General features: G+C 40.1%; 1 protein-coding gene across 8 annotated transcripts; it reads right to left on the minus strand.

Annotated features, from left to right (window-relative positions):
- Positions 1-10,145: 10,145 nt before the first annotated feature.
- Positions 10,146-58,835, minus strand: EMB2765 (P-loop containing nucleoside triphosphate hydrolases superfamily protein). Of its 8 annotated transcripts, none has more exons than XM_087676023.1 (19): positions 57,727-58,835; positions 57,502-57,594; positions 57,352-57,414; positions 57,189-57,275; positions 56,963-57,115; positions 56,351-56,529; positions 56,026-56,260; positions 55,532-55,642; positions 54,377-55,435; positions 53,984-54,253; positions 14,567-14,752; positions 12,959-14,113; positions 12,465-12,824; positions 12,244-12,296; positions 12,033-12,100; positions 11,771-11,926; positions 11,504-11,602; positions 11,032-11,415; positions 10,147-10,594 (listed from the first exon to the last, which is right to left on the minus strand). In XM_087676023.1, the coding sequence occupies exons 1-14, from the start codon at positions 58,690-58,692 to the stop codon at positions 12,285-12,287; spliced, it is 4,929 nt and encodes a 1,642-aa protein (XP_087532149.1). In that variant the 5' UTR covers positions 58,693-58,835; the 3' UTR covers positions 10,147-10,594; positions 11,032-11,415; positions 11,504-11,602; positions 11,771-11,926; positions 12,033-12,100; positions 12,244-12,284. The 8 variants fall into 8 exon arrangements, with proteins under 8 accessions (XP_087532147.1, XP_087532145.1, XP_087532149.1 ...); XM_087676020.1 differs by having other exon boundaries at positions 12,033-12,137; XM_087676021.1 differs by having other exon boundaries at positions 10,146-10,594; positions 11,771-12,100.
- Positions 58,836-72,089: the final 13,254 nt, after the last annotated feature.

Raw genomic sequence — 72,089 nt, forward strand, 5'->3', positions numbered from 1 at the left:
CAACTCATGGACCTTCGTATAAAGGGGCCTTCCATGTACACCCACTTAAATGAGTTTCATTCTATTTTAAACCACTTGTCTTCCCAAGGGATTAAATTTTAAGGAAAATCTTCCTCCCTTGTTCTTGCTAGTAATATTACATGAGTTATGGGACACATTCTATACTGCTATGTGTGCAAATATGCCAACTAATGGACTGAAATTGTAGAGTGTAGAGAGTGCACTCTTGAATGAAGAGGTTAACAGAAAGAATGTTGATGCTTCCCGTAGTTATTATGCTTTGACAGTCATTAGAGGCAATAATGGTAAGAGTGATAATGACCGCCATGGGGAGAGACTCTCAATAGTCTTGTTCTTAGTCACATGGATAGTCTCATAGCCATAAGTCCGTATTGACTCGTCATTATTGTAGGAAGCAGGGCCATATTTGGCCACGGTGCCATAAAATGCATGATGATAAGCACAAGGAAAAGGAAAATGAAAAAAATGTAAGAAAGGAATGATGATTGCAGCATTGTCCCTAGTAAGTAGCATCAAGATCGAAGATATTAATATCATGCAAACTAATTCTAATGATGATTATATACTTGCAACTTCTTCTCTCGATGTTTCATAGCTGACCGATACCTCATCCACCTATGCTTAGTGTTGACCGATTGATCCACATGCTTCATTTCATGTCACCCCTCATCAAGAGTGGTTCCACTCCTATTGCAACATGACAAGATCTATCAGATTGGGTAATGACTTAGCATTGGATATTGTTGGCACTTCAGATGTCGAGCTATAATTTTCTCCGTGTAGTATATTTCCTTTACATTATGTATACCATGTTCCAACTTTGACTAAAAGCCTACTTTCTGTTGAATTGTTGGATGATGTAGGTTATGTTATCTCTTTGGGTGATTTCTTATGGAAGATTACCCGTTGTTGTGGGAATCTTGTCCAGGCACGAGGTGCCAAGTCTAGCACTCTTTATCCCTTACTTGTAGCTAGGTTGATCAACCATGTTTTGGTAGTGGCTCCAATACCACATGTATCGCTATGGTAGTGTCGCCTTGGGCACATGTCATTGAGGAAATGAAAATGCTTACCCATTTGCAATATCTTTTGTCCCTTAACTTTAAGTGTTTTGATTCTTGTGATTATTGTCTTTATGGCAAGTAAATCCATAGTTTGTATAAGAAGTCTCACATTACACACATGGGTGAGCCTTTAGCTCTTGTTCATTCTAATGTTTATAGATCTATGCCTTGCAAGTCATTAGGTAGTGCAAAGTATTTTGTTACCTTCATTGGTAATTACTCACATAAGGTCTGGCCATAATCCATAAAGTAGAAGTTGAAAGTATTGGCTGCGTTTCAATGTTGACTTACTCTTGTTGGCTTTCTCACATAAGGTCTGGGCATAACCAATAAAGCAAAAGTTGAAAGTATTGATTACCTTTCAATGTTGACTTACTCTTGTTGAGAACCAGTCTAGGTATAGACTAAAATGCCTACAATCTAACAATGGAAATGGCTATGTATCTAAAGCCTTTGAGCAGTGTTATTATAAGAGAGGTGTTAAGCATTGCTCAATTGTCCCATACATCCCAACACAAAATGGTATGGCTGAGCGCATGAATAGGACAATTCAAGAGCATGTTTGTAGTATACTTAGCAAGGCAAGCTTACCACAACACTTCTGGGTTGAGATAGTTACTACTACCATACATTTGATTAATTAACCCCCATACACTACTCTTGACTATCAAGTTGCAGAGAAGGTGCAGTCTAGAAAACCTCCATCATATGCTCATTTACGTGCCTTTGGTTGTGAGGATTTCCGCTATGTTTCCAAAGACAAGCATAATAAGCTAGATCCTATGTCCATGAAATGCATCTTTAATAGTTCTAGGGATGCAAGTGAGATAGGCTATCGCCTATGGGATCTGCAAGCTTAGAAGGTCATACATAGCCATGATGTTGTTTTCCATGAGAAAAAAAATCATAAGTAGTCTAAGCGGATTGTTCAGGTGCACATGATGATATTTCAAGAGGAGCCTCCTTTTACTGTATAGCTAGTTCGACATCCTATAGTAGCTGATTCTTTAATGGCATAGGACCCTCATGTTAGACATGGTGTAAAAGCCACATCCTATTTTAAGGTGATCTGCTCTAGAGATAGACATTAGTCTGATCAGTTTGTGTCCTTTGATGGATTATGTTACGGTGACAAATGTTGGTGAGTATCTTGCCTATGATGAGGCCATGTGGCAAGGTAATAGTCACTCTTGCAAGAGGGCCATGGAGTAAAAGTATGACTCATTGTAGAAAAATCATACATGGAATTTGATTTTTTTACGTAGTGGAAAGTGTGTTTTCCCATGCAAGTAGGTGGATAAGTTGAAGAGTACCCCTGGATGCCCCAAGAGTTGCTAAGGATCCTAAGAAAGAGCATGGTGTGGACTTAGATAAACTCTTCTCTAGTATCATCAAGATGACTACCCCATGCCTGGTATTGGCTTTAGTTGTGCAACTAGATTTGAACCTCTATCAAAAGGATGTCAATACGATTTTTTAACATACGAACTTGCATCATGAGACTTATATGCAATAACCTAAGGGCTTTGAAAAAAAGATAGGGAACACCTAGTGTGCAAGTTGAGAAAGAGTTGTTATGGCCTTAAGCAAGTATCTAGAAAATAGTATAAGTTCAATGCTTTCATACATTCACATGGATATACTCACACTGATATGGATCCATGTTTATACACAAAGAAGGCCCATGATAGCAGCCTTATGATCATGGTACTCTATGTGGATGATATATTGATTACTAGGAGTGCTCATGATGAGCTAGATGCCTTAAAAAGTCAGCTCAAGAAAGAGCTTTGAGAAGGACATGGGGCAGGCCTCTCATATTGTTGGGGTACGCATCATACACAATCTCTATAAGGGGCTTCTTTACTTGTCGCAAAAGTACATCAAAAATATCCTTTAGCAATTTCACATGCACGATGTTAAGCCTATTGGTTGTCCTTTACCTTCTCATGTGAAGGTTAGTCAGGCTTAATGAGCAAAAGGCCAAGATGCCCAAGATCCCTTATTCATCTGCAATGGGCAATTTGATAAATGACATGATAGCCAACATCGTAACATAGCATTTGCAATGGGAGTTGCAGCATGCTATATGGCTACACCTGGCATGTGGCATTGGGATGTTGTGAAGGATATCGTCAGGTACCTTAAAGGCACTGCAAATATGTGCATATGTTATAGTAGCTAGGGTAGAAGAGTGGTGGGGTACATTGACTCTGATTATGCAAGACATGTAGAAAATAGGAAGTCCAACTTTTGCTATGTCTTTATCTTTGCTAGAGGTACTATTTCTTGGATGTCTAGGTGCAAAAATGCATGGCCCTACTATCCACTACAGAGGCAAAGAATGTTGTAGCCACTAAGACTCCTAAAGAGCTCTCTGGTTAGACTATCTAGTTGCAGACCTCAGTATTACTAATATGGTCCCTATATTGCATTCGAATTCTATTGAGTGCTATTGAGTTGGCCAAGAATCCAATCTTCCAAATGAAGACAAAGCACATTAAGATGCATTACCGCTTTATCAAAGAGATCATTGAGGACAAGTCCATTGAGTTGTTAAGATCTCAAGTGACCAAAATCCTACATATCTAATCACTAAAAGTTTCCCAGCAAAGCATCTTGCCTTCCTTAGGAAGCTAATGCAGATTGGATGAGATGACGTCTTTCCTTGTCTTATTGCACTTTGTACTTTGTCAATTTTTTCTTGTTCTCCTCACTAGGGTAAAGACGCAGGTGTCTATACCTTCCGTGTAGTACTACACTAACAATACTCACACACCTATACACTATGGTGAAACTAGTTGAGGATGTTAACCCCACTTGTTTTGAGGACGCTATTGGTCATGCTCATTGCAGCCATCACTGTCACTTCATTCTTTATTCTTTCAATGAAATCTAAATAAGGGAAGGCCAGTAACACATTGACTATTGGAGTTTCCACATATTGAGTCTCTCTTACTCTCTTGCTCCATCTGTCATAATTGACTCCTCAATCACTTCCACTTGCACGTGCTCTCACTCGAGCTTTTCGCTTCAATTATTAACATAATTTCAAATCATACCATATTTGATCTCTTGCTTACCTGGCTTTAAGCATTCTTGGTGGACAACCTCCAAATTGCTTATATTTCTATGTGCCATCCATTGGGAGGTCTCTAATTTAAGCAAGACATGCTTCTCTCCTTCGCTTATTACTCGAATTTCCCTTGTGTACTTGTTGAGCTTTTATTGGCATTCACTTGACTTGCTTTCCAATCTCCTTAGTTGTCACAACACACACACACACACACCCTTTTTTTTTCTTTTTAAGCAATTAACTTGGTGACGCTACTAACAATGTAGAGTTCTCTTGTCATCTACAAATTGGTAAGGCAAATATTGATTGGGATCCTCTAAAACCATCACTAGAATGCAAGGACACTCAATAAAATTTGTCTCAACTCCATCTCTTACAAAGGCTCAAGATCAAGGTATTTTCCTTTTTTAGATACAGTTCAAATATGAAAGCTATGAACCGAAGCCAATGAAGCAAGGTTGATACCAAGGAAGTCCTCACATGTTTCACACATGAATGCACAAGTAGAGTATAAGTCTAGCTTAAAAAGAGACGATGACATACCCTCAATTATGAAGAAAACACAAGAAAGAGGTAAATCATTGCAAGTCTTGAACAAAAAAACTTATCCAAGGTAGACACCTTCAAATCTCCTCACCTAGCACGAGAAATAATCCCCACAACACAAGGATGAAGAAGTTTTAGTGAATGTATATTAGTTGTAGGAGTAAGCCATAAAGTTTCACATATTGAGAACCAATGACTAACCTCCAATGCACCATAAGAGAGATCCAAATCTGAAAAGTAGATTAGAAGGAGTAGACATGGAGGAAGAATAATAATGATCCAAGATCTAATTTGAAACTTTGAAGACACAATCTCCCACTAACAACCTATAATAATCAAGTAACTACACAATAAAGGGTGGGGATCACTCACACAAGCACACATAAAGAAAAAGATCCATAGCTAATCTCATTTAAAACCTAAGCATAATCCATGAGGAAGCGATCATCCACACATGGAACACACTCCTCAACTTGTATGACAACATCCTAGCAAATTGATAACAAGGAAATAGAACTCAAAGTAATCGGGTTCCCAACCACATCTAAATATCTACATCTTTCCATATTAGAGCCAATCTAATGCTCCTCTAAGAAACAAGCACTATGTTTAGAGAACCATGTGGTGATCTCATTGCTATTGTATAATCCTCTAAGATCAAGAAGCTCCATCATACATAAACTCTACTAGGCACAATTGCTAAATCTCTCATAACAGTCTAGAGATCTCTAGAAACCCATACAAAAGAACACAATACTTGACGATCATGAAGTCGTCCCCATCAAGACAATCACACAACTTTGCCAACAGCCATGCTCCAAGTGATGGTGAAGATTATGGCATATGCAACGGTGAATACTATCAACGAAGAGATAAAGGGAAACAAAAGAGAGAAGAAGATGCATGAATGTGTAAAATATGTGGCAAGAGGTGGGGCTCCAACTTAGTAAACTCTATGCACACAAGAGTCTCACGAAAGGCTGGGGCTTGAATAGATAATTCTGAACATGCATCAAGATAGACCACCTCCTCTTATAAAGAATTCAGAGTGTTGATCATCCCAAAGTAATTGACGACAATGGGTCTCGAAGATGAAGAGTCAAATCCTCCATACTAGACCTTTAATGTGCCAAGGCCACCCACAAAGAATAGCCTCGTGTATTGTCAAGTCTCAAAGTAACTTCACAACAAACCCAAATGAATAAACCTTTACCCATAGTATATGATCCACACCAACTACATATTAGTATATTACAATCCTCCTACTTAATTACACCTCTCTAAGAGTACAAGCTCCTAAAGAATATTATAAATGCACTAAGAGAACAAAAATACAGAGTAAGGAGACTCGCCATCAATATCTACTAAAAGAGAATCTCTATTTCTCCAACGTGGCTCTACCATATACAAAATCTATAAGATGTCTAGTCTTGGGCCTTTCTAGTGCAAGTATTGTAAGAAATCATGAACATATCAACAAATAAAGCTCCTAAAATAACACCAAGTATGGGCATGGGCATTCACTAATCGAACATAACATACTTTAGAAGGAAGCAAAATTACTTCCTTGAAAAGGCTAACTATACTACTTGCCAAAAACACAAAAGAACATAAGACCTGGCACCACAACTAGCAACCATCAACCGAATGATCTACCTAACCACTAAAAGGCCACAATGTGTAGAGATTGTCAACTAAGTATGCCATATAACATCAATATATTTGAATGACTCTCCCCCAAGTAAAAGAGATATGAGCTCATGGTTCTTCTACTCTGGCCCAAAACTAAGCTCTCACAATCAAGCACCAACACCAATCCTCATAAAATGATCTTCAAAGAAAACCAAGTCAATCAAATATATCCATCCATGCCGATCAAGAAGAAGGATAAGTAAATCCAACAAGGCTCAACAAGCTAAAAGCACTCAAGCTTGCTTCATAAGAGGATAAGGTAGTCATATTCTTCTCTTAGCACACCCAATACAAAAAGACGATCTATGTTGTACATATTGAAAATTTGAAATTGGCCAAAGTCAATGTACTTGAAGAAGAGAAATGTCAAAATACAAGGCAAAGGGTCTCATGAATATCATCTAAGACACAAGCATGTATACCATGGCTCTAGCTCTAACTCTAGCTCATAAGCAATGGTGTGGATCACTAGCTCTCAACTTTGACTCTCAAGTTTTGCTAATGCTAACTAGCTAACATGCATATACCTTATGTAAGGCTTAGCACCAATACATCTCTCACCTGAAGTGTAATTACAAGGCCAACCCTCAAACTCTCCCAATCCACATTCATAGATCCCCCCTATAACAAAAACCACCTTTGTCAAAGAAGGGCCTCATCACTCTCAACAAGTGCCAACAACTAAAATCTCATTAGCCATTGGCTCGAAGAAGGTATTGACCACCACCATAAGCGAAGATAAGCATGCCAAACACCTACGTCTAATTGGTTAATTGAGAGAGATGCCCAAGGATGTGTAACAAACTCCAAAGACTACTCATCATCAAAGATAGTCCCAAAAGCTTCTAAAATAAACATCCAATTACACTCCTGATTTTTCTCCAATTGTCCTGGTATCCCTATGTACACATGCGCTTTCTATCTTATTTTTAGGATTTTTTTTTATGTGAACATCCTTTAAAAGTACAATATAATAGTATTTAAGCATTTACATTTTATCATTCTCACATTAGTGAATAACATTCCAACACTTCTCTCTCTTACTTTTCATTGGTCTCTGTCTGTGTGCTCACACATATGCTCAAGTCCAATAGTAGTATCAAAGCAAGTTTGATAAGCTCTAAAGTTGTCACCACTATCTAAATTCAACCACCAAGGTCCTTCAAATTTATCGAAATCCAACTACCCCAAGTATTCAATGTACTTGTCTCTTTGTATCAAGTATACAATGAAACACATATTGTCTATTTACTCAATTAGCTTGAGATTAAGCACAATTAAAGGAGACTCTTCGAAAACCTACATCACCAAGGATCAATGGCTTCAAGGAACTCATCCTACATTCATCTCTAAGTCTACAATCTTGAGCAATTCACTAAGTTCTTACCAAACCTTTACCACCACTATTCATTTGTTAAACAAGGATAATGCTAATGGCTACTCATTTCATGAGTTTAGTATTATTACTACTGCAAAAGAAGCCATCTCAAGTAAATTGCTCAAGTATGGTCTTGGTAAGTTAAACATTAGCAATCAACCATAAGAACAAAAAAAAGTTAATGCAATTGTCATGTCTAGAGACAAAGGACAAGGCAAGTCCATCTTCTAACTCTAATGTTAATAATAGCAATAGTAAGAAGTCAAAAACATACAAATTGCAACAAAAACAACCATGTATTTGCGAAATGCTAAAAGTACTTACCAACAAGAATAAGTCACGCCCAATTTTACTCCAACAAGTGAAAGCTAAATGGCCAAAATTCCCACATGTCCTAACATTGTTCTTATGAGTTAACAAAAACCAAAGCCCAATCAAATTGTTATGCGAATGGAACGACTAATAGACGATCATGGCTGTGAGTCAAGTGCATCGAATGTCTTTAGTGAAGTTAAGGATATGATCAAGTCCTAACATTGTTCTTATGAGTTAGCAAAAACCAATGCCCAATCAAATTGTTATGCAAATGAAACGACTAATAGACGATCATGGCTGTGAGTCAAGTGCATCGAATGTCTTTAGTGAAGTTAAGAATATTGACATGATTTTCGAACAATATCGACAAATAGCTGTTAATGTCAATTTTCTTAAAAAACAACAAAATTTGATAAGAAGTAGATGCCTTGAAGAGAGTGTACCATCAAGATTTAGTTGTAAATGGTATAACAACTAGCACTATCCTAGAAATTGTTCAAACTTCAAATGCGACATGTGGAAATTTTGGCCATTTAACTTTCACTTGTTGGAGTAAAATTGAGCGTGACTTATTCTTGTTGGTAAGTACTTTTAGCATTTCCCAAATACATGGTTGTTTTTGTTGCAATTTGTATGTTTCTGACTTCTTACTATTGCTATTATTGACATTGGAGTTAGAAGATGGACTTGCCTTGTCCTTTGTCTCTAGACATGACAATTGCATTAACTTTTCTTTGTTCTTATGGTTGATTGCTAATGTTTAACTTACCAATATCATACTCGAGATTTACTTGAGATGGCTTCTTTTGCAATAGTAATAATACTAAACTCATGAAATGAGTAGCCATTAGCATTATCCTTGTTTAACAAATGAATAGTGGTGGTAAAGGTTTGGTAAAAACTTAGTGAATCGCTCAAGATTGTAGACTTAGAGATGAATGTAGAATAAGTTCCTTGAAGCCATTGATCCTTGGTGATGTAGGTTTTTGAAGAATCTCCTTTAGTTGTGCTTAATCTCAAGCTAATTGAATAAATAGACAATATGTGCTTCATTGTATACTTGATACAAAGAGACAAGTACATTGAATACTTGGGATAGTTAGATTTGGATAAATTTGAAAAACCTTGGTGGTTTAACTTCACTAAAGACATTCGATGCACTTAACTCACAACCATGATCGTCTATTAGTCGTTCCATTTGCATAACAATTTGATTGGGCATTGGTTTTTGCTAACTCATAAAAACAATGTTAGGACTTGATGCTTAGCCTCCAACATTTGGTGAAGCCAACTGACTCCTTCATTGCACACACAATATCCATTGATGGCGAAAGTCAAAGTTATATGTTACTTTGACAATAGTGTCCCAAAGCACACTACCTCAATTAGGCCATTTGTCTCATTGCAAGAGGCACCCAAAGAGGTCTATCAATTTGCCCCTCAATAACTACTTCTGAAACTGAAAGCATAGCTAAAGTTACTATCATTATCGCAATCAACCATAAGAACGAAGGAAAGTTAGCGCAATTGTCATGTTTAAAGGCAAAGCATTATGCAAGTTCATCTTCTAACTCTAATATCAATAAGAGCAATGGTAAAAAGTCAAAAAGATGCAAATTGCAACAAAAACCACCATGTATTTGAGAAATGCTAAAAGTTCTTATCAACAAGAATAAGCCACGCCCAAGAAATGATTGTTGTTTCAAATCCATCAAATGCAAAAAAGCAAAAGCACTTGTTGCTCATTTGGATATACATAAATTTTATGCACTTATTGTAAATTGGAATGTATTTAGGTTTAGAGGTAACTTATAGGTGCTCTGAATAAAGAAAAATATCATTTGATGTCAATCAATATTTATGACAGTTTTATGATTCACTTTTATACAGATAATTATAGAGCACACTAGAGTGCACATTCAATAACGAGGATGATATCATTACAACAAGCATATTGTATAATGGACTCTACTAACTAGATTCCTATGAGAAGTTCCAAGGATGCTTCAACAATTGATACCAAAGTTGTTCGTAGCATTAAATTATTGCCATGCCTACTTCGATTTCTAAATTAATGCAAGTTGCTTTGTCTTAAGATCAAAAATATGATGCTTCATCCTCCGTTCTTAAAGCACCAGTCCAAAAACGAATTTGAGGATCATTTGGTTAGAAAAACCCACACAAATTATCAAGCACCACTCCTAATCATGTTGGTTTATACTTGAAAAAAACGCATTTGCCTTCTTTCCCAAAAGGTGAATCTATACAAGCTAATCAAAATCGAAACTTGTTCACATTGATATTTATGATCTGAATAATCCATCGATTGAGGTATACTTGTATTTTGTTGAATTCATTGATGACTTGGCATACCATTGTTGGGTCTTTCCAATGAAAGCTCAACTTTGATGTCATTGCACGCTTATATGCTTCTTGGCCATGGCTGAAAATAGCGGCTGATTGCAAGCTTGTCACTCCCCGTAGTGATTTGAGATGGTGTGGCTGAGTTCATGCATGTGTCGTAGTTTTTAGTAAAAAGCTCAATAGGTGTGATTAACAATGCACTTGGTTGTGAGAGTATGTAGAAACGCAAATATACTTTTGTCAGGGCAAGAGCTATGTCACAATCTAGCTTCCTAGACTTACTCATGTCATAACCATATACAGCTGTATAGCTTGCAATATACTTTGCTTGATTCATTAATAAAATAATTATGTGTTACTTTTTATAGAGCTTATACCTAGCTAGACTTGGCAAGTACACAAGAGCTTGTCAAGCTCAAACATGGAATGCTCATGTTTGAGCATGACAACCAAAGTTCAAAGTGTATTAGGCCTGAGTTATAACAGACATAATTTCAATATTCCACAACCCAAATGGAACAAAAATCCCATAGACCACATGCTCAAGCACATCCAGATAATTAGCAGAGGCTTACCATTTTAATATCAGGTACCCAGGTGATACAGCACCCCCAGCAGTCTGAGCAGTAACACCACATGATTTTGTAAGTAAAGCCACCATCATTGAAGGATGTTAAGAAATAATATCAGTTGTCCAGGCTGCTGCTAGCCCACAGAATATGATCATCCCAGAAAGACTGGTCACCTTGATGAAGAGTAGAGGCCCCGTGGATACAGAATCTATTATTGGTCTCAAGACATGTATAAGACAACACTTTCCCAAAGTGGAACCAGTAATGAACCTTCATGTGGGCAAAGTGTTGCTTATCAAGGTAACATTAGAATAGACAGCATATTTGGTTTTAAGATCAGAAACCACGTACTTTGAAGGGGCACTGTAGAATGGAGTTGTGACTTGCCTGCAGTATGACAATTGTTTAAATCATGAGTACTATATCACCACTGCGAGGAAAAATCCAAAGCGGTTGTCTTTATGTTGGGATGTACCTTTATATACATGTTTCCAATCTTCATATTATCAATGTGTCAGCTTTTGATTGTGTATCCATGAAACAGAGTTCTGACAAAATGGAATAAATCCTCCACCTACTACAAGCAAGCACAGATTTTATAGCCTTGTATAAACCAAGCATTGTTGGAGACACTCCATCACAAACAAACAAATACATCCTTCTGTGACTACTAAGCCATGAGAAATCAACAGACATGAATCTAACAGAGCCTATCTATGAAACTACATCCTAAGAAACATACAGGGTCAGGAACCTAATTGTCAGAGACAGAACCCCTGCACTGTTAAGGCAGCATTTCTTCTCTTTAACCCTTCCTGAATGATCCACACTACAACTTAGATGCTACATTCAATGGAACTCCTATATTGCTTCAGTATTCTCCCTTGAAATCTGTCACCTACAAGAGATTACAAAGGAAACTTTCTTGTCAGAACCTAAAGGAGCAGATGCTTTGTTTCTGACAAGGTCCTGAAGTTTCATAACTCAAAGAGTCTTGTGAGTACCAGTAAAAATGGCTTCATCCAAGCAGGGGAAGCATTGTCTGACTCTCAAGGCTATCTTGGACAGAAAGCTTGGTTGAGAAAAACAAATAGAAAGAACAGTCACGCCTGTGAGAGACACACAAAAAATGGCAACAAGGAAGCAATCACATGCACAAGAATGAGCATTCATCCATGTTCAGTTAGATTTGAAAGTGAGCAAAACAAAACCAACCTCTTGCACCTAGAGTTTCCATCCCATCAAAATCGAAGCCCTTACATCATTGCCTGAGAAAAGAAGTCGTTAGTGTTTCTTAACTTCACCCAAGGCTTCCTAAACCAATCGAGATCCATAATCAAATAGTAGAAAGACTAGTTTTTGGCTTCAAAACTTGTATAGAAAATCAGTTGAAGTCATTAAGCTAGCCAAGCTTATCAATTGAGAAAAACACTTACTCCAGAAATCTGCAAATGCTGCTTCATTTTCTCGGCTACAATAAATGCCATTTCCTCCAAGCCACTAACAAGATGGGCCCTCCCAACATTTTCAACCCTCCTTTGTGTAGGGTGGGAAAATTCATCCAGGATGACGGCAAATTTATCTGGCCTCTGAAGAAGCTGCTGAAAAGTGGGCTGTAGCTCATAACATTGCTCAAAAAGTGAGCGTCTACAGAAAACGTACAAACCCAGGCGGGCCCTGGACATAGCAACCACTAGTCTACGAACATCTCTAAGGTGCCCAACTATTCGAGTCCGCACTAAAGATAGAAGTATATAATCATTTTGCTGTCCCTGAAATTTGTCCACCGTTGCTATCTGCACAAACATGGGCCACTGCCACCAGTCAGCTTCTGTACATATGTTAGATCATTAAAGGATGTTGCACTGCTCAAGGAAATACTTGAAAGAAATATAGGAAATGGGCATCCTAATTTCCAGGTGCTACTCACTTTATTGGGACGACCAAAGATCGGAAATCTAGCACATCGTTTCTCAATCACATCACGTATTAAGTGCTTCTGCCCATTATATGTACTCAAAATTGAAATCTTGTGAGCAGGATAACCCAGCAGCCGCATGTATTGGTAGACACTTACTATATATTCTGCTTCTCCAAGGTTTTGATAGAACCAGGGGCTGGGTTCAGATTCACCTTGGCCTCCATAGTCTGGAACATCAATGAGTTGGTACTCGTATGCAAAGCCAGCATTGGCTAGGTGAAAAGTTTGCTGCTCCTTAACACACGGTAGATCACCTAAATCTCTGTATCTCCAATTATAAAGCTTTGCAATGCTTGCTCTTGCTCTGCCTTGAGCATTGAGTTCCACATACGGCACTCCTAGACGTACAAACCTTGTAAACAAACTCTGATCCATATGGCTATATTTCTGAAAGGCCATGTTTTTCACTACTGGAGGCAGCTGATGATGATCACCTATCAATATACATCTTTTAAGCCGTGAAAGACCATCATCTTGTCTTTGCAAAAGCATAGGGATAAATGTTTCAATTTCCAAAATCTGTGCACTCTCCTCCATAAGCAAATTGTCAAATTTGAAGCCCAAACGAAGGAAGTCTCGCCTTTTCAATGCTGCATGAGTGCAAGTCATGGCCACTATCTTTGCCTGCTTTGTCATTAGATAATTGGCCCTATCTGCAGTTGATTTCAGAAGTTCAAATGCTCGGCATTCTTCCAACTCCTGAAACATCGTTCTCAAGTGACGAAAGCATCCTTTTGCTGCCCGCATATCCTGCTCGTATGAAAGACCACTGAATACAGGCTGAGGCGTGTTTGAAAAGAACTCTTTAAAGGGAAACTTGTCCTGGACTACTGTAGGACTATCATGACTTCCTTCACAAGATGCAAGAAACTGCTCCCATCGAGAATAAACATGCAGCAGCCAGAAATGTGCAGCAGTCTCACATGTATAGCCCACATCCTCTGGGATGTGAAGTGTCCTAGCAAGGCGCTCAACCTCGGATAGAAGCTCCAAACGCCTGGCAAGCATTGCATTCACTCTTCCCTGTCGACTGAACTCCAAGTCTGTTTCTAGCTCTTGCTCTCCCTGCCCCAGCCTTAACAAATATCGTGCAGGTACATCCCTCTGCATGTTATATAAAGCACAAGATCAGAAGCTCTAAAGAGGGAGCAAACCATGAGTCTAGTTACTCTAACTCTACCAAGGAAATCATGAAGATCATAAAAACAGCATTTAAAAATGAGGCAGGCCTGCCAATATAAAATCCCAAACTTTTAAAGTAGACAAGAAAATCACTACACGTGCCTAGCAATCACAACTAAACAAATATTACAAACATTCACTGAACATTTCCATTAACAAGAAGAGCAAGTCACAAATATCTAGCTCAAGTTCAAGGGACTAAATGCAAGGCAAAAGATGCAGGAAGTTTACATGCACTACTTCCTGCAATAAGAATGGCAATAACTAGATATGTACACGTAGATTTCATCATTCATCTATTAAACACCACCACAGTCCACAGTAATCATTCTAATACAAAAAACCTATGTAAAAGGTAGTCGGTCATTAAATTACCTGCATAATTTTCTCGAATAGATCATTTAATGCTTGATTTGAGTGAGTTATAAGTAGCGTCCTTTGAGAAGGACAATTGTGATAGAGAACATTTAAAATCTGCACAGCTGTATCAGTCTTGCCTGTGCCAGGGGGACCAACAACCATTGTTAATCCCGGCTGCACTCCAGAAACAATTGCTCCAAGCTAAAAAACAGGTCAATACCAAAATAAGTGAATCAATCAGTCAACTTTGAAACTGCTCCAATCAAAAAGTAATCCTCCTCCCTCCCTCTCTCCACAAACCATTCCCACCTAAATCTATCTCCCAAGTTCCAGAAAAAGACATCCCCAAACAAAATGGTTTCAATTAACAACAGTGTCTAATCATCAAATACTTTTGAAGTCAATACTCAATCAAGCTTTATGGGGTAAAAAAGTAAATCAATCTGATCAGGTTTTACAAATGAAACCAGGATCAATGCTGTCGAATCATGGCCATAGTATCAAACATGTTGCCTGTTTGAGAATTCACATCAAAACTATCTTGAAAAAGTATTCTTGAAAGAATATATAAAGGATGAGAGTGGTGAGACCATAAGACAACAGATGAGATGGAGACAGTGAGAAAGAAAAAGATTGTTGACATAATTTTTTCGATGTGCAAGAGGGAGAGAATACAAGGAGAAATATGTGATTGCTAAACGGGGGTGTAGCAGAACAGCCACAGGGAGGGGTTCCTTTAAAGGCAGAAACAGGGCGGCTTTTTTTGGAGGGGGGAGGAAAGGTTTTGGGGGAATGGGAGGACGGGCCCTCATGTAGTCACAACTTTAGGGCAGAACCCTTAAACAGTCGGTGGCTTACTCCAAATAAAGGAGGGTTGAGATACAAATCAGTGCAGCTCATGCACATGGCCAATGAAGCAGTTGACCCACTTTTCCTCACAGATGACTAGATTGCCCTAGAACATGAAGCTTCAAGCCTATTTACCTGCCAGTCTGCCAGGTGTCAACTGCCTTGTGCCCAACAACCAGCCACCTAGCTCAGAGTGCTGCAGCAGGTTACTTCTGCCATGCCGCCCATATGCAAATCTCAGACAACCCAGAGAGGTTGCAGCACCACCTAGGTGCACTAGGTACCTTTTGCCAAGAGAGAGCTCTTCTAGACCAATGATTTTAATGCACTAGCTTCGAAGCCCCAAGATAGAGCTACTCTAGACTTGCTCTAGAATCATCTAGATAGCTAGCACTAGAGGGTGACATTGAGTACTGGTGTGCTCAAACTAACACATGGTTGCAACTACATATGCTACATATGGATCACCTGTATATATATATATATATATAGAGAGAGAGAGAGAGAGTACATGTGTAAGGGTGCATGCACACCCGAACACCGTAAAAGGCACGGTGACCCTTTATTCCCACAACCTCCCACCTAAAGGCAACGTGCCTGAAGGTAGAGAAAAGAATCAACTAAGTCTATGTATGTACAAAGCTGAAATACACAAATACTATCCAACCCCCATCATCTGGCAGCAATGAGCAAATCACTTTGCTGGAAGACCCTTCGTAAGAAGGTCTGCAGGGTTATCATCGGTATGTACCTTGATAAGCTCAATGCTCTTGCTGTCAAGTACATCCCGAATAAAATAATACTTCACCTGTATGTGCTTTGTCTTTGCATGAAAGACAAGATTCCGTGCTAGCATGATAGCACTCTGACTATCACAGTGGAGGATAGGAACCTTTATAATTTCAAGCTCCCTCACCAAATGTGAAAGCCATAAAGCCTCCTTGCATACCTTAATGGCAGCCACATACTCTCCCTCTATAGTGGACAATGCAACACACTTCAACAACCTCGATATCCAAGAGACTGCTCCCCCTGTAAATGTGAACACATATCCTAAAGTAGACTTTCTACAGTCAAGATGACCAACATAGTCTACATCCGTGAAGCCAATAATAGATGACTTCTCCTTCCCAAAGCAAATGCACAAGTCCTTTGTAATCCCTGAGAGTGCATAAATGTATCAAATTTATAATACCATTCTTGTGGTGCATGTTTCAGCCCATACAAACTCTTGTTGAGTTTACATACCATGTGCTCTTTCCCCTTTGCAACAAAACTCTTAGGCTGCTGTATATAGATTCCCTCATGTAAATCACCATGTAAGAAAGTTGTTTTTACATCTATCTATATGAGTTTCATATCTTCAGATATAACCAAGCCCAAAATGATTCACAAAGTAGTCATTTCGACTACAATTTAAAAAAATTCATCAAAATCAATTCCATGTTCTTACTTGTACCCTTTCGCAACCAATCGTGCTTTGTACCTTGGCAAAGAACCAAAGGTAACTTTCATTTTGTAAACCCATTTGCATGGTAGCAATTTCGTCCCTTTAGGCAAATGCACCAAATCCCAAGTGTCATTCTTCATGAGAGATTCCATCTCTAACAACATAGCCTTATGCCATTTCTTGATGTCTTTTCTGTCCATTGCTTCCTTGAAAAATGATGACTCACCACAATCTGTCAACGTGACATAATCAACCACATAATTAACACCAGGAACAAACCTATCTGGCTGTCTTTGCATTCTAGTCAATCTACGAACCCGATGATCAAGATTTTCTGACTGCTCAGCCTACAAATCTGCATTAACAGCTTGCTGTTCTGCAGGTTCAGCATGCTGTACACAGCCAGTTCTGGTTGTTCCAAAGGCATCTGTTCTTGCTGAAATTGTAATACATCATGGGCAGTATCTTGCTGATCATTTTCAGCATCATTCCCTCCATTTTTAGGGTCATTTACAGCAGGTATTTGCTGCTATCCAACGGGCTTTCTTTGCTGTCTTCCCGAAATACAATCCTTCTGACTTCCTCAATCTTTTCAAGTTATTTGTGCATACAATCTTCCCAAAAGATAACATCATTGCTACGTACAATTTTCCTTTTTTTGGGATCCCATAGCCTATACCCTATTTCACTCTCATCACCATATCCTAGGAAAATACATTTGCAAGACTTTGGCTTAAGTTTGCTACATTCTTCCTTGCAAATGTGCACAAATGCCTCACGGCCAAACACTCTCAAGTGAGCATACGAAGGTGGCTTACGCAACCACGCTTCTTACGGGGACCCCCCACCCCAAAAGACCTATTTTGTGGCCGATTAATCAAGTGTATGGCTACATAACAATCTTTGCCCAAAATCCATGAGATAAAGCAACATATGACAACATTGTACAGACCTTGTCTTGAATGGTCCTATTCATACGCTCTGCAACACCATTTTGGGGTGGATTGTGAGGGACAGTGAGCTCCCTTTTAATCCCTTTGCTGTCACAAAAGTCTTGAAAGGTTTTGGACACATATTCCCCACCACTATCAGAGAGAGAAGACACTTTAATGTCTTGCTGGTCTGATTTTCATTAAGTGCCATGAATTTTTTAAATTTATCCAAGGCCTCTCTTTACGACGGATTGGATAAACCCATACTTTGCGTATGGCATCATCAACAAAAGTAAACAGATACTTCTTTCCCCCTAAAGATAACCCTAACATTTGGCATGCATCCAAATGTAGCAACTCTAAGGGTGAAGACTTTAGAGAAATATTTTTTATGTGACGTTTAAGCATGTTTACCATACATACAATAGTCACATTGTTCAAAATCAACATACCTCAAATACGACAAATATTCCAAACAAGAAAGCACTTTCATTCCAGCTTGACTTATGTATTCCAACCGGCTATGCCACAAAGAAACACTTGGCTACTTGGTTATGGCGATTACATAGTCAAGCATGCTAGATACATACAAAGGATACAAAGTATTACTTTTAGGGCCCTTGGCAACAATGCGAGAGCCCTTACAAATTTTGCATTTGCTATTTCCAAAGGTGGTATGATAGCCTCTGTCATCTAGCTGTCGGTGCTTATCAAGCTCTTCTTGAGCTAAGGTACATGCCTCATTATGCAAAATGAACATGGAGCCATGCTGAATTCCAATTTCACACTACCAATGCCTGCAATTTGACATGCATAGTTATCCCTCAAGTGGATAGCACCACGTTCACCACCATTGTAGTTAGAAAACTACTCATGATGTGGTGTGACATGAAAAGACACACCTAAGTCAAGTATTCAAGTGTGCATGTCATCATCAAAATCTGCAATCAATGCATGTGCACTCAAAGAAGAAGCAAGGAGTACATCACCGTCACTGTCATTCTCATGAGTAACTACATTTACCTCCTCTATCCTCACACTGCTTTTCTTTGCAAGTTCGCTGTCGTTTTTCTCAACCTTGTTGTCTTCCGTGTTTTTGCTTTTGCCTTTCTCTTTCTTCAATTTAAAATAGTCCCATTTGTAGTGCCCTTTCTTGCCACAATGATAACACTCCACATTTTTTCCACGAGACTTGCTACGTGCTTTATTTTCAAAACTACCCTTTTGCTGACATTTGCCCCTAGTGTGCAATGCATTAGAAGACTTGTTTGTTGAATTATTTTGCATGTTGAGTTATTCCATCAGCAAAGAACTTTCCACATCAGAATATAACAGCTGAGCATTTGAGTTACTCAAAGCTGTCTTGAAAGTATCCCAACTTTCAAGCAAAGTGCATAGCAAGAAAGTAGCCTTGAACTCATCATCAATGTGGAAATCCAAAGCAATCAGCTAACTGAAAATTGAATTGAACTCATTCAAATGAACAAACATGGTTGTACCTTCCTTCACGCGAAGGTCCATCAACTTTTTCAGCTAATAAACCTTGCTGGCTGCACTTTTCTAAGCATACAATTCCTCAATTCTTTGCCACATTTCATATGTAGAATTCAACTTCTCAATGTTAAAGAGCAAGTTGTCTGACTCTTCTTGTTCCATACCTGCTAGTCTTATTCCCTTCACTTTGATGGGCTTCACCTATTTCTTCTACACCAAGACATTGTAGCACTATTTTTGCCATATTGCAAAATTGTGTGCACCCTCAAGCTTCTTCATTTGCAAAAGATTGTTGTTGTCACTGTTTCCAGCCATGATTTGCAGTACTAAATTAACTCAAACGTCAGCAAATGCAAGCCCAAATGTCGCACAAATGACCACGGTACGTTGCAAGTACCAACAGCAGTGAAAATCAAGAAATTTCAGATCTGCAAATTGATTTTCAGAATTAGAGAATGTCTGCTCTATTGCACTCCACAATCAATTTCAGCCTGATTTATAGGCCAATGCATCAATTGCATGTGAAATCCCCAAAATTCTGCTGCAATTTCTGTTCCAAATACATTCTCGGGCACAAATTTGACGATTGTGGTCAAAAGCCCCAAACTTTCAAAGGCAATTCCACCGAAATTGCATCACTACATGTACCCAAGTGCATATACCAAGAAATTCTTGCACAATTTGATGAAATTCTGCAAAAGCCCCAATTTTCTCGGGTCCGGTGTGCACAAATTTCAGTGAAATTGACAAAATCTCACTAAAATGTGAAAAGCTCCAAATTTCCCGAGCAAATGTGCACCAAATTTGCACTTTTTAAATCAAATTGTCCTGTTCTACATCAAAATTCCCAAATCCAAGAAAAGGCCCGAATTTTAGGCTAAAATTTTCACGTTGTGCTTACGCATGCAAAGGCCTGTCAGTGGGCTGAAGGTTTAATTTAGAAAACCTTTGAAATTATGAAAAATAATGAAAAATCTGTCATGTTACCTTGATTGGACTATTGCCTGCAATCTAAGCTGTCTAACGGACTACCTGATGCAGCCTGATGGTCTGACATAGTCTGACCGACTGTTTGACACAGCCTATCGGACTACGCAGTCTGACAAAACCAGATACCACCAAGTACCTATGCAGCATAATTTATAGAAACTTTTACCTTTGACATCTCGTGATCTCTTCAGGTCCCGGGCTCGTAAATTTATTTTAACTTCAGTTCCACCTCATACGTGCAACATTTATCTAATCATTTGATTAAAAATTAATCCACATGATAAATGAGGTTTCAAAAATACAAGTCCTCATGACAACCCTCCCCCTTGAAATCCTTCCAATCATCCTCGATTGCACTGCCAAATGCATCAAAAGTAAAGTATTAGATTGGAATTTCCATAGAGCATCATAGTCAACACAACATTGCGCACTGTTGTTCAACCATTCCTATGCCCAACATATGCTGAAAATTACCAACCAACATAACATAGCATAAGACTCACAAAGAATCTCAAAAACATTGCCAGATTAACATGTGATATATCCATTTCTCATGAGCTCAACTCATCTAGCAAAACCAGACCATAGCATACCATAACCAAGCATAAACCATGGCTAAAACATCAATGGCATCATAACATATGCTGTTGTTCATGGAACCAAATGTAAACCTTTGAAAAGTGAGCATAATCTGATTATAAACTGATCACTCGCTGATCTGAGAATTGATCACGAACTGTTGCAAATGTGACCTCAAACTGATCACAAACTCATTGCAAAAGCTCAGCATCAATCAATGCAAAACTGATCCCAAAAGTGACCATAAACGGTTCTCAAGCTGATCAAAAACTAAGTTGAAACTTATCAAAATTTTTGTCTTAAAATTGAGGCAAAATCCATGTTAAATTGATCATAAGCTGATGCAAAAGTACAGTTCTAGTGCCCAGGTGAAACTCATACTCATTAGCATACATCTCACAATTACTAGTACACTAAGTAGTAACCTCATGGCAAACATACTGTCAGCGTAGTACCTTGGATGCATGTTGAATACATCCGAGATCCACTACATGGGAGAGTTGTCCATAACCGAAGGAGTGCAAGTGCTACCTCCCCCTTGAGCATCAAGTAATACTCCGGACCCTTGCTCTGCTGAACTTGACGGAGCCTGAACTAAAGTCGGCTCTAACTGAAAGACATCTAGATAAAGCTGCAACAACTGAGGATCTAGCTTCCTGCCTATTGGGACAGTCCCTTGCAATGTGACCCTCCTGTTCACAAATAAAACATTTATTTGCAGCCATCAATTCCCTACGTTGCGCCAATGTTTTTGAGCCCTTTCTTTGTTGTTTTGGCCTCTTTTAAGGCTGATTTTCAGATCTGCCCCATTTATCAACCTTAAACAACTTTTTATTCGGCTTCTCCCTACTCTCTAGAAAGCTTGAATCCTTCCCACACAGCAAAGCATCGACTATAGCAACAGTCTCTATAAGCTAAGACATGCTAGACACGGTGGATTTTAATGCAAAAACCGTTGATTCCTTTAGGCAGCCCACAAACATATTTTTTCACTTGCTCATAAAGGAATACAGCGCGATAAGAAGTAATAGGCAGCAAAACTTCTTATTATATTGCTCCAAATTCTTACATTCCTTAGCATCCAACTTATTCCTAGATGTCATGATGTCCACCTCAAAGGTACTTGTCAACCAATTCCATGCAAACATTTGCTTGAATTGTACCCACGTTGACGGTGCTCTACCTTGCATCAAAACAGTAGACCACCACTGTAATGCATTCCCTTTCAAGAAAGTGGCTGCCTTTCAAATCTTAGAGGACTCCATGAAGTTCCCCCTTGAATAGGCTACATCAAACTACTGAATGAAAGTCAAAGCTTTTAGCCTATCTTGTACACCGCTAAAGGACTCAAACTTCACTACTTTTCCACCCTCATCATAGTCTTTTGTTGCTCCTTTGGGTGTCAAGTTGTCATACACTGGCTGCTGCAAAAAGGATGCATTTGCTGAATTTACATCAAAGCCAACGCCAAACGGAGCATTTGCATGACCAACATTCATTCCTTGAGCCCCATAAGCATTCGAGGGTGCAGATGCAATACCAAACATGCTACTTTGTGCCCCATGCAACAAGCCAATACTAGCATACATAGGGTTTTGCATATTTCCAACCATATGCCAATACATTGGGCCTTACACTCCATGCATTGGTTGTTGCATACCATAGGGATTTGTGCCATACATTCTTGTATACAATCCTTGTCCAACCATAGAATGACAAATCATGCTTCCACCAAAATATCCTGGCTACCCCATCATAGTATGCACGCCTAGCTATCCAAAATCCATTGGATTGGCACTTCCATGATGGCCTTGCATTTGCACTCCTTGCCTTGTAGATACCAACTGTTTTATTTCATTAGCATCATTGGGAGCTTCAAATGAAGGGTTTGGCACTATCATTGGTGCATCTTGCTGTCCCGAAGGTGTAGAAGATGACTTCTTCTTCTTCTTGCCTTTGATGTACTTCTTTAGAGCATTCAAAAATCGGCTAAATTGAGGATCCTTTGTCAATTCAGCAAAGAGATTTGCTGATGTCCTCATCCAATTCTTGAACTGGTCATCAAATTCCTCTTCACTTTGCTTGTCATCAACCTCCTTATGCCCTAAAGGCCGTGCATCTTGCCCAACAACATTTTCAGCTTGTTGTCCATAATCTGAGCCATGTCCAAGATCAGGCATTGCATTTACTTCATTCCCATGTGAACATTCATGCTAAGAGGCATTATCATTGCTTGAGTCCATCTCATTGTATGAAGACATGCTGTAATTTATCAACTGAGAGTAAATCAGCACAAAGCTTTGGCTTGCAATTAGATGCCTCAGGCCCACCAAATCAAAGGATTGACTACTATCCCAACAGTGGAACCATGCAACCAACCTTCCTTCCGAGGATGGGTGGTAAATCCCTGATTACAACTTAATTACAACAGTAAACAATTAATGCAAATCTGAAAATACAAATTCACCTACTGACCTTGGACAATGCACACCTGATTGGCCCCAAAATTGGCAGCCCTTTCAGTATTTCTTTAGCTTTATTGAAAAATAAGTTGATTTACAATGAGATTCTCTCAATCCCTTTCGGTATTCCAACTCCCCTTGCTGTTCAAAATCACCAGCAAGTCTTTAATCTGATTTGCCCCTTGATTCAAGCAATCAATTGGCCTTCACCCGCTTTGATTAAGATGGAAAATGCCCCAAATTCAATTATTTGGCAGTCCCTCCACTTGAATAGGCTAAAAACAGCTTCAACCCTGTTGAATCCAAGTCTTGGAGCTTCCAATTTCTGGCACGCTTCCCGAGGCTGCTACTAAACCCTAATTTCTGCTACAGATAAGGGGTTTACAACAAAGAAATCTGAAATTTCTCAAACTCTGAGGGTCCAAATACTGAGATCTTTGGAGCAAGGCTGAGAAATGGCTGGGAGATGAGAGGGAAAGCTGTAGAGAGAGAAAATTCAGAGTTTTGTCGCGAAGAATGATTGAAAATCAGTCAAATGCAGTTGCTGCCCTGCCACAACAGCTTGTTGATGCTGTCTCTTGCTGTTGATTGGTCTTCTCCTGCCCTTGGCAGCCTCAGAAGGTTCTCCAAAGGTTGCAAATCGGACCAGCAGCCTCTCCTCCCTCTCTCTTACAGGCTGAATTTATAAAAATGCCTCTCTCCAGTCTCTAAAGACGTTTTTCAATCTTACATGGGCATTTTTGGCAAGTGGCAGCCTTCCTTTTGGTGCCTTGAAAAATAATCTGACTAGCTAAAAATTAAATTGACTAGGCAACTTCCATTCTCAAGTGTCTGCGCCATCTTTGACCATCAGATTGGCGTTAGGTATCATTATATACCACTTCTCTAGTGTCACCAACTGACACTTATGGACAAATGGATGACCTAGGCCAACAACTGGCACCAGATACCACCAACTACTTGTGCGGCATAACTTATAGCAACTTTTGCCTTTGACATCCAGTGATTTCGTCGAATTCCATGCTCGTAAATTTACTTTAATCCCAATTGCACCTCACATGTGCAACATTTACCTAATCATGTGATTAAAAATTAATCCACATGTTAAGTGAGGTTTCAAAAATACATGTCCTCATGATAGAGAGCATTAAAAAAAACATAAGAGACAAGAGGGGCATATTTGAGCGTGAAGTTTTTAGGGGCTTAGGGCAGGGCAGATTGCTGCAAGTACATCAGCTATGGAGAGTACTTATTCATCTCTAACTCATGCACGGAGATAGAACTTGCTCCCTTTGGTCAACTCTCTCTCTGTTCTCAAAGGAAATGCTCAACATGATGGGCTGATTCCATCGAATGTACACTTTTGTGTTTTCTTTGCACTTCTACTAAGACAAGAGCATCATTGTCTAGGTTTAGGAACAGTTGATTGCTTCTCCAATGCAGGAACTAAAAAAAGTGATAACCACGCCACACAAGAACAGGGTTTTCCGCTCTGATTTAGTGCTATTTGTGGGACTGTTTTATTCTTGGAATGATGCCAGGGTCAAAGAGTTTGTAGTCTAACTGTTATGGAACAGATTTGGAATGAAATAAGGCTGAGAATAGGTCAAGAAACAAGTGTAAAACAATACATACAGAGTTTTGCAGATTGCAATTCTACACTTGAATTATTGAGTTATGCTCACACAAAGTGTTTTCCTAATTGGGATGTCATTTTAGATATGTTGTACTGTCCTTATGCAGCTGAAATTTACTCGGAAAATATTTCAGCCAACTGTTCATAGGTTTTGTACTTTGGAACATTTCTTTTTTTTTAATAACCTTCCATCTTTTAATTGATAAAGAAATACTGAGAGAGATGCCGGTCTTCAAGGCCAATCTGGTGTGGAGAGAGGGAGTGAGGACTCTATTTGTGTGTATATGTGAAAAGACCAGGTGTTAATTGAAGGAAGTACCACTTTATATGAGTCATAGATCGGTTGCATTCACAAACACCTCATGGTTCTAGCTCCTCATCCACCAAGCATACTTTTAATGACAATACTCATTTCAATAGGTCCAACTACACCATTTGGTCAAACTTGTTGAGTCATGCCTTAGACTCTCAGAATATGGGATTTAGTGCAAGGGTTGAAACCCCAACCTAATCTTGCACTTGTTCAATACGAGGTCGTCTGCTCATGGAACAATCATAACACCTTGGCTATTGTTAAGCTTATGCAGGGCTTATTGCTTGAGTTTCACTCTCAGCTTCAACATTTTGAGTTAGTATCCGAGCGTTTGGGCACACTTAACTGACCGCTATGCACCTCAAGATAGGACCCATCGCATCAATTTGAATCATGAGCTCCAAAACTTTAAAATCACAAACAATGATGACTTGAAAGTCAAGTTGGCTAAGTATCGACGTCTTCTCACTAAGTTCTCAACCACAAGGGCTCCTAAGTCCTATGACAATTAGGTAATCCTATTCCTTAACAAGTTGCCAAGAAAATATTTCCATTTTATACAACAAGTGATTTCACAACCTCAAATGCCTACATTTTATGAGTTTAAGTGCCAACTATTGCACTATGGGTAATTGTTCGATCAATTTCATAATACATCCTTAATAGAGGGACTCTCCTTGCATCTTCTCAAGAAGGGAAACAGAGCAAGGGCAAACAAAATTCAAATCACAATCAAAATCAAAATAAGGCTAGTGCATCCCAAGGAATCACACAATCGACTCTCAAACCTCGATAGCAAAATATACCTAAGAAAAATAGGTCTTGTAAACAATGTCAAAAGGCTAGTCATCATGATCATGAGTGTCAATCTAAGGCAAGAGGCACACAACCGAAATTCAAGAATCAAATCCCTGTATCCCAGTCAAGTAATCTCCAACAAGCGAAGCAAGGTGGTGGCAATCCCCGCAGGTGCATTGATGAGGCCAAAACCCCACTACCCCCGGTCAATCATCATAATCGACGAACTACTCAACTCCAAAAGGTTTGTCTGACCCGTATGTAGAGGCCAATGTGAGTCTCGTTCACATGTGCGAGTTGCCTCCAAACAAGGTGACCGCAAAGGCCCACTCGTCACAGCCGAGCACATCATCTCCTGCACGACTTATGGACAATGGAGCTACCCATTACATGACTCCTATAAATGACATTTTCATTCCTCGAGCCCAACCGGCTGAGAGAGTCTACACACTCCTCGATCAAGATTCAACCCCAAGGTTACGTTAGTTTTTCCACTGACCAAGATCCGACTTTGCGAAATGATGTCCATCATGTCCCCTAGCTTGCAATAAACTTGTTGTTCGTTCAACAACTTTCCCAATTGGAGCGGGTAATTTTCTTCACAATGATTACAATTGAGGTCCTAGACTCTCAGACTCGTTTAGTGATTGCTCGCGGCAAGGCACAACCTAATGGCCTTTACCACATGGCCCATTTTCTTACTGAGCCTTAACCACCACATGGGAGCCCACAAACTCTAAGCATCTTTGGTATTTTCGCTTAGGACATCTTGGCTATGACTTTCTTTACGAGCTATCACATCAAGGATGGTTGAGGGCCTTCCACACTTGAAACTATGTCAAGAGGTGTATAAAGCAGGTCAACCAGGTAAGCAGTATTATACACTCTTTCCTCAACAGTCTACCACGCATATTGAGAAGCCCCTTAGGCTCATTCATATAGATCTTTGTGGCCCCATATCCACTGCCATCTTGAATGGCATATTGTACATCTTTTTGATTATGGATGATTTTTCTCAATATATATGGATGTATTTCCTCAAGCACGAGTCAAATGCATTCACTTATTTCAGTGCTTGGATACTGTTAGTTCATAACCAGACTGGTCATCGTGTGGGTAATATGAGGAGTGATTCTAGTGACGGATTTACCTCCCATAAGTTCTTTGAGTTTCTACAAGAGCAAGGCCTTGCATGCCAACTTACCTCTACCAACTTCCCTACATAAAATGGAGTTATAGAGAGTAGCAACCGAATAGTCATGAATATGAAATGCTCTATGTTATTCGCAACAAAGATCCATGAGCACCTAAGGGATTAAGACTGTTAACACTTCAGTGCACATCCTTAACCTATGTCCAACTACAACGTTCCTAAAAGACTCTGTACGAGGCATTTTTTGGCTATTGGACTGTCGTTTCTCACTTCAAAAACTTCAATGGTCGTGCTTATACATACTCCGAATGAAAAGATAGGAAAGCTCACCCCTTGAGCTAATCTCTTGATCTTTGTGGGCTATTCTTCCAAAGTAAAAGCCTATCATTTGTTTGATCCTTGAAAGAACAAAGTAATCATTAGGAGCAATCTCGTCTATGATGAGAGGAACATCATACAATCTTCTGCTGGACAATCTCGTCTATGATGAGAGTGTGACAGCTGGACAAAGTGTGAGCAGAATGAAAATACGAATCGATAAGAGTGTACCAACAATAATGTGTTAATACACAAAGAATAAAATGTATTTATACTTAGGACATATAAAGGGTGCATTCACATGTACAATGGGCGTGTACTATACACGGGGGGTTTAAACCGGGCATTTATCCCAACAACCTCCCACTTAAAGGTCCGATGTGAACCTCTAGCTAACAAACTTCCACTAATCGTATGCAATGCTCGTGCTGAGCTTTGCTTAGACTTTTAGTGAGGATATCTGCACGGTTGTCTTGGGTTTTAATCTTGGTCAATGTGAGTTGACCATCTTCAAGAATCTGTCTGATGAAATGATATCACACATCTATATGCTTTATGCGTGATTGATACATAGTATTCTTAGCCAGATACACAGCACTCTGGCTATCACATCCCAAAACTGCAGTACCCATAGACATACTAAGATCTTCTACAAGTCTACTCAACCATATAGCTTCCTTAGAAGCTTCAGTAGCTAATATTTATTCAGCTTCAGTAATACTCAATGCAACAATGTTCTACAACCTGGAACACCAAGAAACAGCTCCACCAACAACTGTGAAGACATACCCTAGTGGACCTACGAGTGTCCAAGTCCCCTACCATGTCTGCATCACAATAACCCTTCAAACTAAGTGCACCTTGCCTATAGCAAATACTTTTTCTTTGTGTACCCTTAAGATATCAAAGAATACACTTGACAGCCTCCCAATGTGCTTTGCCAAGATTTGACATAAACCTACTAACAACTCCCACTGCGTGAGCAATGTCTGAACAAGTAGCAACCATAGCATACATAAGAGAGCCACAAGCCGATGCATAAAGAACTCCCTTCATAGCATTTGCTTCCACGTCATCTTTTGTGCTGTTGGCTTTGCTAAGCTTGAGATAAGGAGGAAAGGGTACCCCAAAAGGCTTAGCTTCAGCCATGTTAAATATGTCCAGTACCTTTCCAATGTACTTTTCTTGAGATAAAAACAGCAATTTCTGCACTCTATCTCTATAAATCCTCATGCCCAAAATATGCTCTACATTCCCCAAATCTTTCATGGAAAAGGCTGATTTCAACTGATTTTTGAGAGCATCCAAGCTAGTCTTCCTTTTCCCACCTAGCAACATATCATCCACATACAAAACAAGTATGATGGTGTTGCCATCTGTATCCTTTTTCATGTACAAGCAATGATTTGCATGGCTGCATGTAAACTCATGAGATAGCATAAAAGTGTCAAACTTTTTGTACCACTACCGTGGTGCTTGCAGCCCATACAGGCTGCGTTTTAGTTTACACACCATTTGCTCTTTTCCAGGAACTACAAAGCCCTCTAGCTGTTTCATGTAGATTTCCTCATCAATGTCACCATGCAAGAAAGTTGTTTTTACATCCATTTGATACAACTCTAAGTCCAGTACAGCAGTGAGAGAAAAAAGCACACATAGAGTGATTATCTTCACAATAGGTGAGAAGACCTCTTGAAAGTCAATCCCTTCCTTTTGTGCATACCCTTTGGCAACTAGCCTTGCCTTGTACTTGGGCTTCCCATCAACTGTCTTTACTTTGTACACCCATTTGCATATAGAGATTTAATCTCTTCTTGCATAGCAAGATCCCACTTATTGCTGAACCCACATGACTTGGCCTCTTTGTATGTAAGAGCCTCACACTCATCTGTAAGCATCACATAATGCAAGGAGGGGTCAAACCTATGCGGTTGCCTTCTTACGCGTGTAGACTTGCATACCCAATGATCAACATTTTCAAGAATTGGGTCTGCATCTAGAGGTATATTATTTTTAGCATATATTGGCTGTTGTAAAGCCATTTTCAGCATGTTGTTCATGCTCTATAGCACCTTCATTTTCATTTCTAGCACTTGCATTTTCATAATCAACAAGCCTATCTTGCTGTCCATGATCTCCTTGTGCTCCTATTTGCTGTCCATCATCATCTGATGATCAATTTCCCTGTGGTACAGCACCATGAGGCTCATTTTCTGAAGCAATAGGTGGCTGCAAACTCTGAAATTTCACCTTTTTCATATCTTCATTAGAGACTAAAGTACCTTTCAGCAATTTTACCTCATTAAACACAACATTACCGCTGCGAATAATTTTCTTGGACTGAGGTAACCACACTCTGTAGCCAAATTCACCCTCATCACCATAGCCCATGAAAATGCCTTTGGTGGATTTTGGGTCAAGTTTATTCCTCAGCTCATCCCTAACATGCACAAAAGCATCACACCCAAACATGCGTAAATGGTCATATGAGGCCAATTTGCCAGACCAAACCTCCTCAGGGGTGCTATTATTTAAGGACTTGTTTGGAGAGCGGTTGCAAATGTAGACTGCGGTTTTGAGTGCCTCTTCCCAAAATGCATGAGGGAGATTAGCAGTGGACAGCATGCATCACACTCTTTCACAAAAATTCCTATTATATCTTTCAGCCACCCCATTTGAAGAAGGGTTGTAAGGGGCTATAAGCTCCCTCTTAATACCATGCAAGTCACAAAAGGACTTGAATTCAATCTATGTGAACTCACCCCCATTATCAATTCTCAAGCATTTCAGCTTTCTACCTGTCTAAGTGGTCACAAATGCATGAAAAGTTTTAAAAACAGCAAACACTTCACTTTTCTTTTTCAACAAGTACGCCCAAATCTTCTTGGAACGGGCATCAATAAATGAGATAAAATATGCAGCACCACCCAACAATTTCATGGGCATACTATATACATCAGAATGCACTAAGTCCAAGACATTGGACTTATGAGAGACAACAGAGTAAAAGGAATTTCTTATTTGCTTTACAAACTGACACTCGTTACAAAAGTCAAGTTTAGAGCCTTTTCCATCAACCCTCTTCAAAGAGATAAGGACATCAAGTCCTTTTTGGCTCATATGGCCTAATCTCTTATGCCATAACTCCAAGTGGCTGCAAATTTCAGCAACTGCAAGAAACTTGCCATTCAAGGCTTTACAATGCAAACAATACAAAGTGTCCTTCTTGATTCCTTTTGCAATCAACATGGAACCCTTTTTTACTTTCCACAAACCACCACCAAACAATGTGGTGTAGCCATGCAAGTCAAGCTGACCAACAGATAGTAAACTCTTTTTAATACCAGGCACATATCTGACATCTTTTAACACAAGCTCTTGACCATTGTCTAAAGACAAGTGTACTGTGCCAATCCCATCAATGCTACATGCATGGTTATTTCCAAGATACACCTTTCCATAACTGCCTGCATTGAACATAACAAAACACTCCAAGCAAGGAGTTACATGGAAAGAGGCACCAAAGTCTACAATCCAAGTCTGAGTGACACCATCATCAACTAACAAAAGTGCATCAGTCACATCAGCCTTGGTAATTTACATATCCTGCATGTGACATACAAGGGCATCATAATCAACTGCATATAATACATCAGCCTCTGTATCTGAAAGCTTCTCTATGACCACACTAGAGGCCACATTGGCCTTTTCTTTGCCTTTGGTTGTCTCCCATGCATCTGTATTTTCTTCTTTCTTCTTTTTATCTCCTGCATTCTTCTTTATCTCTTGTTCCTTCTTGTAGTACCTGCAATCAAGTTTCTTGTGGCCCTTCCGACCACAGTGATAGCAAGTAATGTCACTCTTTTCCTTTCCTTTGCTCTTGCTCCTGTTTCTGTGCCCTGCATTTGCGTTTTTCTTTTCAGCCCTGCCTCTTACATTATAAGCTGAGTTGCTGCCTTCTCCACTAGACATACGTCTAATTTCTTTATTCAAGATAGAACCCCTCACCCCATCATATGAGAGATTGGGGTTAAAGCTGAGCGAAACCACAAAGGTTTCCCAAGTGTCAGACAGTGTCATGATCAAAAAGATCGCCCTCAACTTATTATCAAAGTCCAAATTTGCATCTTTGAGCTGATTTAAAATCCTTGTGAATGCACTAAAGTGCTCAACTGCAGGCTTTGACTCATCCAATCGCATATTCACCAACTTGCGCATTAAATGCACCTAATTAATAGGTGTGGTGATCTCATAAGTAGTTTTCAGCTTCTCCCATATTGCATAGCATGTATCTAAACCCTTAATGTCTGTCAAAATGTCACCAGTGACACCCATCTTTATGTAAGCCACAGCCTTTTTATTCACTCTAGCCCAATCTGCATTAGACATTAGTGCAGGTTTATCTTCCTGCAAAGCATCCTCACAATCCTTTAGGAATAAAATGCCCTACATACGGCCTTTCCAAAGATCAAAGCCATGACCATCAAAACGTTTGATCTCCATCAAACTCTTGATGTCTAAACTGGAAGAAGTTGCAGCCATTTTATTACAAACACAAGAGTAAATGCACTAATCTGCAGAAGCACAAGCTGAACCAGCAAAATACACTACTGTTCTTTCTCAACCAAAAATAAATCTCTGTTGTTTGTACATGAAACAACCACCACCCGGAAAAAATGCAGAAATTTACCAAAATCAGTGCAGCTGGTTGCCTACCCGCTGTTGGCGTCACGCTAGACCCCGTCGCTACGCGCTAGCACCCGCTGGACCCAAACGACACACAACAGGCTCCACACTGGTCCTCCCGTGCGCCTACAACCTTCATCTCATGTTGCCTGGTCTCCCCGTTGACCTGCCGGCCGCTGGTTGCTAGCTAGTCTTCTACAAGACGTCCGCGATGGTCTTCTGCACGACGCCCACGCTGGTCTTCTACACACGACTTCTTCCTGCAAACTGTAGCCTGTCAATTGCCAGCCGTGTCACTGGTCCTGTCAAGACACACCTAACTTGTTGAGTAGTACTGCGTGTCGACAGCTGGTCTGATCTCGAAAAACGTGCACAACTTGTGCTCTGAAACCAATTGTTGGAAGAAGAGCATAACTAAGAGCGATGGGGGTCGAGCAGAAGTGGGCATGAGAGTGTGACGGCTGGAGAGAGTGTGAGCAGAGTGAAAGTATGAATTGATAAGAGTGTATCAACAATAATGTGTTGATACACAAAGAATAAAATGTATTTATACTTAGGGCACGTAAAGGGTGCATTCACATGTACAATGTGCGTATACTATACACGAGGGATCTAAACCGGGCCTTTATCCCAACATCAATATCCTCACCTCTGCTCACATCCTATGAGATCCTACCTTCTAAGCCACGTCTACAATCCACTCCTGACCTTTCTACAAATACTTCAGCTCCCAGACTCCCTCTACTAGACCCATTACCTCGCTAGTGCCAGTAGACCATGCGGGATTCGAGGATCCTTCCACTGGATTCCACTTCATAGAGCCCTAGAAGATCTACTTAACTCACCCCTTGGGCTTCATATTCATTGCTTATTTCACCAGAGAGTAGGTTGATTGGTTGTCCAGTAATTTCTACCTCGGATCAGATTGGATACGCCCTCCTCTGCTTCTTCAAACTCACAAGGAGAGAGTGCTTCCCTCTTACTTCCCCTTCCCTCTTACTTCTCCTTTCAATCTGAGAGGAGGCGGTTTTCTTTTCTTGATAGAGACAATGATGATGCTTACAATCTTTTCACTCTCAAACATTTATTTACTTTGTATTATAGATTATGGACATTTGTAACTTCATCTGCATTGTCAAGACAACATGATTGTAAAAGGGCACTTAGGCAAGTGAACAATGCCCCTATGAGGGGGTTGTCTAAGTAGCAACATTGCATTGCATTCTACACGAGAATGAAAACTTACATCTTCCTTTGCACTACCCTATGCATTGGCATTCTCTTCATGTAAACATGAATCTATGCGCATTTATCCCTTTTTGGTTACCCTTGGCATGGTCAACTCCAAATCCACCATACTCATGGCATTGCAAATGGCAATCTCCAAAGGTAGTTTTTTTTCCTATGTTGCATGCTGGCTTTGCTTGCTTCCACGTACTTGGTTGTCTCTCCGCATATTCTCCATATGATTGGTGTACACACACACCCTTACAAATCCCTAGACACTTATCCTAGTCATGTGTAGGATTGTTTTGCCTTCTTTATGAAGATACTCGGGCTATCCACCCTCATTTCCTGTACTTCCAAGCATAGTGACTCAATGGTACAAACACAGATTTGAAACCCTCACTTAATGCTAAGTCTTGTGACAAATTAAAACAAAGTCTTTTTTCTTTTAACAACAAAAACATCCAAAAAAAAAGTTTATTGTTGATTTCATCCACCTTTGCAAGACTTGGTAGCCCCTTGGGCAGCCAACGAGCACCCTTGGTCCGATACCCTAGCCTCTCTAAGGTAATCACTTGGGCTCCCTTGGTAAGATACCCATCGCCTCTATAGCCTTGATAGGTCACTATACAACCAACATGCACCCTTCGCCCGATGCCCTAGTTGCTTTGGGGTGAGACACCTTGGGATAAAAGAAAAATAAACAAAGAGGGCATATTTCTCATGGCTCAGTTTTGAGCTTGAGAGGGATATTGAGCTAAAAATGCATTGACTTGACTTAAACAACCCCAAAATACACATAATTAATTAAAAACCCTTATTATTGTTGCATAAGCAATGTATATTCAATAGTCATTCACTTCATTATTCATTGTGTTCGTTGTCTCCGAGATACCCTAACCCTAACTATGTTCTGTGTTTATCAATTTGTGCTTTGACGTATGATTGGTTTTGTGTTTTCTGTGTTTAGAACATTTCTTCACACCAATAGTGAATCCCCATATTCCCCATATTGGATCGACTGTTGATCAAGAAGCCCTTTAGGATAGACTTGATTCTCAATCTCGGTCCTTTCTCTTTATGAGCTATCATAATTTTGTCCTTGTGGATGCTCACAAAAACTGGTTAAGAGAGGCATAGACTCAATTGGCATCCCTTGACCAAGTCTCTAGGCTGTATTCGTATACATCACATGGCCCTCTAGATGATGTCATATTAGCTCTTTGTTGAGTTGGCTCCCCCACTATGAAAAACCATATTAACAAGATGGAGGAAATTCGAGAGGAGTTAGCATTCCTCAACAAGAAAGTATCTTTAAAAGACATCATTGTGATACTTCTCTAACATCTCTACCATCTTTGGTATATGATACGAGGCTAGTATACCATCTATTATAGTCTCCACATCTCCATAGTCTCAAAACCATTATATGAGAGGAGCTTGTGCCTATAATTTTTAGAGTAGAATGCACATCATAAAGAGACTAGTACTAATAAATCTAGAACCGCTTGCCGCAGTTATACTACTAGAAGGATATTTCAAAGGGGTGGCAATCAAAAGCAGAAGAAAGCCAAGAAAAAGTAAGAGAAGAAGAGGAAGAAGTCCAAGGGGCATCCCAAGTATCCGCACTATGAAAAGACTACACCTCGAAGAGAAATATTGGAAGAAATACCCCCATATAGGGCTTGGAGCAAAGGATGATGCAAACAAGACAAAGGCGCTCTATGAGATGGAAGAAATGCACTAGCTTCTTTTTCTTTGGAGAAGCCTTGGCTTGTGGATAGCGGTGCATCATCCCATATGCTTTTTTGTCAAGATTCAATCTAGGACCTATTAGACTAAAAATTCATTATCCATTGATTAGCTCTTTAAAACATCCCCACAACAATCAGCTACCAAAAGCTTCATTAAATGATGGAAGAAATGCACTAGCTTCTTCTTCTTTGGAGAAGCCTTGGCTTGTGGATAGCGGTGCATCATCCCATATGGCTTTTTGTCAAGATCCAATCTAGGACCTATTGAACTAAAAATTCATTATCCATTGATTCATTCACTTCAGAGTTCTCTTTTTTCTCTGTTTGTGTTTGTGTTCTTGCGTTTTGAGTTTTGAATTTTGTGTTTAGAGTTTGAGTTTTGCACATCATTGTCTAAGTCTTTGTGTTTAAGTCATTGTCATACTTTGTTTCCTCAGTGCAAACCCTAGCATATCTTCATATGGTATTAGAGCCGGTGCTTTTTCAAAGAGTATCATGTGGTATTGTGGAGGCTTGGTTTTGTGCGAGGTACATGGAACGACACATAATTGATTCATAATGTCTCAAACGCCTTCTTCTTGGATTCCCCATGATACCTTATCAAGCTTTTTCATCAATGGAGACCTTGAGGAGGCCATAGTCACAAGTGACGGGGGACAAGGACGATGACAGGACAGGGATACCCAAAAATAGGGAACGTGAGATGGAAGACTGGAACAATATTAAAAATTTCGAAATATACTTAAAAGATTTAAAAAATTTTGCCTTAACTTTCCAATTCGGAATATGCATCATCAAAGTAGCATGCAAAGGTGTAACTTTAACAACTTTAGTCAAGCTTGAAATCAACTTCTTGCAATATGCAAAGAATTATCTCCAAGAATGACTAGGCTACAATACTCAAAAGCCACCCAAAGAACATCAACTCTCTCAAAAGTGCCCTGAAACAGTCTCAATAGACAAGGCCCTAGCTGTTCGAGGGATTTGAAACAGTCCCAATAGACAAGGCCACAACACTCGAATAGTTATAAAATAATCTCAAGACAAGGCCTTACCATCCTCAAAAGGGACCATCACCATCCCCATCCTAGTCACGAGATTAGGTTGAGTGGTTTTTCCCTCAAACAACTCTAAAACAATATCAATAGACAAGGCCTTGCTAGCCTTGAGAAGGACCATGGAAGGGACTATTGAAGAAGAGTAGGACGATGAGAAAGAGGGTAAGGATTATGAAGATGATGACAAATGTGAGAAGGGGGAATGATGATGATGATGATGATGATGATGATGATGTGTCGGTCACAAATGCCGTTCCAGATCCGTCACAAACAAGCATCCCGTCACATTTTGTGTTCTCGTTCCGTCACTTTGTGACATATGTTAAAGTGACCTCACTTTTGTGACGTGTCCCATCACGGATCTGTTACAAGGATGGTGTCCCAACGTCCCAAGGGTCTATCCCACCTATTACTTGTGACTACAAAGGAGGCATTATGGACTTGGCGAGAAATATGACACCCTACCTTCACCTCCTTTTTTTTTCCTCATGTTTCAAATTTTAGTCACATGACAAGGGAGTTTGAAAAGTACTTGGGTATCACGTATAGTCGAGTTTACATCCCTCCTACCAACTTTGCTACAACATGCGGACCAATTGTTGAGATTGATTTGGAATGAATGGCGACCATCTTCATCTCAACCAAACCCAGTGTCAGGTTCATACAACCCCTTCGAGTTGTATGAATCAAAACCCTCTCTCGTTTCTTCTTTTAGTGTGCAAGATCCAGATGATTTTCAATATGTAAACTTCAGTAGAGAGAGCTCTCGAAGCAAGCATCCTTCATCAGGTATATCTACATCTTTTGTTTCATTTGAGCATTTAAATCAAACTTCTCAAATCCCTCCCATCCCACCCTCTTCTGATCCACACCTCGATTTCCTCTCTTCTTCATTCCAAAACCTCATATTACACTCCACTTTTGCATCCAACACACTAGGAGTTGGATCCTCCATCTCCGCTCCTAGCACTTTCTCTCTCTCCACACCATATTCTACTTGCCCCCACTTCACTACCTCTTTGCACCATGGTACATCGTTAGGGGAAATGTGACCCTTCAACACTATACCTTACACCTACCCACGAGTGAGTACTTTTTTCACTTTGGGATAGCTGTGATACGCATCCCCCTAAAAAAATTGGCTGAAATTTGATGTTGCCTTGCTATGAATGGTTGGCTTACTAGAGTCCACCATGAATAGGAGACCCGCATGAAGTTGCTTGCCCTTATGAGTGCCAAGATTGTTGTCATCTACTTGTAGACAGCCTATAGGGGCAATTATTGTTTCAAATGTGAATGGCGAGCATAAGCACATGATGCCAGTGGGGCAATTGTTGCATATGCGAAGCCAACTTGCAAGAGCCAATCCAATGTTTTTTGGACAACAAGACATGCATACAATGATGGGGTAGCCATGATACTTTGGTGGAGGGTTTTTATGCTATGGTGGGTTAGGGACCGCATAAGGGGATGTATGGCACAACTCCTTATGGTATGCAACAACCAATTCATGGTGTGCAAGGCCCAATGTATCCAAGTATGGCTGGTAATATGCATAACCCCATGTATAACAATGTTGCCATGATCCTGGAGTGCAATGTGACAAGTTTGGCAATGCATATTGCAGTGCACTGTGTTTGCGACTCTTGCTATTAATGCTAGTCGTGCAAATGCTCCGTATCATGTTGGGTATGAGGAAAAATGCTGCTAGTAATGCATGCAATGTGTGAGAAAATGTATCTTGGTATGGCAGGTTGTCACGAGGACATGAAAATTTGATGCTTTGCTTATGTTTAATTGACATTTGATTAAAGGATTAATCAAATGTGCAATTAAAAGATGCACATATGTTGGACAAGTGAGGTGCAAGCTACATTTTCACAGTTAAAGCCTGAAGGACCCTGTGAAAAATATGGGTGTCAAAGGCAAAAGTTGTAACAAGTTACACTTGTTAGATTTTAGATGAATTTTGGTGTCAGTTTGCCCCTAGGACCATTAATTGGCCATTAAGTGTCTGTGGCAACACTAGGGACTAGGCATTAATTAATCGATTAATGCTTGTCCAAGGGTCAATTAATGCATGGGACCACTTTGGGTTGCAAATGGCCTAGCCAATTAATTTTTGGATGAGCAAGGTCAATTTTCTGGGCATGGATAAAGGGTTGAATTAATTTTCAGAACTAATTAATTCTGAAAATTAATTAAATGACTAGAAATTGCTGAAAATGGATTAAGAAAGCTGCCACTTAGCAAAACTTTCCCATACAAGTGGGGGAAAGGCAAAATAGGGCTGAAGGGAGAGGGAAATCTCGTTTTTTCATTTTGGAGCTGTTGGAAAGAGGTGTTGGACTGTTGCTGCCAGCTTCTAGGGCCATTTCCCAGCCATTGGAGACCATTTTGGTGATGGAGATTGCATATTCTTGACCTTGAGAAGCTGGCAATTGCTGCTGATGCACTTTCTCTTGAAGATCATAGTCCCTGATACTCCTATTGTTGTTGGTGCATCCGTTTGGGGCTAGTACAGCAAGGCAGCAGCTGATTTTGATCAATTCTTCGCGACAAATCTCAAAATTTTCTCTCTTTACAGCATTCTCTCATCTCCTTCAGCCTATGCTCAATCATTCTTAGCAATTCTCAGCCATTTGGAGGAGATTTCAGTCATTTTTGGTGGGCTGCTCTGTAATTTCTGCAGTAAACCCTAATTTACAGCAGAAATTAGGATTTAGCAATCACATTGGGATCCGTGCCAAAGATTGAAAGCTCAAGGGACTGAAATCAACAGCTGATAATTGAAGATTATCAAGGGAATTCAGGAGCCAACCCATCCCAAATTGATTTGGGGCAGCATTTGGCCAACCAAGGGTCAAATTGAAGAAGAAGTCTTGGGTGAATCAAGGGGCAAATGACCCAAAAGGCTTGCTGGTCATTTATGACAGCAAGAGCAACTGGTTAGCAGAAGGAGATTGAAGAATCTCGAGTTGTACTCCTTCCAATTGAATGAAAGCTAAAGAAATACCGCAAGGGCCGCCAATTTTGGGGCCAACAAGGTGTCTACTGTCCAAGAATGTTATGGTAAAGTGTGTATTTCGTTTTATGTGCATTTATTTATTGCTGTAATTAACTCTTAAATCAGGTTATCAACATCCATTCCAAGAAGGAAGGCTGGTTTCACTGGTAGTATGCAAATTCCCATGCACAGTCACATTGCAATGGTCCAAAGCATGCAAACAAGAATGTTTTCTAATGCATATGGTGTTCCTAACATGTCAAGTATACATGAGGGCCTAGTCATCCGGATGCAATGTTGCATATTAGTTAAGTTGGGTATGTAGGCTTAAAAGAAGCTTGTATGGTCTAAAGCAAACTCCTAGATCGTGGTATAAGAAATTTAATGCCTTCATGCTCTCACATGGGTTCAAGGGAAGCAATGCAAATCACTGCTTATATACAAAGAAGACTAATGATGGAAGCCTTATTATTCTTGTGCTTTATGTGAATGATATGCTTATTGCTGGTAAGCATAAGAGCCAAGTTAATGCATTGAAAAGACAACTGAATCAACCTTCTCCATAAAGGATTTGGGTACAACTAAACACATTTTGGGCATGCATGTAACGAGAGATAGAGAGCAGCAACTCTTATTTCTCTCACAAGAAAAGTACATCAGCAAAGTACTTGACAAGTTTTCTATGGTTGATGCTAAGTGTCATGAGGACATGTATTTTTAAAACCTCACTTAACATGTGGATTAATATTTAATCACATGGTTAAGTAAATGTTACACATGTGAGGTGTAACTGGGGTTAGAGTAAATTTACAAGCCCGAGACACAAGGAAATCATGGGATGTCAAAAGCAAAAGTTGTTATAAGTTATGCCGCACAGGTATTTGGTGGTATCTGGTGCCCTTTGTTGGCCTAGGACATTCATTTGGCCATAAGTATCAATTGGTGACACTAGAAAAGTGGTGTTTAATGATACTTAACGCCAATCTGATGGTCAAAGATAGTGCAAAGACACTCGAGAATGGAAGTTGCCTAGCCAATTTGATTATTCGCTAGTCAAATTTATTTTCAAGGCATCGGAATAATTATTAGATTAATTTTTAATATTTAAAGACCGAAAATTAATATTTAATTGTGGATAATACTGAAAAAACCATTTGAAAAAGCTACCACTTGTCAAAAATGCCCATGCAAGCCTAATAAATGTCTTTAGCGGCTCGAGAGAGACATTTTAGTATATTCAGCCTGCAAGAGAGAGAGAGGAGATGCTGTTGGTCTGATTCGCAGCCATTGGAGGACCTTCTGAGGCAACCAAGGGCAAGAGAAGGCCAATCAACAGCACGTGATAACATCTACAGGCTGTTGAGACAAGGTAGCAGCAGTAAATGACCGATTTTCTTTAGTTCTTTGCATCTACAAGCTATTGAGACAGGGCAACAGTAGTAGATGACTGATTTTCTTCAATTCTTTGCAAAGAAAGTCTAAATTTTCTCTCTCCTCCACATTCTCTCTCATCTCCTAGCCTTTCTACAACCTTGCTTCGAAGATTACAGCATTGAGATCACCAGAGGGTGAGAAATTCCAAATTTCTCTATTGTAAACCCTAATCTGTGGCCAGCAGAAATTAAGGTTTAGCAACAGCCTTGAGTAGCGTACCGAAAATTGGAAGCTCCAAGACTTGGAATCAACAAGGTTAAAGCTGTTTTTAGCCTATGCAAGTGAAGGGACCAGCAAATCATTGAATTTGGGGCAATCTCCATCTCCATCAAAGCGGATAAAGGCCAATTGATTGCCCGAATCAAGGGGAAAATCAGATTGAAAACTTGCTGGTCATTTTGGACAAGAAGGGAAGTTGGAACACCGAAAGGATTGGGAGAATCCCATTATACATCAACTTCTTCTTCAATTAAGTTAAATAAATACCAAAAAGAGCACCAATTTTGGGACCAAAAAGGTGTCCAATGTCCAAGATTATATGGTAAAGTGTGCATTTCTGTTTTGTGAATTTGTTAATTGCTGTAAATAGTGCTTAATCAAGTTATTTACCACCCTATCCGAGGAGAAAGGCTAGTTTCATGGTTCCATTGCCGGGCTACCACTCAATCCCTTGATTTGGTGGGCTCGAGGCACCTGATTGCGAGTCAAAGCTTTGTGCTAGTGCTGATTTTTACTCTCAACTGAGAAATTACAGTAATATGTCTTCATACAATGAGATGGACTCAAGCAGTGATGATGCCTCTCAGTATAAACATTCACATAGGAATGAAGGAAATGCAATGCCTGACCTTGGACAAGGCTCAAACCATGGACAGCAAGCTGAAAATGTTGCTGTTGGGCAAGATGCACGGCCTTGAAGGCATAAGGAGACTGATGACCAACAAACTTCAGAGAAATTTGATGACCAATTCAAGGATCGAATGAGAACATCAACAAATCTCTTTGCTGAATTGGCAAAGGATCCTCAATTTACCCGATTTTTAAATGCTCCAAAGAAGGACAGCAAAGGCAAGAAGAAGAAGACATCTTCTACACCTTGGGGGCAGCAAGATGCACCGAAGATAATGCCAAACCCTTCATTTGAAGCTCCCAAAGACACTAATGAAATAAAATAGTTGGTATCTATGGGGCAAGGAATGCAAATGCAAGGCCATCACGGAAGTGCCAATCCAATGGATTTTGGACAACCGAGCATGCATGCTATGATGGGGCAACCACGACATTTTGGTGGAAACATTATTTGTTGGGGGCTGATTTTACAATGCAGACAAACCATCAAACTTTGAGGTACTTTTTGACGTAGACAAAGTTGTCAAAGAAGCATATGAGATGGGCAAATTTTCTCTCTATGTTTCATTTTCAGATTGTACATATTGATGGTAAAAAGAATGTTGTGGCTGATGCACTGTCACATAAGCCACAAATTTCGGCCATCAACATGGTTTATCACATTGAGTTGGATGCCATGAAACAGCAATATGTTGCCGATTCAAACTTTGCTAATGTTTATGATCGACTTATGGCTAAAGACATAAACACTTTGTGCTAAGAGATGGATTTTTTATGATGCATGGACGACTATGTGTCACAAAGCAGTTAAGGCCTAGAGTTATCACTGAAAGTCATGCTCCTCTATATACAATACACAAAGATATTGATGCCACGGTCAAGGTAGTGCAACATTTCTTTTATTGGCCAGCTTTGAGGTATGATGTAGCACAGTTTGTTAAGATATGCATTGTATGCCAGAAGATAAAACATGAAAGGCAAAAGATGTCGGGTTTGTTGCAGTCCTTGCCTATTCCAAAAGGCCCTAGCACAACATTGCAATGGACTTCATTTTTTAGCTTCCTAAGACACCTACAAGGAATGATAGGATATGGACTACATTTGCAAGTTTAGCAAACAAGCCCATTTCATTCCAATGAGAAAGAAAATAAATGTTGATTATATGGCACAATTATTTTTGTAGCACATCTTTAAGTATCATGGTATGCCAGAGTCAATCGTTAGTGATCAAGACCCTCTAATGACCAGTTTATTTTGAAAGGAGTTGTTTGAGAATATGAATACCACACTGAAATTCTCATCATCCTTCCATCCACAGACAGATGGTTAGTTCGAGGAAGCAAATTCCACGGAGTTGGATCTTTTGAGGTGCTATGTTTCAGATCACAAAACACAGTGGGAGTAGCATTTGCCCTTGGTTGAGTTTGCTTAAAGCAACACAATGCGTAGTTCTACGGGCAAAGCTCCATTTGAGATGGTTGAGGGTGGTAAGAAAGTACCACCTTTTTTGCAAACTAAGGATAAGATCTTTGAGGTTGATCGTTATGTGAAAAACTTAGATGTAGCCTATGCAAAGATAAAATATGCACTTCACAGATCGTAAGAAAAGCAAAACCGGACAGTTGATCCCCGCAGATGCCCTTGGTTGAGTTTGCTTAAAGCAACACAATGCGTAGTTCTACGGGCAAAGCTCCATTTGAGATGGTTGAGGGTGGTAAGAAAGTACCACCTTTTTTGCAAACTAAGGATAAGATCTTTGAGGTTGATCGTTATGTGAAAAACTTAGATGTAGCCTATGCAAAGATAAAATATGCACTTCACAGATCGTAAGAAAAGCAAAACCGGACAGTTGATCCCCGCAGACGTGCTTTGCAATTTGCAGAGGGTGATTATGTATTGTTGTATTTTGAAAACGCAAGGCTGAAAAAGATGAAAGGAAAAGAAAGATTGTATCCGAAGTTGAGTATGAGATACTATGGGCCCTTCCAAGTATTGGAGAAGATCAACAATGTGGCATATCGACTAAAATTACCTCCACATTGGCGGATACACAATGCCATTCATGTCAGTTTGTTGAGGCCTTTTCATGATAATGTGCCAAAGGATATGTCTGCTGAAATTCAGCCTGAGATTAAGGAGCTAGATGAGATTTTGGTATCTGAGTAGATTTTGGCACATAAGGAAAGAAAGGTCAAAGATAAAGTTTCCAAGAGATACTTGGTGAAATTTCAAAATTATTCACCAATGGATGTCAAATGGATGGAACAGGATTACTTGGCAAACCATCCTCAGTTGTTGTAACTTTACCTAGATGTCTTTTAGTTAGAGCCAACTTTAGTTCAGGCTCCATCAAGTTCAGCAGAGCAAGGGTCCGGAGTATTACTTGATGCTCAAGGGGGAGGTAGCACTTCCACTCCTTCAGTTATGGACAGCTCTCGTATGTAGTGGATCTCGGATATATTCAGCATGCATCCAATGTACTGCGTTGACAGTATGTTTGCCATGAGGTCACTACTTAGTGTACTAGTCACTGTGAGATGTATGTTGATAAGTATGAGTTTCACCTGGACACTAGAACTGTACTTTTGCATCAGCTTATGATCAATTTAGCATAAATTTTGCCTCAATTTTGAGACAAAAGTTCTGATAAGTTTAAACTCAGTTTTTGATTAACCTGAGAACCATCTATAGTCACTTTTGGGATCGGTTTTGCATCAGTTTTTGCATTGATTGCTGCTCAGCTTTTGCAATGAGTTTGTGATCAGTTTGAGGTCACATTCGCAATAGTTCGTGATCAGTTCTCAGATCAGCGAGTGATCAGTTTATGATCAGATTACGCTCACTTTTCAAAGGTTTGCATCTGGTTCCATGAACAACAGCATATGTTATGATGCCATTGATATTTTAGCCATGATTTATGCTTGGTCATGCTATGCTATGGTTTGGTTTTGCCAAATGAGTTTAATCACATAGTTAAGTAAATGTTGCACATGTGAGGTGTAAATGCAGTTAGAGAAAATTTATGAGCTTGGGACCTAAGAAAATCACGGGATGTCAAAGGCAAAAGTTGTTATAAGGTATGTTGCATAATTACTTGGTGGTATCTGGTGCCAGTTGTTGGCCTACGTCATACATTTGACCGTAAGTGTTAGTTGGTGACACTAGAGAAGTTGCGTTTAATGGTACCTTACGTCATTCTAATAGTCAAGGATGGCGCAGAGACATTTGGGAATGGAAGTTACCTAGCCAATTTAATTATTGGCCAATCATATTTTTGGGCACCAAAATAATTATTACATTAATTTTTAGTATTTAAAAATTGAAAATTAATATTTACTTATGGATAATGTTGAAAAAACCATTTGGGAAGACTGTCATTTGTCAAAAATACCCATGCAAGACTAAAAAACGTCTTTAGAGGCTAGAGAGAGGCATTTTCAACTTGCAAGAGAGAGGAAGGAGATCCTACTGGTCTGATTTGCAACCATTGGAGAATCAATCTACAACAAGCAACAGCTTCTACAAGCTATTGAGATAGCGCAGCAACAATAAATGACTAATTTTCTTCATTTTTTCGCAAAGAAACTCTAAATCTTCTCTCTCCTCAACATTCTCTCTCATCTCTTAGACTTTTTACAGCCTTGCTCTGAAGATTACAGCATTGAGATCACCAAAGGCTGAGAAATTTCAGATTTCTCCCCTATAAATCCTAACCTATAACAAAAATTAGGGTCTAACAACAGCCTCGGGAAGCATGCCAGAAATTGAAAGCTCCGAGGCTTGGATTCAACAAGGCTAAAGCTATTTTCAGTCAAATTCAAGTAGAGGGACCAGCAAATCAATGAATTTGGGGCATTGTCGATCTCCATCAAAGTGGATAAAGGCCAATTGGCTGCTCAAATCAAAGGGCAAATCAGATTGAAGATTTGCTGGTCATTTTGGACAACAAGGGTACCAATTTTGGAGACAACAGGATATTCATTGTCCAAGATTGTGAGTTAATTTGCATTTCTCAATTTTGTAAGAAATATTGCTGCTGTAACTAAGTTGTAATCAAGGAATTACCACCCATCCACGGAAGAAAGGCTAGTTTCAGTAAGCAAAGGATAGAAATTCTTGCATCTCAAAGTTTGATAAATGGGGAGGTGAGTGACCGAGGGTAGTGAGAGTGATGAAAATTTGAAATTTCTCTCTCTAGCTTCTCTCTATTCTCTCAGTCAATTCACAACTTCCCTCCAAAGATCTCAACCAAATTCAGTCCCAAGAGAGTATAATTGAAGAATTCCTATTGCTAAACCCTAATTTACAACAAAAATTAGAATTCACCAACCACCTTGGATAGAGTACTCTGAAATTGGGACGTAATACTTGAAATTTAGTAGCTGAAATATGGGGATTTCAAAGAATTTAAAGAGACCAGCCCGCCAACATTAAGTTGGGGCACAATTTATCATCCAAGGAGCACATTGAAGTCCAATCCCCAAGCAAACTAAGGGGCTGATTGGTTTGAAGGCTTATTGTTTGCTATGGACAGCAATAGATATTGAAGATTGAAGGAGCTCAAGCTGGATCTCAATGTACTTCAATGTTTAGCAGTACAAATTAAAGAAATACCACAAGGGGTGCTAATTTTGGGGCCCACCCGATGTCCATGTCTAAGATTAAGTGGTCATGTTGCATTTTTGGTTTATGTGAATTTTATTTCTAGCTATAATTAGTACTTAATCGAGTTATTCACCACCCTTGTTGAGAAAAAAGGCTAATTTCACAAGTCCTTTATCTTCATAAGTGTCATCTTGCTATGCAACTGCCCCAAGTGGAACCACATTTATCTAGCAACGGCCAAATGCTTCACATAAGCAATAATTGCTATTATACAAGAGAGAAAGATGAACAAGCAAGCATTCAACTTGCACCAATGTATCTTATCCTTCTCCAACTACGCTTGTTCAAATTGAGAGAGGATGCAAGAATCTTTGACTATAGGATGGTCTATGGCTTCAGTCACAAGCTTTGCTGAATTGTAAGACTCCAAAATGCCCTTCATCATGACTTTCCAAATGAGGTAGTTTCCACCATTGAGTCTTTGATCCAAGGGAAGACTTGGTAAAGTAAGGATCTTACGGTCCATGATGGCCTAGAATTCCATGCATGCCTCAAAAGACATCCCAACCTTGCCTTGAATAGTTTTGCACATCCACGTAGCTCCTTTGTAGCTAAAAAACAGCAGCTCGCTAGGACTTCTTTTGCCCAAACCGAGGAAACTTTACCACGAGAGGTGATAAACTCAAAATCCGCTTCAAAAGGCTAAAATGTGGCCTTCTCAACACTTCAACTGTTTTTGCACATAAAAACAGCAAATAAGCCTCTATTCATGCCCATCTCCGATCATTCCAACCATATATTGATATATAACCCTCCCACTCACACTTCTATGCAGAAGACGCAGCCTTTGTGTCACAAAGAAGCCTCCTCTTCACATTTGTCCACATCAGCTCTCCACTGCTTTGGTACCATGTTAGAGTGCAGCATTTGGAAGCAAATGTGCAAACTGATCATGAGAACTGAATGCAAAGAGAGAGAGAGATAGGAAGAGACTACAAGAATGCAAAAAAGAAGAATGTTGAACATTGACTATCAGGGTAAAAAGGGTACAATGGACTATGCATGTCTACACTCAGCCTAGGACCTCAAACTCTCGAAGTATAAGAATAATTAGGACCACGTGGGGCAGCACCTAAATATGTGCACAAGAGGGGAGAGAAAACACTGGTCAGCCAGCCAGATTTGGACGACACGATGCAATCAACCAAAACAGGTATGTGGCTATCCGATTGCACCAGCCAACCTGCTTCTCGCACATCTGTCCCTAATGCCCACACTGTCTGCACTACTCACACTACCCCTGCCTGGCTGCTTGTCCATTGGTGAGTGTCCATCTACCCGTCATGTCCACCCAGCCTATTCGTTGAGAATCAATCATCTCCTGTGCCACGTCAGAAGCGCCACATGGCAATCTGCCACACCAACCTGGTTATTTCAGATATTTTTCAGGCATTCTTATAAGGCTGAGTTTTCAGCAGTCTTGGACACTTGTATCTGATAGATTTCAGCTTGCTGGTGACGGAGACTGCACTCGGGGCTGACGGAGATCGAGGTCCTCGAGGTGGAGACATACACAGATATTTTCCCTGCACACGTGTATAATTCTGCATCCTTATATAGCATTCTTCACTGCAGATTTTCTGCATTTCGCTCGCTCTCTCTCTTTTTTTTTTCGTACACTTTTTTTCGTAAAATCTCTCTCTCTCTCTCTCTCTCTCTCTCTCTCTCTCTCTCTCTCTCTCTCTCTCTGTGCGTGTGTGTGTGTGTGTTCACTCTTTGTCATGGTCATTCGCTTCCACATTGCTTCACTTTGACATGGTATCAAAGCATTGAAGGACTAACCTAGGGTGGACCTATCTAAAGAGGAGTTTTTAGTGCGACACAAGGCTGTGTTTTCAAAGTTCAAGTGCGAGCAGGTGGGCTGCGCATCAAAACAAGGCTGAGGTGAGCATGGGTGTGCAAGAAAAGAGAAGATTTGATGAAGCTGCTGCTGTTTTTCTCCTGTTAGAGAAGAAAGAAGACTGCGTTTTTTGCCTTCAAGTGCAGATTTTACCTTTTCATCGCCTCTGGCGGCTGAAGAAGGTTCGAGCATGTCCGTGAATAAGTTTTCTTTGCTTCAGGAACACATCAACAAGCTTCGGCAGATTCAGATGCAGGTTCAAAATGAGGGAAGCCAATTTCCTCTATAGACATGGCAATCACCTTAGTGTCCCAGTTGCCACCACAATTCGGTGCCTTTTATTCCGCTCTTATCGCTTCATGGCGGGAGTCGACTCTTCATTGGGAAGAGTTAGTTCCTATGGTCTTGGACCAAGAGGAACAGTTAAAGGAACAAAATGCTTCCAAATCGGAGGCATTGACTGGTCAAGCCTCTCAGAAGAAGGGGAAGGACCAAAAGAAGAAGGAGGAGGACAACAAATCTAAGGACAAAGAGAAAGAATCGACATGCCATATTTGTGGTAAGACTGGCCATTGGAAGGAGGACTGCCTGACAAGGACAAGAAGGACACCAAGAAGAAGGACACAAAGGATTCTAGAGTGGTGGCTGCACCCTCATCAACTGCTTTTCTACACTTAGCGGTCATTGAGGACTCTACACTAAAGACTTCTGATGCTGTGATAATAGCTCCCCAAGCTCGAGAGTGGATTGTGGACAGTGGTGCCTCACGGCTCATGACTTCTTCGATAGTTGGTGTTGCCCATTTGCACGGGGTGAGATATAGCTAATTCATCGACGCGGTGGTATCCACACTTAGGTTTAGGGTATCATTTGCTTTCGGTACACAAGATTTGTTCTCTTGGTGGAGTTTGATAGTAATGTTGTTAGAGTCCTTGATCGTGGATCGAGGAAGGTTCTCTCTTCACGGTATGAGGAGAATGACATCTACAAAAAAATTGAAGTCTTTTTCTGCTCTTACCTCTCTTCTTCTTACCTCTCAGACAATCCGAGCTATGGCATGCTCAGTTTGGCCACCTGAACTATAAGTATCTTCAAAAGGCATCGCAAGGATCACTTGTTTGAGGTTTGCCGAACTTAACGATGAGCTAGCAGCCATGCTTCTCCTACATTTGTGGGAAGCAACATAGGGATACGATTCCCAACAAAGCTTCAAGGCGGTCTACTTCACCTATGGAGCTTGTATCTACGGATCTTTGTGGCCTGATGAGGAACAAGTCCTTAAAGGGGAGTTCTACTTCATGTTGATCGTAGATAACTACAACAAGATGGCGTGGACCTATTTCTTGGCGGTGAAGTCAAAGGCTTTCTCCCACTTCAAGGATTGGCTTCTCTTTGAGGAGAACCAATCAGACCAGAGATTGAAGACCTTACGATCAGACAAGGGTGGTGAATTTGTTTCTAATGAGTTTGCTCATTTTTGTGCAGCTAGAGGCATTCACCAAGAGTTTGCTAATACCAACACTCCTCAAGAAAAAGGCATCTTCGGACCAGAGATTGAAGACCTTACGATCAGACAAGGGTGGTGAATTTGTTTCTAATGAGTTTGCTCATTTTTGTGCAGCTAGAGGCATTCACCAAGAGTTTGCTAATACCAACACTCCTCAAGAAAAAGGCATCTTGGAACGGAAGAACCAAAGTGTGATCAAGATGGCACACACCATGATGGAGCACCGACAGACACCTCAATTTCTGTGGGCCGAGGCAGTGGCTACAGAAGTTCACATCCTCAATTGATCCCCCACTTCGGTCATTGACAAGATGACACCTTTTGAGGCTTACGTTGGGACTAAGCCTGATGTCTCTTATTTCAAGATCTTTGGGTGTGACGTCTATGTGCACATCCTGAAGACGCAAGGTGACAAATTTGAAGTAGCTTCCCAACGACAGGTATTTGTTGGCTATAGCTCCCAGTCCCAAGGTTATCGCTTATATGATCCCATGAAGCGGGATATCTACACAAGCCGAGATGTGCGGTTCATGGAAATTCCGACCACATCGGGGAGTGAGAAGCACCTTGTACTTGTGTTAAGAAGACTGCTAGGGTTTGCACTGAGGACACACAGAGTATACAACCACGACAGAAACACAAAGAGACAGGCACAGACACAGAGGGCAAAACTCAAACCCTAAACGCAAAACTCAAAACTCGAACACAAACAGAATAAGGGAGAGAGAGAACGCAACTCTGAAGTGAATGAATGCTGTAAATGAATGTAAGAGTACACAGTGTGCTCAAGGGCAGAGCAATATCGGAGTGTGACGTCCACCAAAGACAAATCCCAAGTCTGTGACCACCAGTCGGAGTGTAGGAGTACTGAATACTGAATGGCAACAGGCTGGTCACCAAAACGCAGCAATCTCGAGGCTGGAAACTGGTAAACGAAGCAATGTACCACTGATCGGGGGTTGGAAACTGTGCACAGTCTGCTGTAAACAACAGGCTGAAACAGTGTCTGAGAGTGTCAAGGCTTGCAATGCTGAAAACGCAGGCTGGCTAACCTTGGAGATGATGGACAACAGGCTGAACAACAGTCTGGGACAGTTTGGAGCAGTCGCCAGCAGCTGAGAGCTGTCACCTATAGCAATGGACAGGTTGAAGATGATGTGGCTGCAGTCGATGATGGCTGGACAGCAGATGGAGACGGGCTGCAAGCTGGAAATTAGGCGCCAACAGCAGCAGAGGGTGTGTGGGCTGGTGTAACCTACAAAACAAGGATGATGACTGAATGGAGGCAGCCTCTCTATTTATAGATGTGGAAGGGCGCCCCAAAAATTAGGGTTTCCACTAAACTTTCTCGAACCACTCCCCGTTTTAGGGTTTTCACTGATCTCTCTCAAACCGCTCCCCGTTTTAGGGTTTTACACTAAAAGAGCATTTTTAGTGTGTTTTGGGGCTGTTTAAGAGACTAATCAGCAAGTAATGCATATTTTACCTCAACAACTTGGAGATCCAAGGAAGAGTTGGGATCCCGAGCCAATTCCTTTGGAGCCAAAGCCTCTTGTTGGAGATTCTTCTTCAGATTCTGAGTTTTCTCGTCCACCAGCCACCCCAGTGGAGATTCCGCTAGTGTACCCGAGTCTTCAATAAAGGAGAGCGCCGAGGAGAGATCCGGCCTCCTCCTCGTTGGACCCGTAACACACTCCAAGATTCAAGGATCGAGGGGGTTCCTGAGGAATGGGAACCGCAGGATGGACCGCGGAGGTCACGGAGGCACTAGACACATTCTACGGAGCTTGTTTGCTCTAACTACTGTTTGATGTCCTGTGTTATGCAAGATCGAGAGCCTACATCAGCGAAGGAGGCTTTACAATCTGATCACTAACAAAAAGCAATGGAAGCTGAGTTGGCGGCTATTGAGCGGAATGGCGCTTGGTTCCTTGTGCCTCGTCCCTCTCATAAGAAGGTGATTGGTGTCAAATGGGTTTTCAAGACCAAGTATCATAACAATAGCTCTTTGGACAAAACCTTGATTGACTGTGGCAGCACTCATTCTTTCATTTCACCAACCTGTGCAAGAAGGTTAGGGATAGCCACTGTAGCTGCACCCACTTTTCTTGTTGAACTAGCAAATGGGCGAGAAATCACTTGCACTAGACAAACTACTAAGATGGAATTCCTACTCGGAAACAAGCCCACAACTTTTAAATTCAGAGTAATGAATCTAGGTGTCCATGAATATCTACTCAGGAGGGATTGGCTAATCCCCAATGATGCTCACATTCTTTGTGGAAAGGGTCAAGTCTCCTTTCGGAATCCTAAGGGTGAGCTAGTCACAACACAAGGTGAAGTAGGTAAACCAAAGATCCAGCTAGCTAAGGCAACATGAATAGTTCAAGAAATAAGGAAGGGGTTACCTATGTACCTGATCAAGCTAAACAAACCAAATCAGACAGAGGACAACAATGAAGAACCATCATGGCTAAAGGAATATGTGGATGTGTTCCCAAAAGAATTGTCTGAATTACCACCACCTAGGAAAGTGGATCATGAGATTAAGCTAATCCCAGGAGCTGCTCTAGTTGCGAAAAGGCCCTACAAGATGTCCATTCCTGAAGCCATTGAGTTAAAGGAACAACTCAAACAACTATTGGACCAAGGGTACATACGCCCCATAATTTCTCCTTGGGGAGCTCCAGTCTTGTTTCAAAAGAAGAAGGATGGTACACTTCGACTCTGCATTGATTAAAGAGGCTTGAACCAAGTAACCATCAAGAATAAATACCCCATTCCAAGGATAGACAAGTTACTCGATCGACTACAAGGAGCAAAAATCTTCTCCAAGATTGACTTGAGGTCAGGGTATTTTCAGATCCGCGTCAAACCCACCACCTTTAAAAGGCTAATGCAGGATATTTTCTCTACAACCGTGTATAATTTTGCATCCTTATACAGCATTCTTCACTACAAATTTTCTCCATTTCGCTCTCTCTCTCTCTCTTCTCTCTCTGTTCACTCTTTATCATGGTCATTCGCTTCCGCATTGCTTCACTCTGATACTATTCACCCGTCCAAGAGATGACCTCTAACATATGGAAACTATCTATATGACCTGCTTTTAAGAAAAGCCCTTTCAACTACCTCTTGCAACTTCTCCACCCACAAAGACTAGCAACCAAGTGTGAAGATATGCTACCATTTGCACAAAGAAAACACAGAATGTATTAACACAGCGGAAACACAACTCACACAATAATGCAATAAGCACAAACCCTAAACACAAAAAACGCAAAACGCAAAAATACAAACACAAACAAGGAAGAAAGAGAACTTTGAAGTGAATGAATGAGGGAAAGTACATAATGCTCAAAGGCAGAGTCATCCAACAGCCAATGGCTCTCGTGAGAGCGAGCTAAGGGAGGGGTCAATGTGTGTCGTCCATTGGGAATGGATTCCAAGTGCAATAACCACGAGTTAGAGGTATAGGAGTGTGGAAAAGTGTATGAAAGCAAGTTGGTCACCAAAACACAGCAATCTAGAGGCTGCAAACTAGTAAATGCAAAAGTGTATCACCGATCAAAAGCTGAAAACTAAGCATTGGCACTAGCAGGTTGACATCTAGAAGAGATACGTTAGAGAGTGCCAACACTTGCAATGCTGAAAACGCAGCCTTATTGACCCTAGGATGATGTAGATCGGCTAGGCAGCAAGCTAGAACAGCAAATGCAGCAGTCTAGGACAGTTTAGAGCAGTCAAACGCAATTGGAAGCTATCACCTACAGCAGAGGACAAGCTAAAGATGACATGGCTGCAATCGATGATGGCTGGACAGCAAATGGAGGCAAGCTGCAGCCTAGAAACTGGGTGCCAACAGCAGCAAAGAGTGTGTGGGATCATGTAATCTGCAAAACAAGGATGGGCCAAATGGTGGGCAGCCTGTCTATTTATAGATGTAGAAGGATCCCCCCACATTAAGGTTTTTCTTAAGGGACAAAGAAACTCTCAAGAACCATGCCCCGTTTAATGAAACATTTGGTAATTCACATGTTTTGCAGCTGTTTTAAAGAGCTAATCAGTTTGTAATGAATTTTTAGCTCAACACATGGATCACCAAGTGACACAAAAACCTGTATCTACTTCAGATATGGAATGACAGTTTACAATGCTGGGGTCAATTATGATCACTAATACACAACATTTTCTTTGTCAAAAGAGGGATAGATTCCAGCATAAGCAACAAAACCCTTTTTTTCAAATCTTAACTTCAAGGAAAACTTTGAATACTTTAGCACTGAAAAACCTGTGTCAACTTTGCAAGACTTTATGACGTTTCCCAAAAACCAGTGAAGAAATTAATGGAGAACCAACTTCATCCGGATGAAGGATCACTAATGAAGTGTATCTTGCTGAGCAACTTATTTAATATTTGTTGGGAAATACCTGTACAGGAGTAAACTTGACATTATTCTGTTTTGGCTTATCTTGAGGATATGGGCCAGGATCGGGAGGTATATAGGCCTCAGCCACAACTTTCTCCTTCTCTGGAATAACCTCAGAGCACTCCTGCTTTGATTCAGCAGCTGAAGCTTTTCGTTTAGAACTTGTAATTTTAGCAGTTGATTTCCGACTCATGTAACTTTTGGGTAACTTAACACGGAAGGGGGGAGCTGGATTGTCATCTTCCTTTCCACCCGGACCAATGAATGTAACCTAGAACACAGCAACAAACATGAACAACATAGGTTCAAAAACTCCAATCAGATATCTAACATCATACACAAAACAGAAAAGTGTGCCTACATTCTCTAGAATGGAGAATGTTTGAACACTTACATCATAGCTTGGAAAAGCTTCCCGTAGATGATCTGCATCCAAAAAAGTATCTTTGAAGTCAATCACCTCCAGTTGTTGTTTCATATTTGTCCATTGGGCAGCACCAGGGTCACCATATCCTAGAATTATATCCCATAGCCAATTTGGGACAAAGCAATCCTCGTTCATCAAATCTCTAATCGACTCAAGAATTGCTTTAAAATTGTTCTCTTTGGGTTTCCTCCTCATGAGCACATTGAAAGAAGAGTAAATATCTTCCCCTTTCTTATCTGACATCTCATTCATGTCCATGTAATATTGTGCTGTGTCAAGAGCTACCACAGCTGTGCGTACTTCTCCCTGAGGAGGTTTCCACTCCTCCCTCTTCACACGACCAGTAAAATCATTCATAAGATGTCCTCCTTCATCACGCATTTCGATAATTTCACAACCACGAACGTATTGTAACCCAAACCTATCTGGGATGCTCAGTTCCAAGGACTCTTCCTTGTTAAGCTGTTCTAATGGAGGCTGTATAGAAAGTAAGAAGAGTACATCATGTTCCTTCAGCTCATCCCATTCAGATCTCATAGAACCTCTATATTTTGAAACAGTAAAAGTCACTTCAGCTGTGCAAGCAGAAGGCTTCATCTCTCCTATGTTAGGCCTTTTAACTTCAGTTACTCTGAATTCCTTGATAGGAACTGCCATTCTGGCCCATCCTCGAAAAGATGTGCCACCCTCACTGTTTACATAAGCACCCATGCGCTGAAGAATATCATGAATATCCTCCCTTATCTCATATGTTGATTCCAGTCGAAACAAATTGAAATTCCGTAGTAAATAATCATGAAGAGTCAGAAACTGTAAATTCAGCTTTGGCAGTGCCAGACAGCCTTCACCTGTGTAGTTGATACTGGGGACAAGACTCTCATCCCACATAACTTGCTCGTTAGGATAAAGAGGGAGAGAATTGATGGCTTCTCTTTGAGAGAGACGTTTTTCAAATGTTGAGATCATGACCTCAAGAAGAAACTGAACCTTTTGACACCATGGATCCTTTGGGGAAAGGAGGTTTAACTACAAGCGCACACAAACATAATTTAAATGATTTCATCACGTGAGAAGTTTAAAAACTAAAATAATGCAGACTAAAAAGATGTGACATCACTCTACCTTATTACAAACCAAATCCTGCAATTCATCTGGAAGGAGCACAGCAAGCCTCTTGGTAAGGTCACTACGTTTCTCAATTGCTCCCACATTAGTGAGGGAAAGATCTCGTAACTGCAAGTGAAGAAACAAGATACAAGTACACTAAGTGCAACTCTAGTAAGGATGAAGGCGATTCTTAATACAACTTTGACAATTGTATGATTGAATTTCGAAAAAGTAGAAAAAAGACCTCCCGTATTCAAACCAAGTGCAAGACAACAGGTAAAGTTAGTCTCAGCACAGATCCTAAGGATTATGTAACAGCATAATGCAACACAAGCAATCAAAATTTGATACATCCAACCATCATACTCAAACTGGCATCTGCTCTTGATATAATCTCCCCTCAAGTCCTTCCCCCCCTTCCTGTAGAAAAAGGAAAAAAACACACACAACTAAAAGAACACCTGAAAGAAGGTGAACAGGTTCATAAGCAGGTTTGTTCAATAAGAAACCTTTGGAATCTTCTTGAAACAGAGAAGTTGGAAGGCTTGAATCTTCGAGCAATGAGCAAGAAGCACATCATCATCACGTAATTGAGCGCCTGTGTGATCATTGATTTCAAATCCTTCATAAAACCGCAATAAATCTACAAGTTGACTGAAGAGACGTCCTTTGGGGTGCGCATATAGAGCACTGAGTCGACACTTTGAGACTAAAGCAAAATCTTCCACTAAAGCCCTTGTGAATCTGAAATGCAACAGTTTATACAAATGGTGACGACTTTGAAACCCAAGAGGCTAGAATTTTTGCAAGTTGCACGACTAGTTAAATCAGTACCTGCGAGTCGGTAACTGACTAAGTAAATCAATTAGGAACTCCATGAAACGCTCACAGTACAATAAAGCATCAGAGGCAACAGGAAGCTCATCGGCATCCAGCTCCTCTGCCATGAGTGTATCACCATTTGTAATATCATGCTTGTTAGCATTGTGCATTCCAACAGTTGACTCCAGAATCTTGGAACAACAAAAGCCATATTGTCAGTTCTTGAATCTGCCCCTACCAAATTGACTACATAGGCAGCCACAATGATCAAAGTTGTTTGCCAAGCCCTTACTTTTCAGATAAAGGTGTGCTAAAAAGAATCTGATTGGCCAGCACACTTATCATCTTAGATGTGTTACATGTGGAGTTAGCTCATTCAGCTCCGTTGCACAGCAGTTCATTATACAGTAACAAACAGTGGGACACGTATGTAGGCATCCTCTACCCAAAGATAACATTGATTCAAGATTTAATTCTCCCTTAGCAGCCCCTATAATATATCGATCTATACCAGTTTAACTTCAGGCCTCATTTTTGCAGCAGATATTGCACTTGCGTTCCACAGTCAGTAAAATATTAACAAGAAAATCCTGAGAATGTAACAAATCTCTTTCATAAACTCACCTCCAGAAACTCTAACAAAAGCAATGGGATGAACTTCACTTCCAACCGATCCTTTGGCATAATGTAACTGTCCCCTCTCCTAGAAGCTCTGGCCTCTTTCTTTATTATTTTCTTCCAATGCTCAATCAACTCGGAATGGAGAGAGAGCTCAATCTGCAAACATCAAAACATCAATGACTAGTGATTTCCATGTCGGAACATATATATTGGCAGGTATCTCATGTACCTGAAGCCGGCCAGAAGAAAGGTAATGCCATAATTGCAAAGAGACAAGTCGCAGGACAGGACCTCGAACCATCTCATCCTCTAAGCTCTGTGCAAAAGGACATGTGAGAAGTGTTCCTGAAGCAAATTGATAGAATATGTAATGACTCAAACAGAGCAGTCACCTGAAAACAGTGAATTATGAACAATAAGTAGTTTGTTTTCTCGGGCAAGCTCAGCCCTCTTTCCTGCGGCAACCAATGCACACAAATGTCGGTAAGCTCAGCTTACCCACAAAGGTCTACAGCAACGGTATTCATTTAAAAGCACGTCACCTGGTCTTTCAAGGTAAGGATCCGCTTGAAGAAAAACTCAAATTTTTCTTTCCTGTCATGAAAGCACCTCCATGCAGGCACATTTTCACGGAACTGCATACATACAACAATCTCAATTTTAATAGGGCGTTCCACAAATTTCTACAGCAAATAACAAGACAAATACAAGATCCTTCCCCCGAATAGTCATAGCTCCAAATTCCACTTTCACATAAGAGTGCATACCTTTTCATTCACCATAAGTATGATTGACATGAGGTGTTCCAATGTAGACATGTCAGCATCAAAATTAGGCCATACGTAATTCTCCAAGTACTGACTGATCTCCAATACCATGACCCTCTGCAATGGAACAGGCTTGCTCCCTGATGCAACAAGAAGCTCTGTTCTGTAAATCTCATCAACGAGAGATTGATTGAACTTAGGCTTTGAGTCGCCCTTCAAGGTAACAGACCAATTCTCCAGAGCAATCCTAGTGAGCCGGTCCCTTTGAATCTCTGTGAGGGTAATGGTTTTGCCCGTGCCCAATCCCAACTTCTGGTCAGCCGATCGTTCAATAGCATCACTCACGAGTGGGAGTGCAGTTGGTGCAGGCACAGCATACTCGGCAACACGCGGCTTCTTGGAGCGGGCCACGCCTTCATCCTCTTCTTTTTGTTGTCGTTGATGTTGTTGATCTTCCACCTTCGTGATGCCTGAGTCAAGTCCAGGCACACCAACATCTGCTTTTAGTTTGGCTGGCTCTTCTTGCTGTCGCTCTTCCGCCTGCATGATGTCTGAGGCAATGCCAGGCGTGGGAACATCTGCTTTTGTCTTGACTGGCTCTTCTTGCTGTTGCTCTTGCACCTGTGTGATCTCTGAGCCAATTCGAGGCACACCAGCGGCTGCTTCGGTTTTGGCTGGCTCTTCTTGCGGTTGATCTTTCACCTGCATGATGTCGGAGTCTATTCCAGGCACACCAACATCTACTTCTGTTTTGGCTGAGTCAAGTCCAGGGATACGGACATCTGCTTGTGTTGTGGCTGGCTTTTCTTGCTGTTGCTCTTCCACCTGCATGATGTCTGAGTCGAGTCCAGGAACACCATCATCTGCTTTTGTTTTGGCTGGCGATGGCAATGATGACACCTCACTGTTCGGGGGAGTAGAAACCTCTGCATCTTCGACTCCGGAACGGTTGCTGTTGCTGGCCATATGCAGGAATCTTCCGAGAGCTCTGTTGCAACCCTTCAATTATGAGTTCCAGCCCGCTCAGGGCTCCGCTTTGTGCAGGACACGCACATAACAAGTTATTACCAAGTGCTCTCTACACAGACGTCAGTGAACCGAGGTTTAGTGGCAACGTTCGGAATAGAACCTCCTTTCTCTTTTAATTTAATTTAATTAAAGAGGATTTTTCAGGAGTTCACTAGTGCTTAGGGTTGACCCAATCCCAAGTGCAAGTGCCAAGGTGTGCGTTGAAGTGTAAGAGCCAAGACATGCACAAGTTCATTTACTTGTCTGTGCAAGTATCCACGTCCATGCTGAGATCTGGGTCGATGGTGGATCCGTAAGGTGACTAGCTGCCTAAAAAAGAGAACAAGGCCAATTTCACACTTAGAGGAGAGAGAAAAGTCGACGGGCAATGATCCAATCTCCATCCAATTGCCATGTAAGTGAAGCTAGATGTAGTGAACTAAGTACCCTTAAATTTGGAGGGTACTAGGGTAAAGGGGCCGGTAGTGTGGCGAATACTAGCTGCCCCAAAAAATTTCTCAATTTTTGAGTTTTCACAAAAATTTGTTGCAAAGCATCTCTCAACTTCCCTACCTAATGCTCCAAAGAAAATTTTTGAGCTCGCAATGAAGGGGGTGAGAAGACCAAATGATGATTCAAAATTCCTATGTATCTGAAAACACTCATTAAATAAGTGCAGGTCGTGACATTACAATAAAGGCAATTGGGTGCCAAAAATATTAGGGGCGATGAACCTACCTCAACCAATTGATGGATGAAATGATACATTTTGCTCACTACTCCTCCTTGAGTGTATAACAATAGCACATGTTTGTCACCCAAAAAAAAGGCATATTATTAGGTGTCGCACTTTATCAGTCCCCCTACTCTATTTGCACTATTGGAAGTTCCCCTTTTTACATGGTGCCAGTCAACACTAGCATGACACACAAAGGAAATCATCAGCTACCTTTGAGCTTGATGTCATGCCTAGAGTCTTGACTAGACTCTCTAGGTAGCTATACCTTTAGCAAGCGGCAAAAGGACATGTCACATCATATTCACTTTCCTTGCAAGACTCCCACAAAGTCCATTCTCAACTAGGCATGGCACTACCCTAATGCCCATCTCTCTACTTTCCCTCTCTCTTCTCTCTTCTACTTTTATCATTTTGCACTTTTTTCCACATTCTCAAAACAATCAAACATGTTCATCTTTAGGAGCATGCTTTGAGCAAAAGTGAACACATTCAAGCTAAAATAAACAATGAGACAATAGTGAGTTTAAATTAAAGAGCATATTATGAACAACAACAAGTATCTATTCAAGTTGTTTGAAAAGTCTTTTCTTACAAGCTTCATTTTTAGTTGCCCTTAGCACCACTTTGAATGGGTGATGTAGACACAATATTAGACTTTATGCCCTCAATAAAAATGGAAGTGTTATTGCATTTCATACTCCATGTAACACGTACCACAATAATCAAACACCCACATAAGATTCTAACTACCAAAAAGAGATATCATATTGCATTCTACATGTATCATAGAAAGCACTTATTAATAAATATTCCAATTTCAAATTAGAATGTTAGACAAAAAACCAAAATGATGAAAAAGTCACCTAGATGTGATAAACTATGTGTAGGCCCTTGTAATGGAAGGAACTCATGTACGTTATGTGCTATGGCAACACAATAAAACTTCACATGGACATATGTTTCCTTGAATGTAAGCTATTGAAAAGATAAAGTAGAGGATAAAAGCAATTGCAATGAGTACAAAGTTGCACGTGGCAATCGTTACATGGACAAATGACAAAATGAGATGGGTACCCATACTTGGTTTATGCACCACGACTAAACAATATATATTATGACTCTCCCCTAATTGCCAAAGAGGAGGAATTCTCCTTATGCAGGAGTGCTACATTACATGCTCATTGGTAGGGGAAGCCACATAGAAACTATGTATATATAAATCATCTATAATCTCAATGATGTCAAACACTCGAGCAAATGGTAGAGTCTCAAATCGCTTAATACATGTGCAAAAGACCTACACAATATGGCCTCCCAAGCTAGAGGCACCTGCTTTTCTTGCAATTGAAAGCAAAATTAGACCAACCAAACTATACATAACAAACTTAAATCAAGAGTGCATAAATTTCATGAAAGAAGAATGTGATGATATTTTTGCAATTGAAAGTAAAATCAGGCCAACCAAACTATACATAACAAACTTAAATCAGGAGTGCATAATTTTCATGAAAGAAGAATGTGACTATATTTTTTGCAACACTTATGTATTATATATATATAATAAAATTTCCATGGCATTCATTATCTTCGACCAAACAACAAGGCTATGTGGAGACTTGTGTAAAAGCAACATATAACTATCCATGTGTGAAGATGGGGCTTTTAAGATACAAATCAACATAAGATAAGGTTTGCCCCTAATAGCCTTATTAATACAAATCATTGTATTAATAAGATACAAATTTTTGTAAGATAAGGTTTGCCCCGAATAGCCTTACTAAACATCATTGTGAACATCAATCTCACATGAAATTGCCTCCACTTCGTGGAAAAGGGTGGGTGTAACATATTGGGAATGAAGGCAATCACGGGAATGAACACCTGGCACCAATGTTAGTGCACATTATTAACTCTATCTCCAAACCCTAGCAAATGAGCCTTGTAGCATTGCATAAACTGTTGGATTGTAAGGACACAGCTTAGAGAGTTTGAGATCGAGCAGGAGTGTATGAGTGTGACGGCTAGAGAGAGTGTGAGCAAAGTGAAAGTTCGAGACAATAAGAGTGTACCAACAATGTGTTGGTACACAAAGAATAAAATGTATTTATACTTAGGGCATGTAAAGGGTGTGTTCACATGTACAATATGCGTGTACTATATACACGGAGGTCACCGGGCCTTTATATCCCAACAACCTCCCACTTAAAGGTTCGATATGAACCTCTAGCTAACCAACTCCCACTAGTCGAATGCAATGCTCGTGCTGAGCTCTGCTTAGACTTTTAGTGAGAACATCTGTAGGGTTATCTTGTGTTTTAATCTTGGTCAATGTGATTTGACCATCTTCCAAAATCTGTATAATGAAGTGATATCGCACATCTATATGCTTTGTGTGTGAATGATACATGGCATTCTTAGCCAGATACATAGCAGTCTAGCTATCACATCCCAAAACTGCAGTACTCATAGACATGCCAAGATCATCTGCAAGTTTGCTCAACCAAATAGCTTCCTTAGAAGGTTCAGTAAGCTAATATGTATTCAGCTTCAGTGGTACTCAGTGCAACAATGATTTGCAACTTGGAACACCAAGAAACAACCCCACCAGCAATTGTAAAGACATACCCATTGGTGGACCTACGAGTGTCCAAGTCACCTGCCATGTTTGCATCACAATAACCCTGCAAACTAAGTGCACCCTGCCCATAGCAAATACTTTTTCTTTGTGTACCCTTAAGGTATCGAAGAATACACTTGACAGTCTCCCAATGTGCTTTGCCAAGATTTGACATAAACCTGCTAACAACTTCCACTGCATGAGCAATGTCTGGACGAGTAGCAACCATAGCAAAACACTCTAAGTAAGGAGTTACATGGAAAGAGGCACCAGAGTCTACAATCCAAGTCTAAGTGACACCATCATCAACTGACAAGAGTGCATCAATCACATCACCCTTGGTAATCCGCATATCATGCATGTGACATACAAGGGCATCATAATCAACTGCACATAATACATCAACCTTTGTATCTGAAAGCTCCTCTATGACCACACTAGAGGCCACATTGGCCTTTTCTTTGCCTTTTGATGTCTCCAATGAATCTGTCTTTTCTTCCTTCTTCTTTTTATCTCATGCGTTCTTCTTTCTCTCTTGTTCCTTCTTGTAGTACCTGCAATCAGGTTTCTTGTGGCCCTTCCGACCACAATGATAGCAAGTAATGTCACTCTTATCCTTTCCTTTGCTCTTGCTCCTATTTCTCTGCCCTACATATGCATTTTTCTTTTCAGCCTTACCTCTTACATTATAAGTTGAGTTGTTGCCTTCTCCACTAGACATACGTCTAATTTCTTCATTTAAGATAGAACCCCTCACCCCATCATATGAGAGATTGGGGTTATTGCTGAGTGAAACCACCAACGTTTCCCACGAGTCGACAGTGTCATGATAAAAAAGATCGTCCTCAACTTACCATCAAAGTCCAAGTTTGCATATTTGAGCTGATTTAGAATCCTTGTAAATGCACTTAAGTGCTCAGCTGCAAGCTTTGACTCATCCAGTCGCATATTCACCAACTTGCGCATTAACAGGTGTGGTGATCTCATAAGTAGTTTTCAGCTTCTCCCATATTGCATAACCTGTGTCTAAACCATTAATGTCTGTCAGAATGTCATCAGTGACACCCATCTTTATGTAAGCCACAGCCTTTTTATTCACATTGGCCCAATTTGCATCAAACATTAGTGCAGGTTTTATCTTCCTGCAAAGCATCCTCACAATCCTTCAGAAACAAAATGCCCTGCATACGGTCTTTCCAAAGGTCAAAGCCATGACCATCAAACCGTTTGATCTCCATCAAACTCTTGATGTCTAAAGGAACTGGAAGAAGTTGCAACCATTTTATTACGAACACAATAGTAAATGCACTAATCTGTGAAAGCATAAGCTGAACTAGCAAAATACCCTGCTATTTTTCCTCAACCATAGATAAATCTCTGCTGTTTATACATTAACAAGCCACTACACGGGCACAAGATGCAAAAATTTACCAAATTCTACGCAAATCCCCAAAATGTCAAGTCCAAAATTGCATGAATGTCAGTTAATCTGACCCAAATGAGTAAAGCTTTGCCAATACATGAAAAGCCCCAAATTTATGGGATTCAATGTCAGTAAATTTTACCCAAAAATGTAAAAATTTGATAAAATTTACAAAATCTCCAATTTAATTGAGGTCACTGCTTGCGATGTCTGCAATTTTTGACTCAAAAGTCACTGACAGGCATGAATGATGCCAAATCCAGGAAAAGCCCCAAATTCTGTGGCCCGATTTGCATAGATTTTGAAACTGTGCCTTTGATGTGTGAACACCTGCCAAGGCAAGTGGTAATGAGGGGATTAGAGAAAAATTTTGATTTGTTTTGAAAGAAAAAACGAAGGAACTAACGGAGGGGAGTCTGTTGACCCCCGTTGCGTCACGTCGCCCGTCACGTGAACCGCCCGCAGAGGTTGCATGCACGTCGTGTGATTCTAGTCATCGCCTGCACGTCCGTCATCAACACCTGCCCGCTAGAGCTGCCTGCCTATGGCCCGTCACGTGACGTTTGACGCGTGCCTGCAAAAAGTCACCTGCTGGTCCACGACACGAAAGCTTAGTTGCCCTCCTGTTGGTCGTTTTCAACTAGTAAGACGTTGGGAAGCGTGCACAGAACCTTAGGCTATGATACTAGTTGTTGGATTGTAAGGACGTAGCTTAGAGAGTTTGAGATCAAGCAGGAGCGTATGAGTGTGATGGTTGGAGAGAATGTGAACAGAGTGAAAGTTTGAGATGATAAGAGTGTACCAACAATGTGTTGGTACACAAATAATAAAATGTATTTATACTTAGGGCACTTAAAGGGTGCGTTCACATGTACAGTGTGCGTATACTATATACACAAAGGTCACCGGGCCTTTATATCCCAACATAAACCATTTGCTACATTTAAGTTTCAAAGTAGAATTATAAGTGCATTCACCTTTAATACCAACAAATATGGAGGAAAAAAACCTCCAAATTCAAGTGTATTTAGGTCTTCAACAAAGCCACTTGATACTGTTTCGAATAATACGAGGTTTGTTGCCTAGGCTCTTTGGAGTCCACTTCGCAATGAAAAGTCTTGACCATCCCATAAGAATTTCCTAAATTCCATATCCTAAGTAAACTGAGGTTACCTATCAATTTAACTAGCATCAATCTTTGAGCATCTAGTTGTGCCAATTTGCTCAAGACTCGTATTGCACTTCATTCAAGGAGAGTGAGAAACAAGAGGGAGCATAAGCATGTCGGCCCCTTTGCCCATAGGGCAAAATCTCACTTCGTTCCCTTAAAACAACATAGAATTAGGGTGTTAACTAATTCTGCTTGGACAATATTACCTCTACCATAATGTGTCAAACTATGCAGAAGCTCTCGGCTTATTGAGACCACCTGGCCTTAAGGCGGATTCATCAGGAATCTAGCCCTCCCGCTTCTGTTGGTTGGATAGCTTTAGTTAACTAATTACCTAACACATTTATGTTGCACAAATAAAATCAACTTCTTTAATTCCTTTTGAGTCACAATGTTTGTTCATATAACTTAAGTTACAACACACAAACAATGGAAATAGTCATTTGGGATACAATTTTTTTGTTTATTAAAGAGTCTTATACAAGTGTCAGCCTTCTGCCCATACAAAAGAATGACTTGAATGTCTCATTTTACCAAGATTCCACTCCTAACTAATAACAAGGCCCTCAAAAAGTCCATCTAGAGTCATGCAAGGGTTTGGGTAGTTCCTAGGAGCCTAAGGGGTTTACTAGCCAAAGCCCCCTTGGCACCCTCATCTCCTCCTACCCAAGGGCTCCCTACATAGTGACCTCTCACCATCTAGGCCAATTCAAGCTCTTTGAGGCAGGGGAAAAAAAACCAACCCCCTTGGTGAAGGATTTTGTAGCTAGCCTTGGGGGAGGTCTAGCACAATTTCTTTTTCCTTGTTGTAAATTAGGTACAATTAGGGTTCTAACTTGTACAATCAAATCTTCTAAGTGCATCAAGCAAACCTTGCATGTGCTCTTGCAATCACAAGCAACCCTTTTCAAGCAATATTGTTACCATAAAGAAGAAGGCGATTAACAATAAGATTTAACCTAGCAGGAAATCTTTCCAACTAGTTCATCTTCTTCTTGGAATTTCTTAGGTCCCCCTCAAGTCTAAATAGTATTTTCTATTGGATCCTTTTTTTATGATTATCAATTTCAGTTTACCTAGTTGTTGTAGAGCTTTGCTCGTAATTTTTGGTTTAAATTCCTTATTGCAGGTTGGACAATTATCCTTATTGTGAGCCTTGGGTGTTTTTCTAGACCTTTATATGTCAAGGTATGGCTATGACTTGTTGTTAGCTTGCTAAAGTTAAGTTGACAATCTTGGAGTCCTCTCAAGTGAGTTTGGTTTAGAAACTACATAAGCTCACAAGGTAAGTATTTCCCCTAGGAAAATTTAAGCTTCTAATTTTTCCAAAAGAGAATCACTTGGACTCTTATGTTTTGCTTCTTTAACTAAGTTTTATATCATAGTACACAATTTAATAATTTCAAATTAACTAACAACAATCATAATTTACTATATCAAAAAGGGTACCTTCTAATTATTTAAATTAAAATAATAACCAATTTAATGAACTACTTCTAACTACTCAATTCACTTCTCCCTACGTCTACATGATTCATAATGCCAAAAAACTTTTTGTTGATGCAATTACATGGTCCCTATTCATTACTACATAATTTGTCATAAATTTCCTAGTTAACTTTTTTGAATTTAATATTGATGCACTTTACTTACATGCAACTACCCTTGAGTTAATTTTTCATCATTTCTTATCCTAATTGAATCGTTTTGATTTTAGGTGTGAATCTATTTGATGCACTGTAACTACATGTAGTTATCCTTACTTTTAAAAAATTGTAATCTAAATTAATATTTTCTATTTCCTTTAAAGCTTCCTTTATTATCAAAATTTAACTTACTTATTTGCTAAGCTATAAAAATTTCATCTAAATTTTGGAAATTTTTAAATTTTTTTTCCTAATCCTTATATTAAATGAATGTTAATCTACAAAAGGAATGTGGGATTGTGTTGCAATGCCGCGTTGTCCACGCTTTCAGCTCCATTGGTAGCCCCCATGCTTCCTATTCTAGAGTATCGTCTCTTCGGGGCTATCACAAATATGGGACTCTTGCATGCTAGCCTCCCAAGCTTCATTGGTCTTGAAGGTCATGGTTGAAAACCTTGAACCGCTAGGTGGATCTTTTGCTAAAGGGGAGGATAGAGTTGTCCATGAGTGCTAAGCCATGAGTACTAGCGACTAGAAGGGGATGGTGTATTGATGGAGTTCAATTGTAGATAGATGATAGTGCTTATCCTTTCTTCATCTTCTTTTCGTGATTTCCCCTTTTTCCTTCCTTTACGCCCCCACTTACTTATTCTTCCCCTCACCCCTCACCCCTACTTCCCATATCTCTCCTCCTCTCTTTGCTTCTTCTTACTTCTATGTCTCCTCCTTTCACTATCTTCCTCTTCGATCCTTCTTTTCTTCGCAGCTTGGATATCTTGTCTGATAGCCCTAACTCGTTCATCCATCTCTTCCAACATCTTTTTTGGAAGCTTCTACCTTTAAGGTAGGATTAGAAAAGTTTAGTGGAGTTGTGAATTCTTACCCATACAAAGCTTGAAATGGGGTCATTTGAATGCTTTGATGATAGCATGCATTGTATGCAAATTCAACCAAAGATAAACCAAAGATAAACATTGTATCCACCATTTAGGTTCCCTATGTAGTAAGCTCTAAGTATGTCTTCAATGACTTGATTAACTCGCTTGGTTTGCCCACCAGTTTGGAAATGATAGGTGGTGTTGAAATGGGTACCAATGGCCTCGAATAAGCTCTGTCCAAAAGTGAGAAGTGAAAAGAGAGTCATGATCATTGATGATCCTTTTAGGAAATCCATACCGCCTAAAGATCTCCATCACAAAGAGCCTTACATATGAAACCTGTTTGGTCTTAAATGGCACAAGATGAGAAACCTTGGTCAACATAACCACAATCACTAGGATTGAATTGTATTCTCCTTGAACAATGGGTAATCTAACTACAAAATCCATGTTGATAAAGTCCCACTTCATTTGCAAAATGTCAGGTGGTTGGAGCTTTCCTGGCATCTTAACATGCTTAGCGTTTACTTGTTGACAGCTTAGGCATTCAATAACATTTAAGCACATCTCCTTTGAATTTTTTCCTAATGAAAGCTTCTTCTTATAGCGTTGAGAGTTTTTGCATAGCCCAGGTGTCCTAAGAAAGGGGAATCATAGGCTTTCCAAAAGTATCGTCTTCTTGAGATCTTGACTCCGTGGAATGCATAGTCTTGTCTTGAAGTAGACAAGTCCTCCCTTTGAAGAGAAGTTTTGATACTTGAGCTTCTACTTACAATGTATCTCCTTGGATAGGATCTCTTTTATCATATGTAGACAAGTCCTCCCTTTCTAGAGAAGTTTTGATACTTGAGCTTGTGCTTATGGTGTATCTCCTTGGATATGATCTTTGCTATTATTTGATGATATTTTGGATCCTTACTTGCTTCTTCTTTAGCTATTTTTATAATAGGATTACTAGGCATTGCAGCATTGTTGCTAGAGATATTGCCTTTAAGTGTTTCTCTAAGATAAGGGCATTTAGAAATGCTTGCAGTTTAGTGCATTTGCAACGACGTTCTCCTTCCATAGCATGTACTTGATCTCAAAGTCATACTTTTACAAGACTTCCATGCATCGTTGTTGCCTCATGTTTAGGTCTAGTTGAGTGAAGATCCCTTTGAGACCCTTGTGGTCGGTGACTAAAGTGAACTTGTTGCCGAGAAAATAGTATATTTATAATTTGAGAGCATGAATCACAGCAAGTAGCTCTGGATCATGGGTAGCATAATTATTCTCATGAGTCTTCAACTTCCTAGAAGAATAGGCTATTTGATGGCCTTCTTGCATGCAAGAGAGCTTGTATCAATGTGACGACTTTAAATTCTTGCCTCAAGTTAGGTAGTTTCAAGATAGGAGCTATGACCAAGCTTTGTTTAGGCTTCTCAAAGCTAGAATGTTCAATGGAAGTCCATAGAATAACAACTTGTTTTTTTAATAAATTAGTTAGGGGTGCGGCAATAAGGCATAATACTTGATAAAAATCATGTACCATATTATTAAGCCTAAAAAGATTTGGACTTCCTTAATTGTTGTTGGGGGTGCTATTGAGATATTAGAGTGAGAGCGTGAGAAGGTGTGCACAAGAGGAAGAGAGGCCTCAAGTACAAGAAGAAGATATTTCTTAATGAGTTGTTCGCAAGTACAATTGGTACACTCTCTCTACTTTTGAGAGTGACCTCTAAGATGTTTAAATAGCCTCTAGATGGCTAGGGTTAGGGTTTCTCCTTTCCCTCCAATCTATTCACACTCATCTATTCTTATCCACCCTTGAATACATAGGGTTCACATATCTATCTCTCAACACCCCCCCCCCCCCCCCCAAAATGCCAAAGTGGCATTGGATATTACAAGGCATGTTAATGTTTCCCCCTCAAACAAATGGTATGCCTTTATAAATTAGGCTACAAGAGTGCTTATAGTAGAGGATTTATAGATTTAGAAGATTTGATCATTAAGTATTTTGGAGACAAAGTTGTTCTCCACTTCGTTTGGTACTTCAAGGATGGTAGGGCATTACTAGTGATATGCCATGTCTTCTTACATTTGATCTTATTAGAATATTTTTTCCAAGAGTTGCTTATGAGGTATCTCTTTGTATTGCAAAAGGAGCATTTAGTGGAGACAGTATGAACCAAGAGTTGCTTATGGGCTATTGAAATAGATGGTTGACAAGTGTTACCTTCTTTCTTATTTCTTTTCTCCTCGTCCAAACAAGATTGGATGGTGCTTTCCAAGGTCAGATTAGGAATATTTGTAAGAGTAGTTACAAGGGTTGGAAATACCTTCTTTACAACTTTCGAGGGAGTTGCAATAGCATTTTTATCATGAATTGGAACTTGAACTAAGAATAGCTATGCCATGAGCCCCTTCACATGAGAAATGAACTTGCATAAGTCTTCTCCTTGCTTATACTCTAGGCTAGAAAATTTAATATTGAGGAAAAATTTAGAGTTATTTCCTCTAGTTCCATAAAACTTTTCAAGCTCATCCCATTTCTCCTTGGTAGTGGAGAGTTGGTCAATGTGATGAATCAAAGATTCATCCAGATGAAGCATGATTATGGCTTGGGCTCTTTCATCATCTTCTACATTAATTAGGTTGGATGGGTCAATAACTTTGGTCCCTTTAATTAAGGGTCAGTAGTCCCGCTCCATCATTTTGTACTTCACTAGTACTTGCCATGGATGAAAGTCTCTTCTATCAAACTTACAAATTTGAGGTCTAACATTGGCACAAGCCATGGCCATGATAGGAAGGTCTTATCGATTGCACCAGGCAATATTGGCAGTGTCTAGTCCTTTACACAATGGCCAATAAGTGTGAAAGCAAATGAAATGATACTTACATTAATAAGTGGCAAGCTCAAATGTGCCTAGTGTCAAACTATGGAAGATTCGAGCATGACGCCATACATTGTTGATTGCCAAGACGGTTGCCATACCAGCAACCCTATGCTCAACCATACTATCCAAGAGTTAGGAAACCATAAGCACTTCACGAAGTTTAAGAAGGGTGATCAAATCATGGTATTAGTAGGAGCCAAGTGGAAAGGCCAAGCAAATGAACCCATTGAATGACCATCTAGAGTTAAGGAAGTCAACTTGGCAAGGGAAGGGGAAAAGCCTCGACCCATGTGCATAGCAATCGATCTAACTAAGGAGGAAGAGACTAATCTCATAAATCTCTTAAGGGAATTCTATGACGTGTTTGCACAGTCCTTAGATGAGCTAAAGGGAATAGATCAAAGTATCGTGACTCATAATATTTCTATAACCCTCGATGCAATACCAGTTAAGCAATGACCATACGCAATAAATCCTGTGTGCAAATGTCGTGAAGGAAGAGATTAATAAGCTAGTAAAGGCAAGGTTTATTTACGAGATGATAGAGCACACAAATTGGGTATCACTCATAGTGATAGTTATGAAAAAGAATGGAAAGATTCGAGCATGTGTAAACTATACAAAGGTCAATGCAACTACAAAGAGAGACAACTACACTGAGCATATGCTAGCGAGAGTGGTAGGAAAGGAAGCCTGCAGTTTCTTGGACAACTTATGAGGCTATAACCAAGTGTAAGTCCATCTTGGATGATAGGCACAAGATAGCATTCACCACCAAATGGGGGGTGTTTGCCTACATAGTCATGCCATTTGGGCTGATCAATATACATGTTACCTTCCAGCACCTCATGTGTGTCGTCTTCAAGGACATGCTTAGAAAATGGTTGGAAGTGTTCATCGATGACTTGTGCCTCCACACCAATTGGGAAGAGCACCTAGAAAATCTATGAATTGTCTTTGATTGGTATAGGCAATACGGTCTCTCATTGAACCCCTTAAAGTGCCAGTTTTGGATGAAGCATGATTGTTTTTTAGGGCACGTTGTGTCTAAGAAATGGGATAGCCACATAATCCTTAAAAGTTAGGGTAAATTTACACCTTCCCCCTTTGACCAACTTCAAGGGAGCTCAATGCTTCTTAGGCCACACAAGATACTACTAGCAGTTTGTGCTAAATTATGCATTGATTACTATGAATAGTCTTTGATTGGTATAGGCAATACGGTCTCTCATTGAACCCCTTAAAGTGCCAGTTTTGGATGAAGCATGATTGTTTTTTAGGGCACGTTGTGTCTAAGAAATGGGATAGCCACATAATCCTTAAAAGTTAGGGTAATTGTAGACCTTCCCCCTTTGACCAACTTCAAGGGAAATCAATGCTTCTTAGGCCAGACAATATACTACTAGTAGTTTGTGCTAAATTATGCATTGATTACTATAAATTTTTACAAGTTATTGATAGTATTCGAGTGGATTGAAGAATTTCAGAAAGCCTATGAAAGGCTTAAATAGGTTCTATCTTAAGATCCCCAGATTGGTCCATTACCTTCCACGTGCACATCGACACGTCAAAGTTTACCGTGGGGGCAGTATTGTGCCAACTTGGTGAGTACAACCTTGATTATTCAATGAGCGTTGCTAATAGCTTAAACTTACTAATATAGAAATGAATTATTTCACAAAAGAGAGAGAAGGTTTAGCCCTTGTGTTTGTTGTAAAGAAGTTTAGATATTATCTTCTAGTGATGCCCTTTACCTTCTTCGTGAATCATCAAGCATTGCTTTATCTTGTAAACAAACCTTGTGCAACAAGACACATTGCTTGATGATTACTTCTGCTGTTGGAATTTGACTTCTCTGTGGTAGTATGCAAAGGTAAACATCACTATATGGTAGATCATATGTCCTACATAACCACACGTGAAGTGATTGGATAGGGCATCATTGATGACCTACCAGATGCACATCTTTTTAGAATGTCCAGCGAATGAGACTTGTTTA

Source organism: Lygodium microphyllum, chromosome 4, assembly GCF_053477565.2.
Source record: "Lygodium microphyllum isolate KBCC chromosome 4, Lygodium_microphyllum_v1.1.10, whole genome shotgun sequence".
In the NCBI taxonomy this organism is placed as follows: domain Eukaryota; kingdom Viridiplantae; phylum Streptophyta; class Polypodiopsida; order Schizaeales; family Lygodiaceae; genus Lygodium; species Lygodium microphyllum.

Bases quoted from the DNA above. Each gene is read 5' to 3' on its own strand.
- EMB2765 (XM_087676021.1), bottom strand. From the start codon at position 58,692: ATGGCCAGCAACAGCAACCGTTCCGGAGTCGAAGATGCAGAGGTTTCT. The intron at 14,753-53,983 runs GTATTTCCCAAC...CCTGTTTTTTAG, and splicing joins TCAAGTTTACTCCTGTACAG to CTTGGAGCAATTGTTTCTGG. The intron at 12,825-12,958 runs GTGAGTAGCACC...ATGTTTGTGCAG, and splicing joins TCTTTGGTCGTCCCAATAAA to ATAGCAACGGTGGACAAATT.